Source organism: Hirsutella rhossiliensis (genome assembly GCF_020360975.1).
Source record: "Hirsutella rhossiliensis strain HR02 chromosome Unknown scaffold00001, whole genome shotgun sequence".
In the NCBI taxonomy this organism is placed as follows: Eukaryota; Fungi; Ascomycota; class Sordariomycetes; order Hypocreales; family Ophiocordycipitaceae; genus Hirsutella; species Hirsutella rhossiliensis.
In genome coordinates, this window is record NW_025408667.1 from 1148867 (window position 1) to 1211209 (window position 62343).

Genomic DNA, 62343 nt, shown 5'->3' on the forward strand with positions numbered 1-62343 from the left:
ATATTCGCTGCTTCTTCTATAACTATAATATCTACGGCTATATTAAGATTTAAAGGGCGTAGCTTAAGGGGCTACTTAAGTAGCTTCCGGTACCCGACCGGTTCTATATATATATATAGATAGACTTTATAATAGACCTCCTACTTATAAAGGGCGGTAACTACTATATATAAGTAATTAAAGACCGACTTAGTAAGTCTATAGTATTAAAGCTAATATTATTTATAAATATAAAGTCCTATATAGAGCGCTTCCTATAGTACTAGGCCCGCTTATATAGCTAGCTAGCCTCTATTATAAGCGATAAGAGATTAAATTAAACTAGCCGCTTTTAATAGTACCTATACTAGCTACTTTAGATTATATAGCTACTTAGTATAGTATATTACCTATAAACTAATAAAGGGCTTAAGAGGGTTAACTAAGAGGTATAGGCTTACCTATAGGCTATTATAGCCTATAACTAAGTAAACTAAGACCGTTAGCTCCTTATAGCCTAACTTACGTTAAATAGTAAACTATATACCTTTATTAAGATAGCTCTTTTTTTTATAATATATAGCTTTAAACTACCCTTATTAGTTCCCTTTACTATAAATATAGTAGCGGAGTAGTATAGTAATTTATTTTCAAAGGGCCGCGCCTTCGCGTTTATACGAAAGCTATAAGAGACTATAGATTATTACTAATCTATAATAGCCGCCGCGGCGTAAGATTAAGAGCGGCACGCTAATAAGACTAGGGCCTTAGTAGATAGGTTTATAGTAAGAGATAAGGTATAGCTAGACCTCTATAACTATAGGTCGGTATAGCTAAAGAAGAAGCTTAACTAGCTATATATAAAGTTTATAGTATAAAGGGTTATTAGCCTATAGGTTATAGAGCTCGATAGTCTCTTAATAGGGGTCTATAATAAGATTAATATAGACCTCCTTTATAAAGCCTCCTTTAACCCGCTACCTAGATAAGAAGTAGTAGACGCTTAACTACCTATAATTAAAGTAAAGAAAGAAAATAAGTTTAAGGTTAAAGAGATATAAGCCGCGCGCTAGAAAAAGGTTAGTAAGGGGAAACGCTAGGAGGTCCTTATTAAGTAGTATAGGTATCTTAACCCTATATAGGAACCTATATATAAGTTTATAGGAACTATAGCCCTTAATAAGTTTAAAGCCTTATTTAAAATAGTAGATAAGAATAATAAACTAATAGACTACTAATAGTAGCCTAAGCTAAGACTATAAAGTAAGTATAGTAAAGGGGGTAATTATAATAATATAAGTAATATAAGTATAATAGTATAAGTAGAGATAAAAATAGCGTTTATTATAAGGCAGAGCTATTAAACTACCTAGGCCTATTCCTTATTATTATTATTATTATTATCTTTATTATTATTATCCTTATTAGCCTCCTCCTTCTTATTAGCGGCGGCGGCGGTTTCTAAGGCGCTAAGGCGGCCCTTTAAGCCTATAAGCTAGTTAGTGGCGGCAGCGGCTCTAGGGGTAGAAGGGCGGCGGCTAATAGCGGCGGTAGGGGCAGCGGTAGTAGCAGAGGTAGGCATAGCTAAGGGGACCGCCGATAGAGCGATAGAGGTAGTATCCCTAGCGCTAGGTACGTTAGAGGCGGAAATAAAGGAGTAGAGGAGTAGGACTTACTTAGGTATAAGGCCCTATCGCTTAAGGGCGCGGAGGTTATAGTAGGCGGCGGCGGCGGCGGTAAGGCGCTTCTTAGTAGCCCCTCGCGCCTACCTATATAAGCCGGCCTTCTAAGCTAACGCCATAGCGAGTAGGATAGGAGGCGCCGCCTTATAAGCGCGGCCGGCTCGCGTATACTAGTAGTAGCTGCCGCCGCGGCGGCGCCCGGCTTAGTCGGAGTAGTCGAGCTCCTATAACGTATAACGTATATAGGGGGCCGAGCGGGCGGCGCCGGCTTATACTTAGCGCTTATATTATAGGAGGTTAGCGGATAACGTCTATTACGCTTACCTAACTATAGACTTATAGGGGTAGCGGAGATAGAGGCGGGGGCTAAGGGGCCGGGCGTTATAGGTAGCGGCGGGGACGGCGTTATTACCCTAAGGGGCGATATAAGAGCGAATAGCGTAGTAGAGGCGGCGGCGGCGGCGGTAGGAGCGGTAGTAGCGGCGCGGGCAGGAGCGGCGGTAGCGGCGGAGTCGTTGTCGGCCGCGGCTAGTATAGCGTCGACGAACGACTCTATACGCTCTAAGAAGGAGAAGGTAGGAGAGGGAGAAGCGGATATATCTATCGCGGAAGTTAGTATAATAGAATACGGCCTCTTACTCTATAAGGCGCGGAACTTATTAATTAAAGTTATTATTATTATTAGGGCTATTATTACTACTACTACTATTACTATAAGTATACGTTAATAGAGCGGCCTATATAGCTAGGAATAGACTAATACCTTAAGTAAAATAGAACTTACTTATTAATACTACTACTATAGTTAAAGAAAGGAGAGAAAGAAAGGAAGGGGGAAAAAGGGGATACTACCTTATATACCCCTTAGTAGAGGATACTACCTAAGGTAGAGGGGACGGGTAACCTAAGGCTTACGTAGGTCTAGATTAGCCGCCGGCTACTTAAGGGCGTATATAATAGGTTACGCCCTTATTTAAATAGCTAGCCGGCCAATAAGTATAGAGCTAGGTCCTAGCTGCCTAGGCTAACGGGCGCGGGGATAATAAGGCTAGTAGGGCCGGCCCTATTAATAGGAAAGGGTAGGGAAGAGCCCGCGGTATAGGCCTAATTATATAGGAGCCGTTAATAGGGTAGCGCTACGCCGCGCTTAAGAGAGGGTATTATATAAGAGTCTTTAACTATTATAGGTAATAGGCTTAGGCCGCGGCTTAAGCTATATAGTTATATATAGAGGGCCGGATCCTATAAGTATAAGGGCGGGCTAGCTACGTATAGAAGAGCTCTATATAGCTTATTAATATTATCTTATAAACGGCACCTATATATATACCTCTACCTACTCCGTAATACCTACCTAAGATCTAATAGGTTTTTTATCTTCTATATATACTATAGCGAGCGTAAGACCTTACTTAGGGCTTTAACTAAGTAATATCTTAACCTTATAATCGTATAATAATAGTATAGCGTATTAGTAGCTTTCTTAGTATATTCCCTAAGTATATATAGGTATTTCTTTATAATTTCCCTGCTATATTCTTATAGTAACTTCTTAGGGAAATATTAGTATAATCCCTTAAGGAGCTATTATTACTTAGGAAATTATAGTATATTCCCTATATAATATATCCTTAAGGGAAATCTCTATAAAATATCTATATAATCCGCTTAGTTATTATTTCCGGGATTTCTAGGTAATTTCCTAGAGTTTACTTAGTAGTTTCTAGGTTCCTTCTTCCGTAAAGAGCCTTAGTAAGTTAGGGGTAACTTCCTTAAGGGAAGCCGATATCGTTATAGGTACCTAGATTATCGACCGTAGGGTGTCCCGTAATACTACCCCTATAGCTACTATAGCCCTTACTACTACGGCCCCCGCTACTGCTACTACTGCCCCTCTAGCTCCTCCTCCCTCGAGAGCCTTAACCCTATCTATATTAGCTGCCCCTATCCCGGCCTCGGCTCTGCCTACTACTCTAGGCCCGGCCCTATTAGTCCGTCCGGCCTAGCTAGTCTATTAATAGACCTTTTAGTCCGTTAGTCGAAAAATCAGGGAACTAGTTAAATTAGAACCTCGTTAAAATTAATAATAAGGGGTAAAAAAAGGGGGTTTTTAAGTAGACCTTCTAGACTAAGATAAGGATTCCTTAAAGAAACGGAAGACTAAATAAAACAGCTGCCTAGCCTATAAATCCCTAGGCTATAGGTTATTATAATACTAGTAAGTCTTTAAGGAAAACTAACCTAAAGGATTTAACCCTTTAAAGAGGCTATAAGAAACGATATAATAGTCTCTTAAAGAGGACCCCTCGTTATAGAAGAAGATAGATAAGATTCGGGTTACTAAGAAATAGTACCTAACGCCGCTGCCCTTATTTAAGCCGTAAATTTAAGGAAAAACTATTAGTATAGTAAATCCGGCCTTCGTCTTCCTTATAGATTAATAAGGCTAAGACTAACCGTTAGAACCCTCCGACTATCCCCTATAAAAATTAGCTATCCTTAATTCTAGTACTTCCCTTAATATCTATAATACCCTCCTACGATTCCGGTCCTTTAAGAAGGCATAGAGGGAATACCTTATTACTAGGGAATTATTTATATAAATATAAGGATATAGAAGGGTGAAATTTACTATAAAATTACTTAATAGGTCTATTATTTATATAAATATAAGGATATAGAAGGGTGAAATTTACGATAAAATTACTTAATAGGTCTATATATATTCTGCGGCGAAAAAAAATAGCTTTTTACCCTCGATTTTTAACGCGCTTAATTTCCTTCCGCTTTCTTCGAGAGGAAGGAATCTTCTAAGATACGACTTCTAAGCCTATAAGGCTAGTCTAGAAGAATTAGACGATTAGGCTTATCGAGGAAAAATTCGGTTAATTTATTCTCGAATTCCGACCTATCCTTAGGAAGGAACTGCTTAAGAAGTCAGCTTTCCCTACTAGGAGGAATAGGTCTACTATAAAGGACCCTCTTCTAGCAGCCTAAGGAGACGGTCTTCTTTAGCACGCACGACTTAGTTATCTAGGTCCCCTAGCTTTATATAACATAGCTCTACGTTAGCTACTATACACACACACATAAGACCCTACCTACATTCCACACACACGCATACATATATTAATTTAAAGCTATTGCTAGCGCCGTAATAGACCCTCTTCTCTCTCCTTAATGCCCCTACGCCGTAAGGCGACTTAAACGAAGCCCACGATGCCTATAACCTTATGCCTAAGCTAATTTAAAGCTTAAAAAGCGTGATGTTTTGGCACGATAGTGGCTTGAGAAGCTATTAGTAAAGACCCCCCCCTTAATAGTGGTTTTTATACTAATTACTACCTCTAGCACCTCGACGAGCTATGGCTACGAATCCGCGATCCTAACGTTATTATAGTCACACGCGGCCGGCCCTGCAATAATAAGCTGCCTGTGCCGGGTTCCCTCGCAGGAACGGCATCACAACCAGCGGCGGCAGCAGCAGCAGCGGCAGCAGCGGCAGCAGCGGCAGCGGCGGCGGCGACGACGGTGACGGCATCACAACAGCACCCAATTCGAGTCAGGCCAGCTCAAGGCGGCTTAACGCAAGCATTCGAAGGCGCCGGGGGCACAACGAAATCGACGAACTTAGCTACAGTCCGCGATCTCTCACAGCGTCACAATAAGGATCGACCGCCCGAGGAAATACAAGGGGAAGGGGATCAAGAGGAGGACGCGGCAGGAGGGGCGCGCCGCCGGCTTCGTCAGGGCAGCCGGCTTCGTCAGGCGTTGGAGGGATCGTTGAGTGGGATGCAATTGAGGCGGCGCCGCCGCCGCCGCCCACACAGCCGTAAGGGCCAAGGAGGAGCCGGATCAATTGACGGGCCGATTGTTGCAATTTCGAGCTTAAGGCCCGGAAATGCGTTATTTGAGCGAATTGAGAGGCATGCGTTATATGGCCTTTATTGCCTCTTGTGTGTGTGTGTGTGTGTGTGGGCGGGCGGGGGCGCGGGCGTTTGGGCGGTACCGCTACCTGCTATGCGGGCGCGGTATAAATAGGCGGGGCGGGCTGGTGTTGGTATGTATCTTAAGAATGGGGCCTTTGTACGAATAGCGATGTGTCTTTGTACAAATAGTAATACTCTAGCAGATTTGCCGTAATTAAGCGGTCGACCTTATCCATCCATGCTCTGCGGCATAAGAGTCGACGGCGACAACTCGTTTTAACGCAAACACTCTTTTATGCTTCCATGCTGCTTGCCATAAAGCGACCGACCGCCTTGACTTGATGATTGTGATACAGTGACAAGCATCATGATGACTGACACTACAGCGGACTACTTGTCGTTGCTCCTGGAGACAACCACTTATGGCTAAGATAAAGACGCAACATAACTCACATCCATATACATGTGTACGCCTAAATATGTAGTGGACTTCGAAGCCGTTCCGTTCGCGCAACCGCCTTGGCAGTAGGTAATGAAAACTCGCAACTCTATTGCGCTGACTCGCCAAGCATCCTGCTGTCTGTCCAAGGTATGTCCTCGCAATAGCCGCTGCCCGCTGCACAGCTGAAGTATCGGCGTCTACCCTTTAGTGTTGATGACGTAGAAATCGCATTACATCTTCGTGCTGCGACGGTCGCACCCCCTATTTCTGGGTTCTCACCGCCCCTTTTTCTGGGCCATCGCCGCTCCTCTCTTGTCTAGACCAAAGGCCGATGGTTATCTGGAAAGTCTGATGATTGCAAAGTGTTGCGATTTCGTGCTCCTTCTACGTCGCCCCCGCCAGCAGGTTCGGCTATATAAAGGCCTCCATCCCTCCGTCATGTTTCCGCAGTCGTCCTCCATCCTGCCCAGTTTATCGACGCAAGAAGCAACTCGCCACAATAGCTACATCATCTCCAACCCCAACCCACTCCAAGCTCGTCCAAAATGCTCGCAAACATCAGCATCCTGTCCGTCAGCGCCGCTCTGGCCTCCCTAGCCTCCGCCGGCCGGGTCATCGTGGCGAACAACTGTGACTACGAAGTGAGTGTCTGGGCCGTGGGCCAAGTACAATCCCCCGTCACCCACGTCGGACACGGCGAAAGCTTCTCCGAAGAGCTTCACCGAGACCCTGTGTCTGGAGGAAGAGACATCAAAATCGCCCGCAAGCCACACCCAGGGAACACAAACCCATTGAGCGGGGCGCATCTGCAGTTGGCCTACAACGTTTCCCCTGATGGAAATCGTCCATTGGACACAGACTCGGGAAGTCTCAACTACGATCTCAATGCCATCTTCAATACCCCCTTTCCAAACTCGAGGGTGACCCTGAAGTCGACCGGGTGCCCTCACATTCTCTGGGAGACGGGCGTCAAGCCACAAAATTCTGGCGGTCAGGCTTGCAAGGGGATAGGCCATGACCTGACCTTGACACTGTGCGCGCCTGCCGAGTCATAGCGAAATTCTAGGCAGTGACGAGCATACCAAGGGAACAGCAGTTGGGAATGGCTCGCGTAATGAGACGCTGGATGATTACTAGGCTATAACCTAACGGAATTGTCCCATATGCTCTCGAGAAAGGAGGAAGAGTGTTCGACCAAGCAGGCCTGAGATTAATAAAGACTCCTGTCATGACAAGTCTTAACATGTAGTACCGATCAATAAGCGCAAGCCTTATTTTCTTCCAATGTTTGATAAGCCACCTTCGGGCCATAACTCGGAACTCAGGGACAATTAATCTGTGCTTTCAAGTTGACCCCAGGTTTATACATGGGACTGTGGCGTAAGATGGCAAGAGAGCGGAGCTAGAACTGCATCCTGCCTCTCAGCTAAGCTTTGCCGCTTCTTCACCGAACAATAACTTCAGCTGTTTCATGTCACTGCTTCCGATACCAAAATCTCTTTAGATAGTGACCTGTCGGCGTTACGCCGGAACACGAATCCGAGAATTGCGCCAACCCTCTGGGCCGCTTCAGCCAAATCCTGTATTTGTGTCTTGCAGCAGCCGCTTACATGTGTAGTCATGCCAGCGGTCGGGCGTCATGAGCCCGGTGATTCAGGAGAGGATATCCAAATCCACCGGGAAAGGCATAACCCCTGCCAGAGACCAGTCGACGATGCCTATAACTTTGGATTGTTCTCTTAGACTAGAATATTCGTTCCTGAGAATTCACTATGCGTGAGGACTTATAGGTGGTCTTGACTGAAGAGCGAGGGACGGCTCTCTATGAGCTTGGACAACATCAAGTTCGATAGGATGGGCTATCCGGGCGGAGTCTTCTAAGAATTCCTTATTGCTATATTGCCTAGTTTTAACGGTCGATCGACTATGGACTGGACCAGCATTGGCGGAAGTACCTTGAAGGTGTAAGCAATATGGTCTCTAAATGGCCCTCGAACCTATATAGAGTTTACCAAGCGAGGCGCTTGACAAAGAATCTATGCCTGGCATCATCATCTAGAATCATTTTAGCCTAAAAATGCAAGACTTAAATGCACTATGAGCCTTGCAATTATGGCATGGAGTACATTAATAGCGGCTGATCGGCCCCTCTATGCTCTATGTTCCCGTGACAAGTCGACTGCGACGCCGGGTCACCGTGGATTTCCCTGGCCAACTTCACCACCTCCTCGTCAAGCATACCCCCCTGATCTCAAAAGGATACAACGAAGTCTTGTTGTGGCCGGGGTACCAAATGCAGACAACGGTGTAGCTCAACGAGCCCGGGCTGTTCACGGGGCTGGCCGTCGACGCACAAGAAACGGAGTGCGCAAGTTCGTCACATTGTGTCCCGGACGGCAATTTGCGGCCATCAAAGAAGTGGTCGGTGGCCTGCTGGGCCCAAGATATCTGAGCCATTATCAAAAGTGTAGTTGTCTTGGTCGTGGTTTTCAAGCTTTCAACCAACACGCAAATATGCCATTCAACAGCCAGCATGCATTGAGTCAGGCGGCAGCCCCTCACTTCAATCATCTTTTATGGAACAACGGACTGGATTTTGAGGCTGAGTTTCCTCACCGGGATAGGTCGACGGCCACCAAGGACTCTGCAGACTCCCAGGACGTGCACGTCTCACTGCTCCTCAGAACCCTCTACGAGTTTGTGCTATCACCGATTTACAGCTCCAGTAGCCTTCCCCAGTCCGATGGCGGAATAATAGACCCGAGGAAGAATGGAAGGGCAATGAAGCAGTGGGCCAGGGAAACGGGCAAGAGGGTGACATAAGTTGCTGACGAAAACCTCTCGTTTCCCTAACCTTTCTACAGCCTCTGCCACTTCCATTACCACCTCTGACGCCCTATTCCTGTTATATTACGCCCCATAGCTGTTATAGGCGCAGCCCGTGGCGGCTCTCCTGTCTATTCTATTACCTTGCGACACTTGAGGTACATGTAGGTATGGGCTAAGGGCAATTAGTGGATTTCTTGTCTTCTCTCTTATTTCAGGCGGAAGGCACTTCGTGCTTTGTATATCTCCATCGTCACCACAGACACGTCATTCGTCGCTAGTCTTTACACGTCGTGGATGACGCAATGCTGTAACATAATTTCAGCCATGACCTCCGTGATTGGTACCATGATTGGAAGGCGCTCCCCGTGCAAAACAAGCAACGTCAGATGATGCCATTAGCTAGGTATGCAATCTTTGATGGTTCCTCTCCTGCTAGTTTGAGAAATGGGCCTGGCCTTGTACGGTTGTAGCTCTGTTGGAGGCTTTCTCTTGTGAAAACGCGCACCAAGTAACCCAATTGCGCCAACGATGTCATCCATTGACCGTACCGATTGCCCTTTCAGTCCTGTAGAGAACCAGGTGTAGAGGCTCACCATCTGGGCATATCTTCATTACCGTCCTCTTCTTGAGCCGAACTTCTGTGCGGTCGAAAGCATTTTGTCACGTCACCTTCATGTCCTCGATGGCGACAGAGACATTCGCGCCTTGCTTTCAGAAGGCTACTAATGCCACAGGGGGCCAAGGCAGGACTCGACAGCAAACAGTCAAGAAAAGGCTCGTATCTGACGTGGCGCTAGGGTCACAGCCGAAGTGACACGAAGCAGCAGTAGTTGAGAGATTCTCCACCAACCAATGTTACGGGCAAAAAGGTGTCTTGCTGAAATCGGATGCCCATGCCTTTCACTCCATGTCGAGTCTTGGGCAGCCTCAAGCGGGTCAAGAGCCGATTCTGATGCTGATTCCATGGGCAACGAATGGGAGGAAGATGCAGACCATGTGGCGTTTCGCCTACAAGCTAGCCAGCAGTGGAATCGCCGGCTGCAAGCCTGTTATTCGTGGAACTGGAAGACGAGGTGCATGGAAGCGTCGTCGTTCTGCTGACGTTTGGCGAGATGCCGGCGGCTTTTCGGGCCGGCCGCGGATGCTCCCAGGTCACATGATTGATGACGATGGCCACAGTCGAGCAAAGCTGACGGCGTCTGTTCATCCATCAATCGCTGTAGTGATGCACGAGACGTCGAGCATTGCGGGGAACGACTTGCCATTGGCGGAGAATTTCGGCGACATTTTAACTAAGCCCTGCATTATGGGGGGCCCCGCCCAGCAGACCTTGCAGCTCCTCCAAAATCTCTGGAATCGAGGTGCTGAGCGCTGACCTACTGTGGCAGCCCAAATTGATTCACTACTTCGGCCTCGTTCAGTCTATGCCGGGCTCGAGACGGCAGCTCGGCTTGTCGCTCCCTCCGAGGCCGCCGCAGAGCTATACGTCAGCCCAACCCGTCTTTTCCACTGCTATGTCTGAGGCTTTCCCTCGACCCGTCTCACCGACGTCCGTCCGCCTCATCGTCTTCGTGGGTTCGGCGCCAGCATCTTTGCATTCGTGCAGGCAGACCCCAAGACCGAGGCTTGGCCGCTAACAGACAAAGGAAAGGGAGAAATAGCTCGCCTGTTAGTGGCTCAGCCACGACTTGGTCGGCATCTTCCTTGACCCCCATCAACAAGACACAAACGCCCAGCAGTCGGCCGCCCTGAGACTGAGCGTGACCGACGGACTCATTTCGCATTTCCTTCCACTGGCTCACCCCATCAACGACAGTTCCGAGGCCTTTGTATGAGTCTACAGCAACCTCTTCCACGGCCCAGTGTTGCCGGCACCCAGCCATTGGTTGATCAAACCAACTGGCACCGTTGAGTCGCGTCATGGCTGCGGTCAAAGAGCTGCTGGCGAGCCCATCACCCAGCCCCTCGCCAGCCAGAGACCCCAAAGGCGACACAGACGTCAACGACATGGACGCCAACAGCAGACTCCGTCAAAGCCCCGTCATGCTTCATGAGATATCTCCTCGCGGCACCCCCGAGGAGGGGGACACAAGGATCCTGGCTATTGTCTATGAACAGAGCCAAGAGCACATGGTTACCATGTTCGCCGAGGTTTTGGGCAAGCCTTTCAGGTTAAAGGACGGCTTCCAACACGTGACGCCAGGTGAGCGTGGATGCATCATCGGCATCCCGGCTGAGAAAGCAAAGGCCGACGTCGAAGCGAGGCATCACAAGCTCGTCGTCGCTGTCTACGCTCGCTGTATCGATTTGGAGGTGCCGCCAGATCCCACGCTATCCGACCATTGTGACTACGAATTCCTGTACACCGACTCGCCGTTTCTCCGGCGTTATCTCGCACGCTTCGTCTCCCTCACCCTAGGGCAGCTCAGCCATCACGAGGAGCTCATGGCAAAGCCACGGACGTACTTTATCTCTACAACCTTTCCGGATGTCCGACCTGCGTTGCCCGATCTTGACATCCTCACCGTGGGCTCCGATGCGGTCGAGATCCGGGTCGATCTCCTTCGAGAGTCCATCGGCGATGGCGTCTTTGCCAAAATCCCCAGCCTGCGCTATGTCGGCGAGCAGGTGATGCTGCTGCGGCAGCGCACGGAGCTTCCTATCATCTTCACAACGAGATGCACCAACGAGAATGGCAAGTTTCCCATGGACGACCCTGACCTGTATCACCGATACCTCTACAAGGCCATTCAGTGGGGCGTCGAGTACATCGACGTCGAGCTATGGCTGCCCGAAGCCATCAGACGGGACCTGTACGCGAGGCGTGGACATTCGCGCATCATGTCGGCGTTCCATGACTTTTCAGGGACATTCCGCTGGCCTTCGCAGTACGCGCAAGAGGTGTTTCAGCGCTCGTGCCCGTACGCCGACTTGGTCAAGATGATTTCCATTATCAACGAGCCTAGCGAGAACCTGGAGCTTGAGCATTTCCGGTCCCAAATCCGCTTCGAGTTTCCCAATGCGCCGCCGTTCTCGGGAGTAAACATGAGAGAGGTGGGCCAAATTTCGCGCACTCTCAACAAGGTTTTCACCCCCATCACTCATCCGCTGCTACCCATCGTCGCGGCCCCCGGCCAGATGAGCACAGCCGAGATCCACGGCGCCTTGGCCATGCTCGGCCAGCTGCCCAAGAAGAACATTTACGGGATTAGCAGCTCGGCTTTCCGCAGTGCCGTTCCACAGGCGCCCTTCTACGTAAAGTGCTTCAACGAGCTTGGGCTGCCTCATCACTTTGCCGTGGTCGAGCGACAGCCCGACGACTATGCAGGCACGGAAGCCTTGTGCAACCAGAGGGACTTTGGCGGTGCCTCTCTAGACCCTGGTGTGGCCCATCAGACACTCACGACGCACAGCGAATTCTTCGCAAGCCTCAACGATAGCCGTGGCCCGACCTTGACCGAAGCCGCCCGGGCCATTGGCATCGTGGATACCATTGTAGTCGACACAAAACCATCCGCATCAACGGCGCCTCTCTCAATGATACCCCGCCTGCCGCATCTCAAGGACGAACCGTCATCGCCACCACATCAGTCGGGCCTGAGCTCGAATGCGTCTCTCATCTTTGACAATGCCGGCTGGAGAGGCATCATGCACACTCTGATCCGCGATCTAGCCCCGTCGGCGTACTTTGGACGGTCCGCGGTGGTGGTGGCGTCAACTTGCGACGATGCGGCACCCACATTCTACGCGCTCAAGGCGCTTAAAATTGCAAAGATCTACACCGTCGGCTTCCGGACGCCGCCGGCGCTGGCCCGTAGCGCGCCGCCGATCGAGCAGTTTATCAGCATGGAGTCGCTCCAGCGCGCTCGGTCCGTGGCCGATGACAGGGCTCCTTTCGTCATCGTGTCGGCACTCGGGCCTGAGAAGAGCAATCTTGTCAGCATGCTTGTGCGGGTCTTTGGCGCGACGGGGCCGCGGAACGGATCGAGCACGAAGGTCTTCTTGAATCTCGCCGATGTGGCCGCGCAGAGCACGAGCGACCCGAGCGAGACGGCCGAGAGGAGCGGTTTTGCGGCGTACGATGCGGCGGACGTGGCGGCGTTTTCGACGGTGGAGAGCCTGCGGTTGCTTGTTGGGCAGAATGTGCCCTACAACTTCGTGAGGCTGGCGAGCGGAAGGAATCCCTTCTGAGGGCGGGGAGAGTACATTGAAAATCAAACAGGGCTTCACACCGCCGGGACAAGGAATGCTTCGAAAGGAGACGGCAGAAACGCTTCTGTTGAAATGAAACGATGCCAACGTCCAAGGCGGACTGACGATGCAAGAACCAAGTGCTCTATTCACGGACTGTCTTCGGTATCGGCCTTGGTTCATGGCCCCAAATGGCAGGGGAGGGGCAGAAGGCGGCCCAAGGTGGGAACCGCGGAATATTTCCACACGGAGTGCCCAATTTACGAACGTGACGGTTGTGAGGGAGGGAGTTATACAAGCACTTGGTGCGATGGCAGCGACCAGCGTGTTACAGGGATGGTACAGACACTTGCCAGTTACCGACTGTTGGTCTCTGCCTTTGTACGTACCGAAACTGACAGTGAATATGGTTTGAAGTCATGCTTGCCGCAGATGCCGTTTGATGGGTACCGCGGATCTGGTAAACGTGGAGCCACCACGGTGGCGTACAAGATGGAAACGACCAGGCCGGCAGATGGGCGTGTTGGCTCGCAGTGCTTGCCAGACCGGGAGATGCAACACGTGTGTGTAGGTTGATGACCCCGGCAATGGTTGTACCCGACTATACCTCGGTCCTTGTTTATTAAGTTGCCGAGTTCCGCTCTGGCCCTTGGCATGCACAGATGGATGATGGCCAAGGCTGAAGCATTGTGCGGGGCTGAGGTAAGCCAATCACATCAGTCGAGGCCAAGCCGCGTCTTGAAGTCTCAGCCCTACTGCGTGGGCTGTTGAAGAAAGCTCTGCTCATGACTACGGTACTCCACAAGGACACAACCATGTCTACCCTCTCATTCTGCCCGTGTCTCCACAAACACACAACAATACACAGATGGAAGCGCCTCGAAGCCCAAGGGTGCAAGCGTACTAAAAATGGCAGCATATATGTACTGTGCCTCGTTCTATTATTACGTTTCGCACGTGGCCCATTCCATGGCAAAGTTTACCCATTCCCGACCCCCTGCTCCCCTGCTCTGCTCTAGCTTTTAGTCTTTGCGCTGGGCAAGGAGTGCCCTCAGACTCAGTACCACGACAGCAGTATGCTGGGGGGTCCTCGAGGCGAGAAGCCCATAGCGAGTCGGACTGGGCTGCAAGGGTCAGTCCTATTTCGCCTCGCGGGTGATGGCGGGCCGCGCAGTAAGACGGGTCGGGTCGGGTCCGTGTCTCTCCTTGCGTTGGGGTTCGCACGCCAGTAGCCGGTTCGCACCGACTGTAGCCCCGTCGGTATTACTCATGGATATATAGATATACAGGATCTCCGTGGGTATCGGGCGTGCTTCCGCGGTGGGTTGCCGGGCCCCCACTCGCATACGTTGACAAGAGCGGGATGGGATGTCGAGGCAGATGAGAGGTGCAGATCGTGCCAAGTAATTAGGTACCTAGGTACAGCTTTCAGCGCACATACAGACCTAAGTAGCTCCTACCTACCTGTATGTGCAGTGCCTACCTAAGTAAGTACAGTACGAGACAGGGCCTGCCTACGTACCTACTTACTTGTACGTCTGTACGTAGGCCTAGCAGGGGCGGTGGTGTGGCCTGAAGTCACGATGGCTGCACCCCCAACCATGATTGATTCCGACTGGCTGGCTTCCCTCTGCACAGAATGTTCTTCTCTGCCCGAGCAAGGGTCGTCTTCTTCATCCGCCGCCAACGACTCTTGGTTTGCAAATCGCACACCCCCTCCCCCGCCAGGTGCTGCAGGCATCGCGCACGTGGGCGACAAAGGCACTGTACGGAGCAAAATTACAATCAATCGTTCCCGAACAGCGAATCCCTTGCTTGGCCCCCTCTCTCTCCCGCCGCGGGGCACGGCAGGGTAAAGACGGCGGACCATCGCCTCGACGACTACCGATACGCCATTCAACCTTCAACCGCTAGCAAAGTCGACGGCCCGGGAGACTCACAGGCCCGCGGCCCACGACGACCAAAGCACAGGGAGAGGATGAAATGAACTCCTCATCGCACACGCCCTCGTCGTCGGGGCCGCAGCATCAGCCCGTCGTCGCCGTTCCTCGCCCGCAGGTCAGCATTGAGCGTCTCCCGGCCCGCCACCAGAACAACGAGCCGCGCGAGTCCATGAACTGCAAGTCGTGCCGCAAGCGAAAGGTACGCTTGCTTCTCTTTCAGTCCCTCGCGGCGTCTTTTCTCGTGCCTGCTGGCGTACTCATACTTGAGCGAGCCTGCTGACGTTGGATATCTTCACACCGCAGATCAAATGCAACAGGCTGCGCCCGGCGTGCGAGGCCTGCCAGATCTTCCAGTGCCCGTGCATCTACGGTGAGCCTCTACAAAGGCCACACGCCATCACTTCAGCAGCATGAGACTCGCTAACCCCCCCAGACGCCATTCCCAAGAAGCGCGGACCCAAGACGGACGTCTTGGAGGCCCTCCTCAAGCGCGTGGATGGCCTCGAGGCAAAGCTCAAGGACAAGAACCTCGACGACTCTTCGTCCAAGACCAGCGACCAAGCCTCGGACGAAGCCTCGGAGCAAAGACCCGAACCCTTGTCCAAGCCGCCAACAACAGACAGGTCACCTTTAGCGGGAGCCTACTATTCGACCCCCAGGTTGGTTTGCCCCTTATGCGCTCACGCCAGGGCTGACTTCAACCACAGGGGATCCCCGGCTTCGCCCGTCCACATAGGCGCCCTCGTCCATACCTACTTTACTCGCTTCCACGGCAAGCCCTACTACATTCTCGACGAGTCTTCGGTGCGGCAGCGCATTCGGCAGAGCCAACTGCCCGACTATCTTTGCTATGCCATATGCGCCGTTGCCGCCAGGTTCGCCGCCTTTGTTTCAGGCGCACTGCGGCGCCTTTAAATGCTGATCGTCCGCTTCTAGACATACACCGCTGCACCATGGCCAGCAAGCCGCCGCACAGCTTAGTCGTGACTATGCAGCTTGTGCGAGGCGCAGTCTGGACACGGACGAGCCGTCGATTGACGCGCTACAGGCGCTTTTGCTGCTTGTCCTGGCCTTCGTCGCCTCTGGCAAGGGAAAGAAGGCGTATATGCTGATGAGTACGCAAAAGGCCCCTTCTGATGGACCAAACCACTGACTTCATGTAGCCAGCGCCATCGGCATGGCCACGGCCCTCGAGTTGAATCGCGAGGTCGTCGACGCTCAAGCCTGCATCACGCCTGTCCAGCGGGAGCTGCGCCGTCGGCTCTTTTGGACTTGCTACCTGCTCGACCGTTCTCTGGCCTGCGGCTCCAAACGCCCGTCTTTGATTCGCGACAAGTCCATCGCTCTACGCCTGCCCTCGTGGTGTCCAAATGCCTCCTCGCCCCCAATCGATGGCGAATTCTTCCAGCGTGGCTACAACCTGCAGTATCTCCAGGGCGGCAAGCAGTCGCAAGGCAGCACCGGCATGCTCATCGACATCGCCCGTATCCTTGGCATCACGAACAGGTACTTGGCCGCCGGAGGCGTCAAGGGTGACTCTCATTTCCCGTGGCACTCGCTGTCGACCCTGTCCAAGATCCGCCAAGAACTCGACTTCTGGGCATCTGGCGCAAGCGACGTCTTTTCCACCAGCATCCAGGCGCTCTTGGGCCACCCGGAGTCGACCATCCTTATGCTGAGCAAGCTCATCTATCACCTCGTCCACTGCCTCATCTATCGCCCCTTTTTGCCTATCGACCTCGCCGAGCTCGCGGGCACCGGCCAGCACCAGTCGTGGCAGGCTGATGCCACCAACATGTGCTTTATACATGCCAACTCTATCGCCGAGCTGGTTGGTTTTGCCCGACAAGCCAGCGCCGTCGAGTGGCCGTCTCTCGTCGGATACTGCATCTGCACTGCCGCGACCGTCCACATCCACGGTGCGCATTACTCCAATCCCGCTGCCGGCGGTGAGATGAACGTCTTCAACTCGTCGGCCGACTTTCTATCGGCAGAGATGCAGCAGTTGAGGGACCTTCAGCATGCGTGGGCCAACGTCGATCACCAGCGCGAGACGCTGCAGGGCATCTACAATGCCCACGGCGAATTGGTCAAGGCGCTGGGCGGAAGCACGATGCGATACACGCCCGCTTTTCACCTCGAGGACTTTTTTGACAGATACCTCAACATCGGCGGCCCTGGCGGCAAGTCATTTCGCTTCGACCCGGCGCACTTGAGTTTATGGAGTACTGTCGATGGGTTTATTGTGGGATCCTGTGCTGGAGAGGAATTGCTGGCGTCCTCCAGCAGTGGCGGCGCGGGACGGCCGAGTCTCAAGCGAAAGAACCCGGCGTCTGCGAGCGACGATCAACGAGAGTCGAGAGCCAGCTGCGCGAGGGAATCTCAGGAGCCTGTGCTGCCGCCAACTGCGGTGCCCGAGCACACCCCGTACCAACAACGGGTCTCGCAACACCCTGTTGCTTCACCAGTGCTACTGCAGCCCCGCGCCGAAAACACAATGTCGCCGCAGTTTGCAGGGTCCGCGCGCCACGCCGTGAACCTTGCGGTGCCTGCCAACGCAGCCCATGTTTCTGCTCCGCCCCAGTCTTACAGCGCCTCGGCCGCGACATCAGGGGCAGCCGCTCCGGGCGTTCATGCGTCGGCGAGAACAGGCTTTGGCACGTACAACTACGGGTCGGTCTCGATATCCAGTGACGCCAGCCATGCCACCCCAAACGACAGCAGCAACAGCTACGACCCCGTGTTCGGGCCACTGCCGACCAATGCGTTTTGGCGCGGCGAGGACAGCCAACAACACAACAGCGTAGGCCTGCTGAGTTCGGAGGCAGCAACTCCCAATGTCGGGAAGAGCATGGCTGGAGGCAGAGAAACCGCCCATGCCGATGACAAAGACCCGTTCCTGAGCCTGCTGGAACAACTCGCCGAGGAAGAGCAGCGTTTCAACACTGGCTCTGGAGCTGAGTTGGATACCTTTTTGACACCCAGCGGCGGCTCGGGATAGGGGGCGTTGCCGTGGGGGTTATTTGGAATAGCTTCTTTCATGAGCGTCCAGTGTGCTGTTACATCGCTTAGGTGGGTCTGAAGAACCACATGCTGGCCTGCAGTGGTAAAGCGCACCCCTAAAGCTATCGTGAAGGCGTTTTCTTTTTATAGATGGTCATGGCGCTTCTGGGTCGGGAAGTCCTGGGTTTCTGGCATGATGAGCTTGAAAGCGCTTTAGGAGGGAGAAGCCACAAGGGAGTGAAACGGTGGCTGTATCGCCACTCGAGTCGGCCAAGAAGGGCTTCCTCGACGGAAAAGGGGATATAGAAAAGTGAGTGAAAAGCATGATTGGCCCGCCCAGAATTTACGAGTACCCAATCCGCGATGACTGCCTTAACATGAACGGTTTGCACCTGGGACTGCGTTGCCAGAGTCTACTTTGCCTGGGACGACGGCGTCTCATGACGTCGCTTTGTTTGCGTTTCCACCCTTGTTGCTCATCAAGCCCCTCACTCGTCCCCCATGGGAGTGCGTGACTGCCCCTGTTCTTCTCTGGGTTGGGCTTTATCCGGCGGTGGCGGCGTCCAGCCTGTGGCGGCCTGAACGACCACCATGATGAGCACCAGGATCCCCGCGGCTTTCCACACCGACCTGATGGCACTCGCGTACCCCTGGAGCGCGACCTGCTGGTCTCGGGGCGATAAATCGCCGCGGAAGACCAAGTGGGGCATTCCTTGCAGAAGGGAGATGAGTTTCTCGTGATAGAGGCTGAGATGGTGACCGCCGTCGAGGGCGAGATAGCCGCTCGTCAGGCTGTCACGCAGGAAGCGGTAGAAGACGCCGCCGCCAATGGAGGTGCCGAAGCTGCCGCCGAAGCCGCGGAAGGTGGCGAGGAGGCTGCTGGCGACGTAGTCGGTGCCCGGGTGGCAGAGGTGCAGGAGATGGGCCAGGGTGTAGTTGAGCGCGGCGCCCGTGGTCATGCCGTTGACGAAGACGGCGACGACGAGGGCGGCGAGGGAAGCACCGGGGGTCGCCACGGCGGCGAGGACCAGCAACGACGCGGCAAAGGCGAGGAAGGAGACAATGCAGGGCAGCCAATAGGGCCCGGAGTGGCGGATGTGCAGCCAGCCGACGAGGACGCCGCCGACGGTGAAGCCGAGGTTGGTGGGGACGAGAATGGAGCCCGAGGTGGCCGGGGTGGTGCCGCGGACGGCGAGCATGAAGATGGGGGCAAAGTACAGCAGGCTCCAGCGGGCGGACATGAGGCCGAGCTGGGCGAGGCAGGAGAGCAGGATGCCGCGGGAGGAGAGGATGGCGAGGGGGATGACGGGGTCGGCGGCGAGGCGGTACTCTGTGAGGAGAAAGGCCGCAAGGAAGAGGGGGGAGAGGAGAAGCGAGAGGGGGTGGAGGTCGCCGGCGAGGCCGTAGAGGAAGAGGACGGTGGTAGCGGTCTGCAGTTACATGGGCATCAGTTCAACAAGATAGCAAAGGAGGGGGGGGCTTGGCTTTCAACGTACGAGAAGGACGGCTCCGAGGTAGTCGATCCGGGCGAGTCTCTGGGAGACGGACGAGGTTTGCTGCTTGGAACAAGTGGACGACGCAGCCTGGTCGCCGGGCCTCATGGACGTCGGGGCGCTGAGGAAGACGGCGACACCTGCGGCGAGGGCGCAGGGGGCCTGCATCCAGAATAGGGGCCGCTTGAGGCTTTGTCAGTCGTTGGGTGCTTGGAGTGGGTAAGGGTGAGGTGAGGGATGACGGGGGTGGCGAGTACCAGCAGATACACATGCACACGGAAACGCATGTAAAACAAGAGGAAGAGAAAGAAGACGAGAGAGCACCCACCCATCCAACCACAGAAAGCAGCCCCCCATAGACAACAGCCCCGAAAGACACCCCCGCGGTAATGCCGGCGTTGACGAGACCGATGCAAACGCCGCGGCGCCTCTTGCTAACCAGGGCAAGCACAAAGATGACGGAGAGAGCGAGGACACCGCCGGCGCCGGCGCCGGCGACGACGCGGCCGGCGATGAAGACGGGGACGGAGCGGGCGCTGGAGGCGAGCAGGGCGCCGGCGGAGAAGAGCAGGGCAACGGGGAGGACGAGGACGCGCGGGGAGAAGATGGCGGCGAGGCGGCCGAAGAGGGGCGCGAGCGAGGAGACGGCGATGAGGTAGGCGGTGGTGAACCAGGGGGCGTGGGAGGGGGAGCCGAGGGCTTGGGCGATGGGGCCTTGGATGATGGCCATGCCGGACATGTTTGTTGCTTTGGGGGTGAGAGGGGGGTTCGCTCTGGTGTGTGGTGTGGGTGGGCGGGACAGAGAGGGAGGAGTGGACGGCGGCTTGATGGGACGGATGAATGCACATGGAGAGGGGATGACGGACGACTCACCTTCGAGAAAGATTAAGAGCCAGAGACTCACGCCGACGGCAAGGCCTCGCCACGGACCGACGGGGTGCCGGGTCTCATCGGAGGATTCGTCGTCATCGTCGTCGTCTCCGGACAGGGGATCCCGGCCATCCACCGCACCGGCCCCGGCCCCGGACCCGGAACCCGCGGCGGATACGAGGGCCGTGCGCTCGGTGGGCGGGGCCGAAGAGGCGGAGCACCGGCGGCCGTCGTCGGGGTTGACGTCATGGCCCCCACGCGAGACCAGTGGCTGCGGCATCGGGGGACGTAGCTGCCGCGCGGAAGCTCAACGACGTCTCGGCGCCGATGTATGTATGTGCGAAGTATGTATGTATGTATGTAGGTAGGCTGTTCTTGAGGCTGAGGCTGGGCGCAACGAGAGAGGGGGAAGAGAGAGGCAGGTGACGCGGAGGGTGGAGATGGGGAGGAGGGTTTGTGTCACGTCGGGAGGGAGGCTGCGGGGTGTAAGTCGTCATGGGAGGGTCACCCGTGCAGTACCTAAGCAGGGCCCTGTGCTCACTGAGCAGGGAAGTAGCTTAAGACATAGCGGAATGGGGCGGATGCTGCCAGGCTTGCGCTGTGCCCTGGGTAATTCTTCAGGTCCCAGTCAGGTGCCAGGGAGTTGATTTTATCAAACACAAATAGTTGATTCTGATCAACTTGGACGTCGTTACCAAGTACATTTCCAACAGAGGGCTTGCATCTATGTATATCAATTTGAGATGGATATCACCGTCGTGCCCGGGTTGCATGGAAAGAACCGCGTCAGTCTCACGGAGGCTGCTCCGGCTGAATGGCACAAAAAGCAGGGAGCATTCAAGGCCGCCGTGCTTGACGGGTTCCGATCGACATTGAAGGAACGGGCCGCTTTCCGCCTTTTGGGCTTGAGAGTGAAGCATCTGGTGCTTCGAATGAATGGCGGATACGGCGAGAAATCCTTTCTGTTTGCCCGTCAGCATCCAGCCGCAACGGAAACGTCGTGCGCCTCGGGGGAAGGCATGCTGTCGGGGTGAGACATGGCGCGGTGCGAAAAGAAGGGGCTGGCGCCGCCGTGCAACGCAGCCGTAAGATGAGCGGATGTGTCCTTGTCAACTCTCGTCTTCGGCCAGAGTCCGGGCTCCGCCAACGTGTAATAGCAACGGAGGCCCTTCTCGGAGCTGCTGCCTGGTGATAGGCAAGGCGAGAAAAGGACCACTCCATGCCTTATACGGCGACCCACCCTCCGACGCTGTCGTGAAAGGTGCCACGGAAGCCTTCCCACACCCTCGCCGGGGAATGAGAACCAATTGCGACGTGCCACGCGGGCGGAGGCGCACGGCTGAGAGCTGCTCGCCGGCGAATCGGCTCGGCCTGACGACACCGAGAAGGCAGTCGGCGCAGAAATCTTGGCCCAAGGCTCCGGAACGGCTGAGCAGTGGCTGTTTGGGGACGAACCAAGGAGAGCGTACGAGATAAGTTGCTGGGAGCCATGACAGGACGGGACCTGCGTTCGACATGGGAAGTCTGGCGCTGTCGAAAGATGAGACTGGAGAAAAAATGGAAATAGAGCATTGAAAGAATCCCTCAGCGCCATGGGTTCCTTTGGAGTTGAGTACGGCGATTTGAAGTCGGACATTTATCCCCTTGGCAATGATATATCGATGCTAGACTTGAAGAGCACTTGCGGTACAGCTCCGAGGGCTTGGAGATGGACATGGTGTGGAAACATTGTCGAAACAGCAATGGGCAGTAGTATAGGGGACCAGTGTCCCCTTCTTCCCGGACCATACGGGGAGGAATCTGACTATAAGCGCTTGGCAGCCGATGAACAGCCAAGCTGCTCCCCCGCCAGTTCATGAGCCGCCGAGCCCGCCAAGCCAAGGCTTGAAAGGAACTGTGGGCGAAAAGTACAGGACATGACGTATAAGCGGCGCTGACTTGCCGACCGCACCTGGATGGCAATGTCGGCCGCTTTCCCCTCTCATCAAGCCCGCTGGGACGCCGCTGCTAATTAGGCAGGGGTGCCGCCGTGATCGGGCATCTGCAGATGGCGCCCCCGCCCCCAATTCGGCATTGCGGCGGCAATATCAGAGCCGGGACTGAGAACCCCGGATGGTGATGACATCTGTGCGACCGTTCTTGGTATGAATTCATCGCAGGAGGGAAGTAGACGACGTCATTGAGCCGGTTGTCCAAGCTGGCAACGGCTGACCTCGCCGGCTCCCTCCAGCTCATGATGATGTATAAGCGCATGTATGTCGACAAGCCGGCAGCGAGAATCCGTACATGCACACAGATAACTGTATGCAAGACATGTACTTCGTACCATGTGTTGCAATCTACGTGTGCCCATCCTGCATGTCTATGCTCTTTGGGAGATGGCGGCTCGGTGAAGGCTCTTGCTTACTCGCCGTGCCGCCACGTACGACACGATCCGGGCCTCGTTGACACCAGCTCAGCCCGTGTGTTTCTGCTGGACGGACGAGAGTAGATATAAGCCTCAGTTCTATCGCCTGGTCCCTCCAATCAAAGCACCACGAGCAGCAACAGAAACCAAAATGGACAAGGGGCGGCAGCAGCAGCAGCAGCCTCGCGGGCGGTCCGCCGGCGCCATGGAAAAGGCCCGTGGCGACGACAAGGCCGGCGGCAACGACGACGAGGCCGCGCTCGAGCGCCTGGGCCACAAGCAAGAGCTCAAGCGCAACTTCTCCACGGTGTCGATGCTCGGGCTCGCCTTTGCCATTGTCAACACCTGGCCGGCCCTCGCCGCCGCCCTCAACGTCGCCCTGCCGTCGGGCGGCACCAGCTCCGTCATCTGGGGGCTCGTCACGGCCGGCCTGTGCAACCTCTGCCTGGCCGCGTCGCTGGCCGAGTTCCTGTCCGCCTTCCCCACGGCCGGCGGCCAGTATCACTGGGCCGCCATCGTCGCCTGGGAGCGCTCGAGCCGCGCCGTCAGCTATGTCACCGGCTGGATCAACGTCGCCGGCTGGGTCGCCGTGAGCGCCTCGGGCGGATTGCTCGGCACCACCTTTGTCGTCAACGTCGTCTCGCTTCTGCGGCCGGGCTACGAGGCCCAGCCCTGGCACCAGTTTCTCATCTACGTCGCCCTTACCCTCCTCGCCCTGTCCATCAACGCCTTCTTCACCCGGCTCTTGCCATACTTTACCAAGGCGGCCTTTTACTGGTCCATCGGCGGCTTCGTCGTCATCAGCATCACGGTCCTGGCATGCGCGTCGCCCGACTACCAGAGTGGCGGCTTCGTCTACGGCCACTTTATCAACGAGGTTGGTTGGCCCGACGGCCAGGCCTGGCTCTTGGGGTTGCTCCAGGGGGCTTGGGCCTTGACAGGTACGTTGTCCTTGCCGAGAGCCCGCTCCGCATCGGGGTTTATGCCCTCTGCGCCGTGCGAAGACGCTGACTTGCGATTCTGAGCCGACGACGGCCAGGCTTCGACGCGACGGCGCACATGATTGAGGAAATACCCGAGCCTCATGTCCAAGGCCCCCGCATCATGCTCTACTGCATCTTCATCGGCGTCTTCACCGGCTTCGTCTTCCTCAGCGCCCTGCTCTTCTGCGTCAAGGACATCGAGCGGGTCATCAACGCACCGTACGGCCCGCTGCTGCAGATCTTCATGGACGCGACCAAGAGCCCGGCGGGCAGCACGTGTCTGCTTATGATACCCACTATAGGCATCGTCTTTACCTTGACGACGCTCATGTGCGCGAGCAGCCGCATGAGCTATGCCTTTGCGCGCGACCGGGGCATGCCCTTCAGCAGCGTGTTTGCACGTGTGCATCCCGGGCTCGACGTACCGCTCAATGCGTTGCTTTGGACGGCGGCATGGGTCATTGTGTTTGGTTGCATTTTTCTGGGGTCGACGAGCACCTTCAACGCCATCACGGCAGCATCGGTCGTGGCGCTCGGCATCACGTATGCCATCCCTCCGGCCATCAACGTCCTGCGGGGCCGCAAGATGTTACCCGAGAACCGGTCTTTCAAGCTGCCAGAGGCGCTCGGCTGGACTGTGAACCTGGTAAGCGTGCAAAATGATGGCACCTGTGGGTTTGCTGACGGTCTGTGTTTTGTCCCGTTTAGGTGGGCATTCTTTGGACGATCCTGACGACGGTGCTGTTCGTGTTCCCGCCCAAGGTGCCGGTGACAGCGAGCAACATGAACTATTGCATCGTCGCGTTTGGAATCATCCTGCTGATTGCCGTACTGACCTGGATTCTGGACGGGAGGAAGCACTACAAGGGGCCCAAGTTGGACGTGCAGGGGCTGGTGGAGGGGAAAGTCGAGGGTATCGAGGGAGATGCCGCGCAACCGGCGGCATTGCCGTCGAATAAGGCGAGCAGTGACGTGCCGATGGCGGAGGGCAACCAGTAGGTAGAGTGCTGTTTGCGAAAGAGATGCTCAACAAAGGGCCTCAATCACAATATCCAGAGGTAGGTAGGTTGTCTGTAAGGTGCGGTGACTAAGGTAGGTAGGTTCTGTACAGAGGTAATTCGTACTACATACTGACGCGCCGTTTTGCCAGCCGGAAAAACCAGTTCGCCGGTAGTTAGACGCACAGTACATACTTAGATACACTACCCCGTACTCGGCTCCTTCTCCGCGAACGGGGTCGGATCATTATCTGTGCCGGCGCCGACGGGCTGGTCTATGCTTGTGGCAGCATGTCTCGATTCGGACACCCTTTCCGACGGTGATCAGCAGTGGATAATGTCATCATAGCTGTCAGAATGGGTCCGACAGAGTTTGCGGGGGCACGTCCGTGCTGCCTGTTTCTCCTGTGTCTTTGGTTTCCCCCTCCCTGCCAGGCTTTTCTGCCCCGCCATTTGGATGGGATGAGATAATTAACTCTGCTTACTTTGCCTGCTGCTATCGCCTTGCTCGACCTGGTTGGCGACTGGCGCTCTGTGCGCCTGCGTGTGCGGCACCGCCGGGCATTGCAGGCGGTGCGGAGAAGAAGGCGTGGCTTCAGTTCGCGGCGACTGCTGCCTAGGCAAAGGTGTGCAGTACTGTAGGTAGGCAAAGCTGATCTTGGCTCGTGCCCTCTCTGCCAACTACGACGAGCTCGCTGTCTCGTCATTCGCCGGGCCTACAGCACATTTCCTGTTGGCCCGCCCAGTCGGTCTCGTGGCCGGCGTTTGCCGCTCAACTGTCGGAGTAATGGCTGTAGCGGCAGGGGCGCGGGTAAATATGTTCTGTACAGTATGTACGCAGTTGTACAGTATGTACGCAGTTGCTTGTGCGCCGTGAGAGCACGCATGCCATTGGCCTTGTCGTGGTAACGCAAGATTTCAGTCGCTGATGCATGGCGGCTTGGCCTGTCTCTCTTGCATGGGCGGTGGCAGGTCAGCCCGTGCCAGAGAATCGGTTGGTTCAGCGTCGGACATCTTTAATTCAACCTCGGCCCTCGTCGTAGCCCGTGTCTGACTTGGCTCCGCGTCCACTTCAGCGTGGCGGCGAGCTTTCTACAAGCACGGCAAGTATGCGAGGAGGGAGGCTCATTCAACAAACGCGGGCTCGAGACGTCGAGTAGTTCGCTCAGTGTGAACGGTTGAGGCTGCAGATTCTGACATACAACCGTTGCCTGTACATGAATGGATGCGCGTAATCTGCACAGTAAAAGTGCCTATGCATGGGCGTGCTTGGCAGCGTTGCAGTGCCTGCAGTGCTAGAGCAGGCGGGTGAGCTGAGACGGGCTCTAGCGGTCAACAACAGGCAGCTTCGTACAGTAGGTAATTACGGAGTACACAGTACCAGTCATGTAGCACTCAACCGATTCCCCCCCCACCTGGGACCTCGACTTGGACACGTTCATGATCCCCATTCCTCCCGACACATCTCTGGCCGCCGTCCGAAAACGGATACATCCGCCAAGGAGAGAGTGGAATGCCCCCCTTCTGTCCCCGCCTGTCTCAGGCAAAACAAGCTCGCACTTGGTGCTTCACCAGCAAAGCCACGCTCGCGCCAGCTGGCCGTTGATTCGTCCCGGCCGCTGACACGGGCTGAGACATGTCAACCATCCTCGCTTGACGCAGTGCTCGAGCCTCATGACGGCCGCCCCCAACCCCGGCTCGAATCGAAATGCGAGAAATAGCTCGTCGACGAATACCGTCATCGCCCCAGTCTGTGTACCGTCTCTATCCGCGCATGCCTCCGTCGTGTGCCCTGTGAGTTATGACGACCGCCGGCTCCACCGTCACCACGAATCCACCCCATCCCCATCCCAACGCTCCCCCCGTTTCGACCGTTGCCTCTGGGCCCTGCGCTTGCCAACCAACCCTGCCGCCGTATCTGTACATGTACCGACATGGCAGAGACGGGACAGCTGGAGGGAGGGCGAGCACAAGAGACGTACAGTACATGCCCACATGGCTGTACGCTAACTCTGCTATTTGTGTGTGCAACCAGGTGCGCTCGCCCCAGTCTGCAGCCTCCCCCGCTGGTCCTCTGGGGACTCCCGGTCCGGGCGAGAAAAATATCCATCTCGTCAGTCCGCTCGCCCAAGTCTCTCCTTTTGTCTCCGCGCCTCTCTGCTACTGCCTCACTCGGCTCCTTCTCCTTCGAATGGGAAAGCAGCTTCTCTTCCTCGTTTCATGACTTACTCCTAAACCGCGCCTGCTGGAGCGAAATCGTATCGGCATTCCGACTGCTTGGCGATCTCGGCCGGGCCAGATAGCCGCCCTCGACCGTGACTTCTCGTATACGTCAACTGGTTTCCACACTTGGGCAGCTTCTGTTTTGCGGGAAAAGACGAATTCGCCAACTCGATTGATCCCATTTCGCTTCCCGTACCTTTTCCGCCCTCGACTCCCAGTTCCAGCAATGACCATGGCGCCGACCAACGTGCTCTGCACCTAGTAGTCGCTCTCCAGACGCGCACACGCGCACACTTTCACTCCTTGGCTCACATTCGCCATGGACGTCGCTCCCGGAGGCTCGAACCGACATATGCCGAATCGCGGGCCGGCCGTCTTCGCCGTCACAACCGCCACCCTGATCCTTGCTTCCGTCTTCGTTGGCGCCCGCATCTTCTGTCGCCACTTCATCGTCCGCAATCTCTCCTGGGATGACAAGGTCATGATCCTAGCTTGGCTTATTGCCTTCTTTCTCTCCTTCACAATCGACCTCGGCACCGTCAACGGCCTGGGAAAGTACGATGTAGACATCTCCTCCCAAGATCTGAGCACCTTGCGCCGCTGCGAATATGTCTTCTCCATCCTATATGTAAGTCGTCCGACTGGCCAACTGCAGAGAAGAGAGGCCGGGGCGCTGATATGAGCCCCCTTTGCTCACGCAGAACCTCGCCCTCATGGCCACCAAGACCAGCATCTTGATCTTCTATCTGCGTCTCGCCAAGAATACCCAGGTCGTGCTGCGCTACGCCTCGTGGGCTACCTTGGTCGTCGTTAACATCTCGGGACTCGTCTTGACCTTCATGAACGTCTTCCAATGCAATCCCATCCCGGCCGCCTGGATGTCCGAGTTCACCGAGAACTCGTCTTGCATCCCACTCCTTACCGAGTTCATATGCGCCGCGCCCGTCAACATTGTCACCGACCTCGCAGTCCTCGCCCTGCCCATTCCGGTCCTCACCAGCATGCGACTGCCCTCGCGGCAAAAGACCATTATTGTCCTGACATTCACCCTCGGCATCTTCGTCACCATTGTCGATGTTGTTCGCATCTACTATCTGCAGCGCGCCATCTCCGAGGTGCCCACGGGCTCTACGACGGACCCCAATTCGAGGTTTGGCGGCCAGGCCGACTTTGCCTGGAACGCCTCCCTTTCCCTCATGTGGAGTGCTGTCGAGGTCAATGTTGGAATGGCCTGCGCCTGCGTCCCGACACTCAAGCCTCTCATTTTGAAGCTCCTCCCCTCCATGCTGTACGATCCAGATGGCACGCGAACCTTGAACGAGTCCAAGGGCCCAAACGACTCCGAAATAGCCCTATCCCGGAACCGGGCCAGTGTCGCGACCCCGGCTGCCGCGGCCGTGGCATCGGGATCGATACATCCCAGCAGCCCGGGCGACGAGGGGCCGGTGAGCGTCTTGGACTTCTTGACCACACCAGACATGACGTCCCTCGGCAATGGCCCTCCATCCCCTAGTCCCGATCCTGCGACTCGCGCGCGCACAAACGGCACCGCGTCGACTACAGCCACCGCCGAGAATGGTGTCTATTTCGGCTTTGTCAATCTGACCAAGCCGAAAAGCATGCTCAAGGCCAATGGTACGGAGTCTTTGAAGTACTGCACCATTGTTTCCATCCTCTTCTTCCTCTGGGGCCTGTCGTACGGCCTCCTCAACACCCTCAACAACGCGGTTGCTGCCGTGAACGAAATCACCCCCCCCCAGACTCTTGGTCTGACGAGCGCTTACTTTGGAGGTGGCTACTTCTTTGGACCACTGCTCGTGGGCGAATGGATCCTGCGTCGAGATGAGCACAACCGCACCAAGCGCCACGGCAAAAACGGCGCCGAGAGCGTGGGTGGATTTAAGGTAACCTTTATCGTCGGTCTCTGCATCTACGGCATGGGCACTATCATTTTCTGGCCGTCGGCCGTAACAAACTCGTACGGCGGATTTATGCTGAGCAACTTTGTCGTCGGCTTCGGGCTCTCGGTGCTCGAAGTCGGCGCCAACGCCTTCATGATTCTTTGCGGCCCGCCAGAGTACGGCGAGACGCGCCTACTTCTGGCCCAGGGCGTCCAGGGCATCGGAAGCGTCATCAGTGGCGTACTGGCGGAGAAGGTGTTCTTCAAGGGAATCGCGCAGGACAACATGTCGAACAGCATGACGCTCATCAATGTGCAATGGACATATCTCGGCATCACCTTGCTATGCGTCGTCCTCGGCCTCTTCTTCTATTACATGCCCCTGCCAGAGGTCTGCGACAGCGAGCTGGAGCGGTCGGCAAGCCATCTGCCGGTCGACCCTCAAAAGCGAAGCATCGGTGGTCTCCAGCTGCGGACCGTGAGCTTGGCGCTGGCTGTCTTTGCGCAGTACACCTACGTCGCCGCCCAGGAAAGCAACAGCATTTACTTCCGCACTCTTCTCATATCGGTACTTCCCAGCCATCCACAGGTGGGCGGCGGCGAGCCCGCCTACGACCCAGACAAGCCACCAGGCGTCGGTCTTTCGATTCCGGATTACCTGCTCGTGGGACACTCAGTGTTTGCCATGTCGCGCTTCCTGGTAGCCTATCTCACATATCTATCCGTAACACATCCTCGCCTCCCGCAGCCCCGAACCTATCTCACCATCAGCGTTGTCCTGGCCTTTATATGCGCCCTTCTCCCTGTCGTGCTTCGCCCTCCCAACCCCACTTTACTCGTCATCCCCGTGACGCTCATATTCTTTGCTGAGGGACCCATCTGGCCGCTGATCTTCGCAATCGGCCTGCGCGGCCAAGGCCGAAGGACGAAGCGTGCCGCCGCTTTCATCACCATGGGCGGATCCGGACCGGCCTTCTTCCCGTTTATTATGTACGGCATCATCACCACTGGTGGTTCCGTGCAAATAGCCTTCATCGTCGTCATCGCCCTCCAGGTTGCCTTGATTGTCCACCCCTTGTTCTTGGAGCTCTGTGGGGATGCAAGGCGACTCGTCGACCCCTGTCCGGACCTGCGTTACGCCTTGCGAAACGACGACGCATCAGCGGACGAGGTCGTGGCTGCTAGGCACACGGATAGCAGGAGCACCAGGGAGAGGGCGAGCGATTTCTTCCACAAAGCATCGAAGGGGTTTGAGACGAAACTCGCCACCGGCCTGCGCAAAGCGTCTGATGCGGAGCACAGCGAAGGCAGCGCCGGGAGCTCGCCACGAACGACATGATTTACGTCTTGTAGAGTACAAAAGTTTACAGGGCCTCGGGGAAGGTGTCGTAGTATGGATTGCGCAATTACTGTGGGGCGATAACATCGGACATGCAGGCGTGGGAAGAGCCGGCGCGCTCTCGTGATGATATACCCAAAAATACCCACCACGGAGAAGGGAAGCGATTTGGATTTGCTTAGCTGTACACTTGGTATAGTATTCACGAATGGACGCACATTACTAATGAGGACAAGGGCGGCTTGAGTGGCAGTGTAAAGTTGCAGACCTTGTAGCCGGAGATGGTGACAGTCGGAACGCTTCCCGCGCGACCTACAGTTCCCACAGACTCGACTCACCAGGCCCTCGCTGCATACAAGTGCAGGGGCGTTCATTTTGTTGGGCCGAGGCTGGGGAAAAGGTATGAGATCAAGTTGACGGTGAGGGCTGATGGAAAGGCGCTTATTGTCGACCAAGCAGGCCCCCAGTCTTTTAAGGAAAAGGGGAGTGACAGATGGCGGTCATCGAGTGAAATAACTTCGTTCTTTTAACACTACGGGTCTCTAGCCAAGACGGCCCCCGAAACGCATGTCCAAGAGCGTGGCCGGGGTATATACAAGAAAGAGATGTCGTTTCATTCTTTGCCCCGTCGCTACCATCCAAAACGCTCGCAATGAAGCTCCACGCCAGGTCCTTCGGGCTGTATGCACTGTGCGGTCGTGTTTCGCACCTGCGTCATCAGCTCGTCCGGGCCGCAGCAGAGCACCAGAACTCTTTGGCTTGCCGGCGTGTCGGCGATGGCGGCGCGCACCAAGGCACCAGCGTTGGGCCGTTCGTACGTGATGGGCACGCCATGAGCGTTGGCTGGTCGTTGGTGTCCAACTCGTGTCGCTGACGTTTCTGTCTCGGATGGCATCGACTTCTCAGACTTGACCGAGAAACCCGAGTCTCGAGACTGCATGCTGGGGGTTCTGGCCTTTTCCGGGTCCAGCTCGCTTTCTTGCGTCAATGAACTCGGTGACGGCTGCGGCTCTGCGTTGCTGGAACTTGGACCTTGCGAAGCCAACTCCCTGGTGACGAATAGCATCGTCGAAACGCGGCCGTCGGCCCTGAGGGTAATGAGATGGTCATGGAACCAGTCCAGATCCGCTGCAGCAGGGTCAGACTTTTGTGCTTCTTGTGACCGGCAGGCGTGGCAACACTTACAGCTGTGCTTGACGGCCCATATGAACACGACGTGTTTGCTTTCGTCCCTCTGCAGCTTGCTGAGCAGGTCGAGAGCCACGCCAAAGGTGAAGCTGGCCCCGCTGCCCCCCGCCACCAGGACGACAGTGTCGTACCCCGTGGCATCAGGAATGGTCCCGTACGTGCCCTCGACCGAGGCCTTGAGCGGGACGCCGGGGTGTGACACGGCGTACGTGTGCAGGTCGCGCGTGAAGCCGTTGTGCGACGCCACGACAAACTCGAGGGGGTCGGTGGACGAGACGGTAAAGGGATGAGCTTCGCAAGGCCGGACCCTGGGGATCCACAGGAAGCAGTGCTTCCCAGAGACGAGGCCAAAGGGCGGCTTGGCCAGCGTCACGCGCGTGGTCTGGTTCGGCAGTGGCGTGAGCTTGACTGAGTTGTTGGTGCTGTAGAGGGCCAGGCGGGCCAGGCGGAGCAGGCGGTCGAGGAACCAAATGGCGCCGACAAAGATGGCGACGACAATGGCCTTGCCCCCAAGGTCGGGCTGGTGGAGGCCTATCATGACGAATGACAAGACCCAGAAGACGACGTGGACGTAGTAGAAGAGCTCATACCACCAGCGACGGATGACTGCGCCGGCGAACCCGAGGATCAAAAGAGACAGCCCGGCGACCATGCCGTAAATGTCCTGGACGTGGAGGAGACGCTCCACGCGGCCGCTCTGGACAAAGTACGCAGAGTAGCAGCTGGCGTGGATGATGACGAGGGAAACCATCGTGTACCCGGCCACCTGGTGGAGGACGTTGAGCCGCTCGTACGACCACGCCGTTAGAAACGCCAGCGGGGTGTTCTTGAGGGCCAGGACGACGACGACGACGAGATTGCCCAGAGCAAGCCTGTGTTCGTTTGCCTTTGGTAAGTCCAGTTCGTATGACCTCCAACTCGGGGTAGTGGATGTGTGTGTGGTGAAATCGCTTACCATGCTGCTCTCGACGCCACGTTGGTCACCATGGGCAGGGTGTCGCGGTTTATTCTCACAAAGGCGATGATGAGGTTGATGGCCACGTATAAGCCGACGACGGCTACGTGGCCCACCGAGGGTAGCAACCAAGCGCTGCGCAGCGCCCAATTCCTGCCCCTTCTGGTTCGATTGGGACTGTACGTCAGAATGCGTGTTTTCCTCCCGGGGCTTGTGTCGACTTACCGGGAGAGGCGGGCGACGAGGCCTGGCTTGGAGTCTTGCTGAGCAGACCGGCCCTGGCGTTTTCCAGGACGTCGCAGCTGGTGCGTCAGGGCGAAGCCCGTGGCGATGGCGAGCATCGAGAGGATAAAGGCAAGCATGAGCTTCTCATTGTAATGGGCGCGGCGGGCAAGCAGTGCGTGAAAAGCTGCTTGGCTTCCTCCGGAGCTGCCAGCCATGGTTTATGGCTGTGGATGCAAGTGCTGGCTGAAGAAACGACCTGTCTTTTGCGGCAACTGAGGATCGAATCCGCCAGTTCTTTGCAGAAAGGGAGTGGGGGAGATGGGGCTCTTTAAGAAGATGTAGTGTGGTGAAAAGAGATGGCTCTGTGTCCGTCCCGTCCGTCTTTCCGATCGTGGGCTGACTCGGGGATGGAGATGCCCAGGAAAGAGGAAAGTGACGAAGAGCAGCGAGTTCCCGTTCGTGACTTCTTCAATATACCCGTCAAGGGAGGCAGTCCTCTGCGACACAAGATTCCTTCATCAGACTTTACTTTGTTTGCTGGATGGATCACAAGGCCAGAAGAGCCAACGAGTCAAGCACCAGACGTAATCGTCGTTGAAAGAGTTCAGCCTTGGCACATGATGGCAGTGTGTGTCTCGGCGTGCCACTTCAATCGATAGTAAAGAGCTGAGGGGAAGCAGAGAAGCTGGAGACGGGGTTATCGCGAAAAGCCGGGTGGGAGTGACCGGAGAGCTTGCCGAGTGCGAGGAGGCAGCGGCACATGCAACATATTTAGCACTGACGAGGAGGAGGAGGATGGCGGCTCTTATCTGAAGCCGGCAGCTTGGAGGGGGGGGACCACATATATCCGCGCATTTTGGTTTTTGAGCAGGAAGAAAGAGGGTGGGCTACGATGGGCAAAGATGAAAGGGCGACAGTGAAGATCCGGACGACTGGAGGTCGAGCCAAGGGTCGAGCCAAGGGCCGAGACTCTCTCTCCACCCCCTCCCCCTCCTGCTTTCATATCCTGCCCGGGTACGACGACGTGGGAGGGATGGAATTCCGCGGCCCCGGAAGAACAGTTAGCAGTCAGCTAGCCGACCAGTCTTCTCCACCGCGTTAGGACTTGCGTGGTCTGTTCTTGCTGCTGCTGCCGCTGCTGCTGCTTCAAGTCAAGCTCGGATGGATTGGCTGGCCACGCGCGCCATCCGGAATCCGATTTTGGACGGGTACCGCGCGCCTCGTCTTGTTTGCCGGGTGTCAGGAACAGGAGAGACGTTACACGGCGCTGGCCCTGCGACTCTGGGAGTCCTGCGGCTTGGGCCCGTGAGGCGCCCGACCCGAGGCCTTTTTGTCGGAGAGAAAGCTGGACAGATGGATAGATGGATGAAGAAAGACAAGGCCGTAAATACTAAATAGGGTTCGACAAGGCCCGCAAAAAAGGGGCGCGTAGAGACGGTCCGTGGCGCTAAGCACTGCTTCCCTTTGGAATCTAACCCTGAGCATCGAAGCTGCAGAGCATTCCAGCCCTCTCGGACCGGCCAGCAACCCTCTCGATGGGCCCTTTGCGCTCTGCTTGCTCGGTTTGCTCGGGGCTGGCGGCGGCGCGACCCCAAGTCGCTGATAACACGGTGAGCAAGGGAAGGGGGTGCTGCGTGATGCTGCATATCCGCCCTCCCCAAAGTGGAAGGACAGCGACGAGTGAGCCTGGATCCAGAGATTGCCAGGTGCGAGGCTATGATGGCGCGAGAATCTTGTCTGCCTGTCTGTCTGCCTGCCTTCCTGCGTCGGGCTCCCGCAGCTTGTCCGCATCAATGTCACACCAGACATCAAGGGAGGTCACGGCTGCAGAGAACATCAAGTATGACCCCTCCCGGTATCTCATGGTGGCCCGGAGGACTCGTCTCACATCGACGCCATGCGAAACTCGACACCTCTGTTGCGAGCAAAAAAAAAGAGCCCACCGAAAGTGTGCGTTTGTGTGTCAAGTGTCACCCAGGAAGCCAAGGACCAGATGAACCTTGTCCGTACGTCATGGTCGTCCCCCATGTGGACCACAGTCTGGGGGCGAATCTGGTCGGCGTTTCTGTTTCCGAGGGATATACGGGGGCTTTATTCATTGCCGGCATGAAGCATGATCGGCCCCCGGATATAAAAGCGCGCGTATCGGCCCCAGCATGTGCATGTGGGCTGCCAGCACGTGCATGTGGGCTGGGACGACGACCTTCAGAAGACAAAAACGAAAGGAATGGTGACAAATCATAGAGCCAAGATACGAATCCGTCTTTTCGACCTGCGAGCCGCATGCTCGAGCACGTTCGGTGCATGAGATATCTGGGGCATCAGCGATTCGGCTCGGAAGCCGAACGCTTCTTTTTTTAGCGCAAACCATGGAAGGGCGGAGACTCTTCTGAGCTTACCAACCGCCTCTGCCTCTCTCTCTCACAAGGCTCCCGCTTGGCAGGGGTCAGTTTTGGCCGCCTCCGTCCACCCCACGCTCTCTGGCGGTGATGATTCAGTTGGGAGGGGGCACGCTGCACCAGGACTGGACAGCTGGATTCACGGCCGTCTCCGATGCCCCCCTTCCCTCGGTCGATGTGACGTTGAGATTGGACTTGCTGGCAGTTTAAGCCCAGACTTGTCATCGGAACACGTCGATTTACCCGTTGCTGCTCACGTTACATTGTGACCGGCAGGGGTGAGCAGACGCCAAACGGGACGGCGTCAGTTGGTTATTAGCAGGCTATCTCGGAAGACATGACATGTTTCCAGGAAACGAGGTGTCTGAATGCCTCGCCTCCCCCTTGCTCGCTACAACCACACAAGGCGTTGCTACCTCGACAAAATGAGGCAACTCCAGTTATATCTTCGTTGTAATACAAACACTCTGGCACGAGAGCCATCCACATGGACACACCTCACAACAAGCTACATTGGATGACGTGCTTGCTGCTGGCCGACACGGACGTCACACGGGGTTGCATCAGCTTCAAGGTGGTCAAGACGCATGTACCAATGCCACCATCCAATTACTCAAGAGCGTTTCTGGAAGTGCACCCCTCGAAGCGGTCTGTGGCGACATGTTTAGATTTGGGGAACTAATATCAAGAAGTCGACGCCATCAATGCTGCTTCCCCTCCACGGCTTGAGAGCCAGCTTCTCCAGGTGTCAGTGATGAGACTTCCACCTACGTTGATTCAGGAAGTCCCTTCGCTATCTCCAATGCCTCTTTGAAATCGTCGATAATTTCGACCTCGGCTGGGGTTGGTTCACAGTCCACCGACAACTTCCTTTGACCGTAATGGATATCCATGCAGCGTTCGCAGACCGGAGATATCTTCCTCTGCAATGTTGCATGAGAGTACTGCCCGGCCCAGAAATCCACCCAGTTCGCGATCCTTGCTGCCTCGCTCCAGTCGGCCGGACGTGTCGACAGTCTCATGATGCAGTTTTCCAGTTCTTGAATGGTCCGTTCCACGGTTTCGTGGGCGGGAACCTTTCGGCCTGTGGTTTCTGTGCCGGCCATGGTGGCGACTGGGGTTGGTTGCGTCTTGAATGAGTTTGGTTTGTCTGCGTTGAGTCCGTGTACTGAGGCGCTGTAATTCGGGCGGGCCGCACACTTGCAGATATCGCGATGGGCTGAGGGCAGTGTATGAAGACTGGAAGAGGAGGTGGGAGTTATCGATGTGTGGATCGAAAAGAGTTGAAGTGTCCCGGCGAGGCTCTTATACTTGAGAAACATGACACCGTCCGAAGCTGTTCCTCTTCATTTGCCGCTGTTCACGGGATGTTTCTTGTCCTGAATTCAGCCTGAATAGGAGGCAGAACGCTCCCGGAGCACACAAAGAAGCGTGTTCGTGGCCCATAATGGCTCTGATTTAAAAATTATGCGCGGCTGCTTCGCGGCTTAGACAAAGGACACTCGCCGAACAAGCCCTGTCCCAGCCCATCGGTGCTGGTCTCCCGGCTGTGCGACGGCGATTGATTTCATACTCGGTCACAACGCATATTGAACACTTGACTCAACTGGACAAAGGTGCTCAGCGCGGCCTCTTTCTTGTTGGAGTTATCTGACCATAGGAGACCGTAACTTCCTGGGACATTTTTCTCTCCCAAGCTGCAGTGTTTGTGATTGAAATCGCCGAGTTACTGCCAGGTCCTCCGTCCCCCAGTCTGGCATCGAGCATAGTTGGGAGCACTTTTCCCGCGTCTTGGACCAGCACAGCCATGGGGACGAGGCACACTCAACTGCTCTATCGCTGGGTAGGATCACAATATACACTCACGATTTGGTTACTAGTAGTTGCAGAAGATACGGCGAGAACAACTGCAGCGTGAGCGTGAGCCCGGCGGCTATGTATGCTTTATGCCCATCTGCAAATAACTGTTCAGCCTCATACATACAATGACGCACGTGCATGCGAGTCGAAAGGCAAATGCATGCCTCATCACTGCGGTTATGGCCCCAAATCACACTGCATGCCAAAATGCAACGGTTGAGCCCTGTCCGGAAACCGACTGCTTAGCGAGCTCTGCATACACACGACACACTTTGCCAATATATTCGACAAGCCACCAAACTGCAGGAAGCTCCCGCAAGCCAGTTAGTTTGTCTTTTTGAACAGGGCTGTAGTGCCTACGTTCTCCTCTGATACTCGCAATGTTGCTGCCATGGGCGTCAAGCTTCGCTCTCTTGTTTGGCGCAAGTCTCGCCTCGACACCGGCGGCTCACGCCCGGGGTGATGGAGAAGTCACAAGCGCCCGGCCCAAGGTCATCCTTGACAACGACTGGACCACGACAGAGTTTAGCCCCTTCCTACAGGCGCTGCAGGCAGGCTGGGACGTTGTCGGCCTCATCGGCAATACCGCCAACTCGTGGGCCAAGCAGGCCACCCTCCACGCCTTGGCCACGCTTGAGATTGGAAACTTGACATGCATCCCCGTGTACCGAGGCGCCGACTACCCTTTGCTGAACAACCCGGGGCTTGCTCGGGCCTGGGGCCTCATTCACGGGAATCTCCCATACCAGGGGGCGTTTGCTCCTCAAAACGGCCCTTTGGAGCAAAAGGGCCACGACCCGAGCGGCGACGACCCCGAGAGGATCTCCAGGGCTGCATTGATGGAGGGTTTCCCAAATACGTCTCACGTCTTGGACGTCTGGGGCGCCGAGTTCCTTGTGCAGACGGTTCGCAAGTACCCCGGCGAGGTGACCATCTTCAGTGCCGGGGCCCTGACCAACATTGCCTTGGCCCACCGCATCGACCCGACGTTTGCAAAGAACACCAAGGGGCTGTTCGTCATGGGCGGGTACATGGACGGCAACCTCGTGCAGGTGACGGGGAGCACATACCTGGCCAGCCTGCAGTCCGACATCAACCTCAAGATCGATCCCGAGGGCAGCAAGGTTGCGCTCAGCGCCCCGTTTCCGAGCATCACGCTCATTGGGAACGCGGCGAACCAGTTCATCCCGTCTGAAGACTATCTGAACGAGTTGGCCGAAGTCGAGAACCCGTATACCAGGCTGATGCACAGATACTACGGTAATCTTGAATCCTGCAGCTGATTGACTCACCACGAGCTGAGACAAGTCCATCACACAGACCGCAGGTTCCCGTTCTGGGACGCAACAGCAGCAGCCGTGATGCTGGACCCTGGCATTGTCACAAACTCGACCGAGTTCTACGTCGACGTCGACACGAGCTACGCGTCGCCCAGCTACGGCACCATCCACGCGTATCAGGAGGCGCTCAAGCCCAAGGCGCAGACGCTGCAGAAAGTACGCATGGTCGTGTCTGTGGATGAGGAGAGGTTGAAGCAGCAGGTCAAAATGGCCTTGCAGTTTCCCCCAACCTGCGCTGACCTGTGATGAGCGAATCTTGTAGTCTGGTGGCCTGGGCGTTGTTCATGTCATGAATTCCTGCCGCAATCGAAAGGGCATCGGGCGCTGGGAGAGGAACCAGCATGGATATAAGCGCTCGGCTTACCTCCTTGGTAGAGGCCAAGCCACGCATGAACCAACGGCTTGGTGGCGGATACCAGGGCCAATAAGTTCTGTGCCCTTACGGATATAAGAATGATTCATATCAAATGGATCCTCGCGCATGGAATAAGGCGATTATTTGGCTGAAACCATCTCTTTTACTGGCATGTCCACCATCACTCACTCACCGCATCACCACATCCATTGCGCCCATACACGCCTTCTATCTTATGACGCGGACCTTTGATTGGACTTGTATTTGAACTCAGAATATACCAGCTCATCATGAAGACGCTCGGCCTGCTCGGTGGCATGAGCTGGGAATCAACCACCACCTACTACCAGGAAATCAACCGCCGAGTTCGTCAAGTCCAAGGCGGCCTTCACTCGGCCAAGTGCATCGTCTTCTCCTTCGACTTTGCCGAGATCGAGGCCCTGCAGCACGCCGGCGAATGGGACGAGGCCGGCAAGATGCTCGACGAGGCATCGCACAAGCTCAAGCTGGCCGGTGCCGATGCCATCGTCCTCTGCACCAACACCATGCACATGGTCTCTGGCGGCATCGAGGCCGCGTCCCATCTTCCCCTCATCCACATCACGGATCCTACTGCCGAGAGTATCCGAAAGGCCGGCTTCAGCTGCGTCGCCCTGCTCGGCACCCGCTTCACCATGGAGAAGGACTTTTACAAGTCCCGCCTGGCCGACAAGCACGGGCTGCGGGTGATTGTCCCCGGCGCCGAGGGCCGCGATGCCGTGCATTCCATTATCTACAAGGAGCTCTGCAACGGCATCGTCACCGAGGACTCCCGCGAGGTCTACCGCGCCATCATCCGGGACCTCGCCAGAGCGGGGGCCCAGTGTCTCATCCTCGGCTGCACCGAGATCGGCCTGTTGGTGAACGCAGCGGGGAGCGAGCTGCCCATTTTCGACACCGCCAAGATCCATGCCTACGCTGCTGCTGACTGGGCCATGGACGAAGCCGACTGAATTGCACGGGGAGAAACACGGGCATCATTGTGCGTCGCAAGTACGCCCTCCATGGCTGGGTCGCGACTACATATGGGGAAAAGGGACTCGCATAGACAGTCTCTCGAACAATCTCGTATAGACGTCCGACTTGAGAAAAAACTATGACTACCCAGCTTAGTTGTCTCTGACCGTGACTATTTACTACATGGGCTTCTATCTGCAGTCGACCGACAGACGTCAGACGTCTCGCTCAGAGCAGAGACCATCGTCCAAGTCATCGAATCGGCAGAGCTCGAAACCCCTTGGGCCGTCCATGCAGCTGCATCTTTGCCGGAAGCGCCACAAGCAAGTCGTCGGTGGCAAAGATGGACTGGTGGACCGGTTGGAGAATGGTGTCGCCATTGGCTGCTACGGTCCTCGTCAAGAAGCACGGTTCTTCGGTAATCAGCACCGGGATCTGGCGAGCGCGTTCGAACGAAGACAGCTTCTCGGCGCCCCTTTTCAGCTGCCCCAGAACATCTCCCTGGTTCTTCCACAGCTCCTCAAGCACGGCGCACAAGTCCACGAAGCATATGGGCCCGAGGCCGTGGTCTCGGCAGTAGTCTCGCAGCGTCCCCACGTCTCCAGCGTCGGGGACGCCGTGAGCAGCGATGAACCTGAGGAAGAGAATCGAAGCAACGCGGTTGTTGCCGTCAACCACGATTGGTCGGCTCTCATGGCTCGAGGAGATGGGATAGCCGTAGGCGACGGTCACAGGCGCGACGGAGCATATCTTGCCACCCAGCGCCATCATCTCCTGCACCATCCCTACCACAATGGCCGGGGTGGCAAACTCGGAGCGGCCCAGGCTGTCCATGTCAACGTACGAGTACACCAGCTGCTCATCCCCAGCAAAGTGGATGTACGCCGTATGCTGCACTTCGGCATGTGCCATAAACGACGATTCAAGAGCGAGCTGCGCGGCAATCTCCTCCCAAGTCTCCGGGGCCAGATTCATGCTTTCCAGCTCAAACTTGAGGTCGTTGAGCATCGAGACGAAGAAGCGGGCCTGGTCCTTGACGTCTTTCCGTGGTCCGCCGACGGGGTCCTTGAGGAAGGCGTAAATTTGCAGAAACGACTCGACCCCCGAGAGGGACCATGTCCGGACTCTTGCGACAAAGTCGTGTAGCGCACGGGTCCAGAGCATGCGACTCGGGTTCTGCTCCTTGGCCTCTGTCGCATACGGCACCACACGGCAGACAAAGTTGCGGGTGTCTGCGGGGAGCTCGGCAGGGGTTCGCGAGGCGTCCATGTCGAAAGTGATGGCTCTAGTCAGCGTATGGGTATGGTTCTTGAGCTTTCCCGCCACGCTCAGCCAGCTGTCAATAACATCATCTGCGTTAAGCAATTGCTCGATGAGCGGAAGCGTGACCTGCGGGATCCTTCGTGGCCCGACGCAGGACAGCATGTACTCGACTCTGGATATCTCCATGTTCGCATGGCGAGTTCTTGGTCCATTGGCAGTGGTGAACAGCACCTCGGCTTCTTCCGCCGTCGGATAAAGGGAAACGGGATAGGCCGCGTATGCCTGGGCTGCGATTTTGCGTATCCTCTGCTGCGCTAACCGGCAGAGCAACCATGGAGCCGGGTACTCGATATCTTGGTGAGGAGTTTTAAGACAGCCGGGGGTGTCGTTGCCCCACTGGTCCGTCTCATGGCAGCATGCTTCGGTGGACTCGATGGATATGAAGCCATATTCGATTGGCTTCTCCAGTGTCGGCTGCGGCGTCTTGATGCCCTCGAGAGTGAGGCTTCTCGGGATGGAGCTCCCCTCCTTGCACAGCACTGAGCGCAAGCAGGCGGCCAGTCGGACGTATTGATCCAGCGAGTTGTACGACTGAACCGACAGCCGAATCACTCGTTTGGGATAAGAGGGCCAAGCATACACCGGAATCACAATGCCGTGCTCCCGCCAGAGGGTCTGCTGGATAGGCAGCATCCCCTCGCGCTCTGGTCCAGTAGAGTCGGGCAACGGAATGGAGGCCATGTTTCCGATCATGCTCTCTGGACACGGAACCGGGACATTGAGTGCTTGGCAGACCATCTTCCGCGCAATGACTGCCAGCCTATGGTTTCTCCTCGTGAGGGCTTTGTATCCGCCTGGGAGCAGGGTGCGGAGGAAGTTGATGGACGAGGACAGGGAGAGCAGCGCAGAGACATCGTAGGTGCCCATCCAGGAGAAACCGTGCTCGAGAGTGGAGTATCGGGCCTTGTTGACCATGTAGGGTGACCGGGCAATAACGAGCGGCTTGATATTCTGCATGCGGTCTTGTCGAACGGAAAGGAACCCGACTCCCCGCGGACTGCACATCCACTTGTGACAGTTAGCCACGTAGTACGAAGCGCCGATGGCCTTGATATCCACCTGGATCATGCCAGGTGCGTGGGCGCCGTCGATGAGGGTGTCCACATTACGGGCCTCGAGGGCGCGCACAATCTTCTTGACGGGGAATACCAGGCCGGACCTGCTTGGGATGTGATCGATGACGGCAAAGCGCGTTCGCGGCGTGACATGAGCCACTATCTCGTACACGACAAACTCGGGAGACGGCACGGCGAGGGGTATCTCGACGACAACGAGCCGAGCCCCGTCCCGCCGGGCAACGTGCTCGAGGGCCAGGCGGACGGAGCTGTAGGCGTGATTGGTAGTCAGGATTTCGTCATCCGGCTTGAAACGCAGGCTCTGTATCACAGCGTTGGTACCGTACGTGGCCCCGGGGAGCAGGACGAAGCCGGACAGGTCGGCGTTGAGGAAGCTGGCCAGGGCCTCGCGGCTGGCCTGCAGCGCGGGCACGTAGCTCCTCTCGAAGAAGTCGTGCGGGTTGGACTCGATCCAGCGCCGAATCTCCTTTTGCGTCTCCGCCACGGGCACGGGACAGGCGCCAAAGGCCCCGTTGTCGAGGTATTGTATGTCAGATCGTATCTCCCACTCGCCCAGGCCGTGGAGCAGCGTCGCGTCCACGTCTTCCGTCGACGGGTAGTGAGGATCCGAAGAAGCCTCGATCATCGAAGAGCCCATAACTAAGGCGGCTTTTCGGCTTTGATGAGCCGCAACCGAATTGAGTAAGAACTCTCGACGCGATGTGTAACCGCCTCCCAGTTCCAGCCAGAGAGCGTCGAGTTCTGGCGGTGGGCGGGCCAATCGTTTCTCAATAGAGAGAAGGGAATAGAGCAGAATCTACGGCAGGCCGGGCCCTGCTGCAGGCCAAAAAATGATAATGACAAGACTTTTTTCTTCCTTTGTCAAATCAAGGGACGAGGAGAATATCGAAGCGGCTTTGAGGGGGGGACGAAGGCGGACTCGACAATCAGCTTCATCTGTGTACAGACATGAGAACCCCGTCTCCGCCACGCCACCCAACCGTTCCCAAGGTTGTACCCCCTCGTAAGATGCGGTTCGTCGCAAGCATCCCTCTCCTCCAGCTACGCTCCCTGTTGGGGATCGCGCCGGCCAAAGAGGGGTGACATCTCCTGCCCGCTCAGGCTCACCGGGCCCTGCATCGCCCGAGCTGAGCCGATGATATCCTATCTTGCGCGGTCCTGGCCTGGCCAAAGGGGTTCTTTTGGGCGCCGGCGTCTGTGTCAATGAGGCAGCCGACGAGCCGACGCTCCCCGTCCGGCGATCGGTCTGCAACGCGGGCGGAGCAGGCGTGCAGCTTCAGGGATTGCCAAACCTGCAGGACGCATGGGGAGGGTCCAACCCCCTGTGATTGGCGGTTCGTGGGGCATGGCTGAGCTGGCTTCATGTGGAGGGAAAAGAGGGAGCCATTCGGATGATCCGAGAGGGGAACCTCGGGCAGGGTGCTTGGAGGTTGCCTGCCTGTTATGGCTGACTGGGCATCCGTGACGATGGCTCTGGCCAATCCACGAAAGACTCGCATATTGGGATGCCATCTCAGAGCAGACCCTTCCGCCGCTCTCCGCTGGAGATAACAGTCGAGAGAATGGTTCGCTGGTGGAACCATGTCGTTGTTTGCGGGGCCTCGCGACTTTGATCCGCCTGTCCATTGTCTTCATTTCACGATTGGCTCGCAGTGAAGTCATAGTGTTGCTTTGTGATTGAGGCTCGCTTTCGAGAGGGCTCCCATCCCCTGTCACTTGGCCGTCCCACTTCCGTATGCCCGTGCCGTACTACTCCCACCCTGTCCCTTGATTCATTGAAAAGGTGATGGAAGCTATAAAGGCTTCAATAGCCGCCGTCCTGGCCCTGCCTGGCGGACCAACCGCAAGTATCTGCCAAGCCGCTTACATGTAGTCAATGCAGACAAGGCTAAGCTAGACTCCAAACTCATGGAGAACATTCTGATCGGCATATCTATTCATATATGGTTCCATGATGGGGAGGTCACTCGTCTACTTTGCTCGTCTAAGGTTACTCTGTAGTTCTTGTGCCCCATGTCAAGTTTGATACACAAGGCTTGCATCTATATGTCTACTGTACTGTACATGTTCACATCTAACCAGGCATTGGCTTCAGTACATCCCTCGGACGTCATTTGTGATCATCAACGTGCATCTACCCATCCAAGGCCACCGGGACGCCACTGTCTATCCTTTGGAGATCTGTCACTCCCCCGAAGCCTAGTCGTACGCAGATGAGTAGCCGTAAATCCTTGCCTGCGCAGCCACACCGCCTGCAGCACTGCACCCCGCGCCTGGCTGCACCGGATGTGATGAAATCCGGCCTAACACGGAAAAGAAAGCCAGCCGGTCGCAGCGTGAAGAAGCCTTGAGATGAAGCTGGAGCGCAGGCGGTTTGCGGCGTCTGTGGCTGGTAAAGAACCATGGTACCTGTAGTAGTGAATACTTTAACCAGATTATTCAGCTGGGGCTTTTAGTCTCTATAGGACAAGGGTTGCCCGTCCGAGATGGGTTTCTCATATAACCTTCAGTCTTTCCCCAGGCATTCCCACGCTGGCATCCCCTGGCCATACAAGAATGCGCGAGACTGTCTATTCCTTCTCTTTAGTATATATTCTTATGTAACGTAAGTTTCTTGGTGCGCGGTATTTAAAGCATACCACGTTACTGTAGACATTTGTTCGCAGGTTTCGTTATAGTGGCTTTGCAACTATTAGAGCGAAGTGAGTCGGCATAATTTGAACATTTTAGCGAAGACTTTACCTCTGCTTTACGCATCTTACTACTCGGAGAATGTTAATTCCCCTTGCCAAGCAATGCAGCAAATAACGAGAGCCACCTCTCCGGTAGACGACCCCAGACCGCCACCAAGGAGCGCTTAGTGTGAAAGGCCTCTAGTGAGTTGATACAACTAACTAGTCCCTATGCTGTTTACTATCAAGATAGAGAAGAAAGAAAGAAAGAAAGAGAATCTACTACATGAGAGCACAATAGCATTTTATAGCTTCGAGCCAATGGAAGGTTCTAGAAGCTAGGCGGCGCAGCCGCCGTTAAAGCGGCTTGCCCGTTACACTTAGAGCTTAACACCAAGCAGGGGGATGAGCAGGTTGATAATACCCCGCCAGAGAAACAATCTTAGACGCAGAGCGGCTACCCAATTGTCGACGGCAAATACCTCGATAGGAATGGAATCGTTAGGGAGATCGAGCCCAACGAGTGGTCAGTCGCCGGCCCACCCGCCTTGGATGTATACTGGAACAACCGGAAAGTCACGCCTGCTCTCGAAGACGACCAGTTTCGCGCTATAACATTAAGCGCCTTTGTTACCGTGACGGAATACTCAAGTCGCGACGGCGAGCTTCTAAGGGCGGCGGCAGGGTCATGTACAATTATAGCACTTAACGCGACGCTATACTCTGTGAACGTGATTGTTAGTACGAACTTGTCGGGACGGAAAATGCGGGATCTCCTGTTGAGGCATCACCTTGCGCCAGCTCTTTAGACTGTTTCGTGGTTTAATGGCAACTGGCATTTCCTGTCAGTTAAGATTGACCAGTTGCCGTGGATGACAGGATGATTGGTTGCTTGCTCTAGCTTGTTCTTTGATAAGATTGGCTCTTCGTCGTGCCTATGCCTCCATCATCTGGTCTCGCAGATCTTCTATGCAGGCTTTAAGCTTGACGCGGTCTGATTGTTCTGCCCGACAGGGTAGCCTAACTCAGCCGCAAAACAGATTCCTACGGAAAGCAGGGTCCGGGGGTTGGGGCCAGACGACGCTTGGGAAGTAAAAAACGGCTTATCTCCTACTTCGGTACGTTCGTTAGCACCGACGCCATTCGCTCAAATAGTCACTCATCGACGTCACTTATTAATATACTCTTAAGACACTAAGACATATATATACCTGTACATCGAGCCTGGCTTATGTTAAAACCCTTATATGGTGCTCCAAGGGAGAGTGATTTCATCAACGGGTTTTCCGAGACAAGGTCCAGAAGGGCTTGGGCTCTGGCAACAAGGCCATTTGCACCGTGGAGTCATGTATCAAGTTTGCAAGGGCGGCCCTACAAACCGACGACATCACCCCGGTCGATAGCCAGGGCTCCAACAGCTTCACTTTCGTCAGCCGCAGCCTTGAACTCATCATTCAGCTTCGCTTCTTCGCTCTCCGGACAGATACATCCGGCTGGCTAGCGAGGTCCACGGCCATCTCGCACCACAGGCCACCTTCCATGAGAGCTTCCCCTTGCCTGCTTACAGTGCCAAGGCCCTGTCCAGAAGGGTCCATCTGCTCCGGCCATTCCCCGAGGGCGGCTTTCCCCTGGCGAGGGAAAAGGTCACCGTCCGAGAGCTGGCATATTTTGTCGCGAAAACAGCGTTTCTCGAACAACCAAAAACAATTAGTGGATGTCAGCTGGACGACATGCGCCCAAAATACGCTTCATCGCCTGTCGAAGAACGCGTCTCTGGCAAAAGTCGCTCTTGAACTCTCCCATCTCATCACCAACACTCTACAGCCGCAAGCACATCTGCTCGAGGCGTTGCCAGCCGTCCTCACGCACCGGGACCTCTCCAGGTCAACATCATCGTCAACGATTCAGGCAACGTGATGGGAGTCATTGACTTTGACGAGGCAGGAATCGAAGCCTTTGGCATGTGCACATGGAGCCTCTATGAATGCTTCTTTGGCAGCATGGAAGATGGTAAGTGGTCCTTCTACAACATGCCGGCCCAAGACCCTACCCATGGGGGACAGACCGTTAGACAGGTGCTCGAAGAGACCTTCTTGGAATCCCTGTGGGCCAACACTCCTACGCACCTGAAGCGCCAAGATGTAGAGCTGGCAGTCAAAATATCCCTGAGTATTGGCATCATCAATAGGTACTTTATCAACGACATGATGGACAACATTGACCCGTCAGTGAGCGTTCATCGCTTGTCGCTCGTGTATGCTAGGGGGGTTTTGCCTCATGTCTGGGGGCGTTACCTTTGGAGGCGGTTCTTGATAGCGACCAGCCTTACATCCGACAACATGTCAATGTGTCATACATAGCAAACTCCATTTGTAGCTGGCCACCACAGTCGCCCGTTCTAGCGATAGGTTCTCCTCGCAGTGACGCTTAACGTTGGTTATTCTTGCTCGCTAGTTCCCAGAGAAGCTTCTTGAAGTCCGCCACAGACGGCTCTAGCTCCTTGAGAAGCACAGCGTCTTCGAATACTAGCTTAATCGTCTCCGTATCCTTGGCCATACGCTCCGTTTTTGTCGTTCCGTTGAGGACCTGCGTATTTCCTAAACAAAGAATTAATACATAGAAGGCCAGCCCCTTTTCTACTTGCAGCTTGTCCGCCACGGACGAAACTACGGCCGACTCGAGAACCTTGGGGTTGTGCGCGAGCATCCAAAATGCCTGATAGGTGATGCAATGATCCGCGCAAAACGTCCTAACATCTAGGTCAAACGAGGTCTCCTTGTAGAAACGGTTTTGCACGATGACGGGCTTGACTGTCGCGGCGGCGTAGATGCTCTGAAGCTGCGGCAGGTGGATGTTGGAGACGCCTAGGTAGCGGATCCTTTCGGGCACGAACGTCTCAAACACCTTCCACGCTGTGATATTGTCGTCGTCCTTTTCAAAGGGCACGTGCAGGAGAAGCGCATCGACGTAGCCGACCTCGAGGTGCTTCAAGGTCTGGGCAATGGACTCTCTGACCTGGCCCTCGATGTCCTGGTCCGGGTTGAAGGGTATCCTGTCCTTGTCATGTGCCCAGACTGGCGTAAACTTGGACTGGATCTAAGCGCTCATCAATGTCAGAGAGCACAGCCATCTGTAAACACCAGCGCTGGGTACCCACGAAGAGATGCTCGCGTTTGAGGCCGCGCCGGAGAGCGGCCGCGATGGCTTTCCCTGCCAGCGGCTCATTGTAGGCGGTAGGGTAATTGGCCGTGTCTACGCCACTAAAGCCGTGCTCCATGGCGGACTCGGTGAGCTCTTCCGTCTTGTTCTCCTTCCAGGCAGTTCCGTAGATCATCAGCGGGCCGAGGCCTGACTCCGCCGGGGGAGCCCTCGACATGTTTGCAGAGTGGCGGTAGCACTACTCCTCTCGTCTTGGTGAGCGGGGGTTGAGAGTTCCCAAGGCAGCCGCTCCGTCGCCGTCGGCCAAAAAAGATTTATCCTTGCCCGATCGTCTGGCGACACGTGATGAGAGAATCAGTAACCAATTGCCCAAGTCTGCAAGCATGTTGGGCTGCCCAACTGACCCAACTACCTACCTACTGCCCCCGTCAACACATGTCGCTGGGCCCGAGCTGAGTCGAGTGCCTGAATCGCGGCCTGGTTCTGTTGTAGATTCTTCAGGATGAAGTACTTCCTGAAGTATGACCTCGGAACTACATCCATCGCCCCTTGTATTCCGCTGAATATCTTGATCGCGTCGTTGATGCTCTAGCTTGAATTATGTTTGATGTCAGCATACACGTATCCACCTGAACAACGTTGGTGGCCGATGCATACAGGGCCTTTTCGGGTTGGCCCAGCCTCTCTCTGATAGGTACATCCGAGCCCGTAGTAGCTGATGCCGGTGTCATTTTTTCAGGTCCCATGAGACGGAGCCTGATTTCCAGTTTGATCAAGTGCATCTTCAAGCTGTCGTCGACCTGCCCACACGCAAAGAGGAGATCGGCGTAGGTGAATCGAAACTGGCTGGATCTGTAGTCATACGCGCCGTTTGCACTTTCAGCCAACCCCAAGGCTTTCCTCGAGTTCTCTCTGGCCTCCTGTAGCTCGCCCTTGCCCATCTGTACTCGAAATATGGTATCGTAGCCTCGTGGACCCCGATCGTCTTATTGAAGTTCAGGGACTTCTGAAATAACGAAAGAGCCTTTTCAAACCTTTCAAGGGACAGCTGGGCAGCGGCAGTGTTGTTGTAGGCATTGACAAGCTCACGCCGCTTATCTGGCGATGCACTGGCTGCCTCGGCCATGTACCGCTGGCGCACGCCAAGGGCCTGCCGGAAGAGTTTTGCACACACTCTTCGTCTCTGGAAGTCTTGCAATCTCAAGGCACTTAGTATGGTGAGTATGTCGGCATGAAGCGGATCGGGCTTGCTGCTGCTGAACATGCTCTGATACGCTTCCAAGGCGTGTGGAGTGACCTCGAGTGCATGCTTGGCTCTCCGTTCTCACAAATAGCAGGTACAGTTTCACAGCATGTCGACGAACGCTCAGGGTATCTTGCCCGCCGGTCGTCCAGTCCGGGCAAACTCTTCTTGCAGGCAGACGACGTGCGGAAGCCATCGTTCGCACCCAGCCCATTGCCGAGACACGGTGCCCCCGTCTGACGGCCTCGGGGGAAATATACCGTGTAGGAGAGTGACGGCGCCCTCGACGGCTTTGAGCCAGGGCGACGCCTCTCGTGAATCGAGAGTGTTCAGCACGTGAAATTTCACAGCGCGATGTATGCGCAGCTTCTTCTTCGCCGGGCTCGACTTAGGCATGTTGTTTGACAGGGGAATCCGTACCCCAACACGCAGCCCGCGCCTCAGAGACTTTGGAGGGTCTTGGCAGGGTCCCTGGGAGGATCCTTGGCAGAGTCTCTGGCTAGCCCTCTTCTTAATTAGATTATACTACGAAGTTCTATTAAGTTACCTTAAAGCTTAATTAGGACGACGAACCTCTTATATTACGATTCTACGATAGGCTTAAAGAAGAAGTTAAGGACGAGCTCTATAAGGAAAATCGACCTAATAACCTCTTAGACTATATTACTATAGTAGTATAAATCGATAATAGATAGTATATATAACGCTAAGAAAAGAAATAAAGAAGAGGAAACTAAAACCCTTTTTATAGGAATAACTTTAACCGACGCGCTAACTATAAAAAGAAGCACGAAACTCCTATTACTTATACCTATATAACTAACTTAAGTAGGATAGACCTAAATATAATATAAAAAAGTAAAGGAAAGTATTTTAACTATAGGAAACTTAAATATTACTTTAAAGAATATAGATAACCTTATAAAGAGAAGAAAACCTACTAGGCACTAGCTTTAAAAGGTAAGAAATACTTAAACGCTACTAATAGATAGGAACTAAAGTATAAACTCCTTAGTTAGACTATATACTATAACGATAAATATATAGTATACTTAAGCGATAAGAACGGTATTAGATAGTTCTTAAAGCTATTAAAAAAAACCTTATAATAATATAATAAAGGGATCTTAAAATATAAAAATAAGTTAAATTTATAAAACTAAAATACCCTTATCTTAAAGGAGTCTCTTAAAACTAAATTAAAAAGAATAGTAAATAATTCTAAGAAGATATATAAAATAAAAATCGATAATAATAATATATAGTCTATAAATAATATAATAAAGAAGATATAAATATAGCCCTTATACTTATAAAACTTAGATAATAACTAAAAGAGGAATAATAAAGTATTAACGATATAAGCTTTAAAGAATAAGAAATACTTAAAGAAATAAAAGATAAGAATAAACTTATACTACTACCCTTACTACTAAGGGAAAATACTATAATTAAAGAATACGCTTTATACTTTAAAGAATTTAAAGAAATACTTAAAATTAAAACTTAATAAATACCTTAAATTCTTATAAATAACTAATAAGCTATATTAATTCGGTATTAACTAGTACTATATAAAGAAGACTATACTATAGCTATTACTATAGTTAATATCTTTATAGCTTTATAATAAGAATAGTAACTATAAGGAGAATTTAAAGATAACTTATAAATACTACTTACTTATAAGTACTATAAGTATATTTTATAGATATTATATATTTACTTAGATTATATAATATACTTTTAATTAAAGGTATAATATAACGCTTTCTTAGTTAAGTTTAAAGGATAAGTGCTTTCGAAACCTTACTTAAGTATAAAACTAAACTACTAGAAAATCGATTAACGTTACCTAAATAACTAAGTTATATTATTAAAACCTAATTATAGTATACTACTTAAATACCGCGATAATTATAGTTTATTAATAAGATATTTATTAGTAATATATAAAATCTATAAATATACTAAAATAAAGGAATAGTATAACGCTACTTACTTTAATATATTTAAACCCTTAATCTTTTAAAGACTTATATAATAAGTTAAATATAACGAAAAAGATTATAATAAATATATATACTTAAATTATAAAGTTTATAAATATAAAAATATTATAAAAAAGATATAGCCGCCTATTAAATATAAGAGATAGCGTTAATTAGCGTATATAGTATACGCGATATACCCCCTTAGGGATATCGGGTTAATTCGTCCTAGGATACCTAGATATCCTAGACTATAGCGGAATTTTATATAGGCAGGCCCTATACTAAAACCGCTTAATTACGCTAGCGGGACTCGAACTATAGGCCTTTCGGGTAGTGCGCTAGGCTAGCTAAGAAGTGCGTAGTGCCGGGAAGTTCGGAGGTAACCCCTCGCCCGGGCTTATAACTATCACGAAAAAGATATAGCCGCCTATTAGATATAAGCGATAGCGTTAATTAACGTATATAATATACGCGATAAAAAAAGCATAAGTATAGTATAAATAATATAACGGTATATTAAAAGATTATTAGTAATATATATAAAGGCTATAAGCCGTATTTAACTAAGGAAGAATCGATATAAAAATACTATATATAAAATAAAAAGATATAAAACGAAAACTTAACCTTTAGTATAAAAATAAATAGAATTATAAAGTATAGTATATAATTAACTATAAAGTAGTATAATATAAACGATATAGCGTTAAGAAATAAGAAATCTTTAATTAGCTATAAGAAATTAGTCTCTTAAGCCTTAATATAATACTATATAATAAAAATATAAAGAAATAATATTAATAATAAATTAAAGAAGAATACCTAAATAAAATAAATAAAGACTAAGTAAAAAATAAGGTATACTATTTATAAAATAGCTATAGACTAGTATAATATAATAAGATCTAAGGACCTTATATATAGTAATAGTAAGCTATAGTAACTAAATAGTATTAGATATCTAAATTATAGAATATTATATATATATACTTTTAGATTATAGTATAATAAGTAATTATATTTTACTTAAAGTTATTAGTCGTTACTAACTTATATAGAGATATAAGAAAGATCTATATAAACTTATAAATATTAAAGGAGAGGCCTTTAACTATAATAATAGAATTATTAATATAGAGATTAATTACCTTAATACTAATATCTAAGGCTATAATAAATAAGTTAACTTTAATATTATAGATATTAAAAAATATAACCTTATATTAAAGCTTCTATAGCTATAAGAGAGCAACCTATTAATTAACTAGAAAACTAGCGAGCTATATTAAAATAAAGATATAAGTTTCTAGGACTAGTAAATTTAAAAGAAAGTAAAACTTTATAATAATTTAGCTACTAAATAAGATAAAAAGGATAACTATTTAAGTAAATTATTATAGGCTTTAGTAATATAAATAAAAATAGTAACTAAATTAGTAAATATAATAAAATCGATAAATAAGACCTATATACTAACTAATATAGCTATATAACCTAGTATCTAATATAAATAGAATAAAAGATATAATATAAAGATCTAAAGAGTTATTACTACTTTAAGGAAAGACCTTAAATAAATTAATAAAGAGCTTAAGATAAGAGAAACTAGCTCTTAAAAGAAAGAATAAAGCCTATAAGATAGAATAAAGAATATCCCCTAGGAATACTAAAAATATAATAAACTTTTTAAGAAAGAACTTAAAATAAGGTTACTTAAATATAGCTAATAAGACTATAAAATTTATCTTAAGGATAGAATAACACCGATATTTTATAAGATCTATAACTTAAAGGAAAAGTAACTATAAACGCTATATAACTACCTTAATAAGAATCTATAAAAGGGATATATATAAATATAAATATCTAAAGTAAGCTACTTAGTTATATTTATTTTAATAAAAAATAGTAAGCTATAACTAGTTATTAACTATAAACGCTTAAATAATATTATAATAAAAGACTAAATACTATTACTACTTATATTAGAACTATAAGATTAACTATATAGTAAAAAATAATTTATAGCCCTTAACCTTAAAGGCGCCTATAACTTAATATATATAAAAAAAAGATATAAATAGATAATAGCTTTTAAAACGAAATTTAGACTATTTAAATATTTAGTAATACTATTTAAACTTATAAATATACTAGCTACCTTTTAATAGATAATTAATAATATCCTATATAAATACTTAGATATCTTTATAGTAGTATACCTCTTAAGGTATATAAGTAAAAGCGGAATTTTAGGAAATTAAGGAATTATATTAAACTATATAATAGAGGGGAAGAAGGAGTATAAGGTAGGATTTTTAATAGAATTTATTAGTAATATATTAGTATATAAAAGAGGTATTAAAGTTAATTATCCTCTCTCTATTTACTAGCGGATATACTATCTTATATAGATAATTATAGCTAGACGGAAGAACTTTTCGGGACTAGATTTAGGCTGCCGTATAGCCCTAAGACTAAGAAATTTAGTAATACCTTAAGTATATTAAGAAGTATCTTAGTTCTACTAATATTCGTGTTTAAAGGAGGTTAGTTATACTAGTATTCTTAAGAGGTCTTAGCTAGTATTCTAAGCTAGCTCTATTTCTTCGATTCCTAATTATATAATAACCGGTAACCCGTTTAATATATAATAATATTTAAATAACGAGCGATTCTTACTTTATAATATAGGATTTTATCTATAATTAATATACTACTTATTAGCTTATATAATTAAGAGAGTATATTATAGCTACTATATTTATAGTAGGAACACCGTTCCTTATAGCCTCCCTTAAAGAGTAGATTTATATACTCTTTACTAATTTATTATAGTAGTATATATATAGGGTAGAAACCTAATTTAGGAAAACTATTCTTATACCTTAATAGGATATATAAAAACCTATTCTTTCTTAGGAAAAAATCCTTAGGTATATACTAATAGAAAAACCTATAGTAGGAAAAATCTATAGTTATAATAATTATTTATAGGATAACCTTATATAAGGTAAAACCTATTATTACTAGGAAAATCTTAATAGATAAAAACCTAGTAAATATTTCTCTAAGAAACCTAAAAGGAAAAACCTAGTAAGGAAGATATAGAAAGTATAAGAAATATCTAAAACCCCTTTTAATTGCTAGGAACTTATATTAAGGATAGACCGTCTTTAAATTTATAGAGTAATCTAGGTCTTAATTCCTTTATAAAAATATTAGCTATATTATCTTTTAATTTAATATAAAAAACTCTAATTTCCCCTTCTCTTATACTAGTTTTAGTATAGTAATAAGCTAATCTTATATACTTAGACCTTTTATAAAATTCCGGATTTTCTATTAATTTAATAGTAGTAGTATTATCTATTAAAATAGGAGGTATAGTATTAGGAATCTTAATAGATAGATCCTTAGTAATATTTTTAAAAAGTATATTTAAATAAATAGCTTCTTTATTTACCTCCCTAAGGCTAATATACTTTACTTTATAGGTAGAAAGGGTAACGGCTTATTATAGAGTAAGTAGAGGTATATATATAAGTACTATTTATTAGATAATATTAATAAGCTATATAAAGCTCTTTTATACGCGGCTAGCCCGTATATATATATATAGGATCCGGCCCTTTATATATAACTATATAGCTTAGGCTATAGCCTAAGCCTATAACCTATAATAGTTAAAGACTCTTATATAATACCCTCCCTTAAGCGTAGTATAGCGCTGCCCTATTAACGGCTTCTATACTATTAGGCCTATACTACTAGCTTTACCCTACCCTTTCCTATTAATTATACTAGCCCTACTAGCCCTATTATCCCTATACTTATTAGCCTAGGTAGCCGGAACCTAGCTTTATACTTATCGGCTAGCTAGCCGTTTAAATAAGGGCGTAACCTATTATATACGCCCCAAGCGGTACCCCTTCCTCCTTCCCTTCCTTCTCTTCTTTCTTTAACTATAGTAGTGATAGTAATAAGTAAGTTTTACTTTACCTAGGGCATTAGTTTATTCCTAGCTATATAGGCCGCTCTATTAATATATACTTATAGTAATAGCTATAGTAGTAATAATAGCCCTAATAATAGTAATAATAATAATAACTTTAACTAGTAAGTTCCTTGCCCTATAGAATAGGAGGCTATAATCTATAATATTAACTTCCGCGATAGATATATCTACCTCCCCCTCTCCTACCTCCTCCTTCTTAGAGCGTATAAAGTCGTTCGTTAACGCCGTGCTAGGCACGGCCGACGACGACTCTACCGCTACCGCTACTCCTGCCTACGCCCTTATTACCGCGCCTACCGCCGCCGCTACTACCTCTACTACGCTAGCTACCCTTACGTCGCCCTTTAAAGTAACGACGCCGTCCCCGCTACTACCTATAACGCCCGGCCCCTCGGCCCCCGCCTCTATCTCTACTACCCCCGTAAGTCCGTAGCTAAGCGAGCGCAATAGACGTTTTCCGCTAACTCCTTAAAGTATAAGCGCTAGGTCTAGGCTAGAGCCGCTCGCGCGGCCCCTTATATACGGTATACGTTATAGGAGCTCCCTTACGCCGACTAAGTTAGGCGCCGCCGTAGCGGTAGTTATTACTAGTATACGCGTGCCGGCTATACTTATAAGGCGGCGCCTTTTATCTTACTCGCTACGGCGTTAGCTTAAAAGGCCGGCGCGTATAGGTAGGCCTAAGGGGCTACTAAGAAGCGCCTTACCGCCGCCGTAGCCGCCTACTATAACCTCCGCGCTCTAGAGCGCTAAGGGCTTATCCCTAAGTAGGTTCTTCCCCCTCCGCTCTCTTACCTCTACTACTAACTCTCCTAGTACTAGGGATACCGCCTCTATTACCTTATCGGCGATCCTTATAGCCGTGCCCGCCGCCGCCGCTACTACTACTACCCCTACCGCGCCGCCGGAGCTAGCCGCCGCCCCTCCGCCCCTAGAGCCGCCGCCGCTGCTAACTAGCTTATAGGCCTAGAGGGCCGACTTAGCGCGCTAGAGAGCGCCGCCGCCGCCGCTAAGGAGGAGGAGAAGGAGGCTAACGAGGATAACGATAATAATAATAGTAAGGGCGAGGGTAATAATAAGGAATAAGCTTAGGAAGTTTAGGGGCTCCGCCTTAAAATAAACGCTATTTTTATCTCTACTTATACTATTACGCTTATATTACTATAACTACCTACTCCGCTTTACTTATTTTATAGTCTTAGTCTAAGCTACTATTAGTAGTCTATTAGTTTATTATTCTCGTCTACTAGCCTATATAAGGTCTTAAACTTATCGAGGGCTATAGCTCCTATAAACTTATATATAGGTTCCTACGTAGGGTTAAGGTACCTATACTACTTAACGAGAACCTCTTAGTATATCCCCTAGCTTACCTTCCTTTAGTATATAGCCTATATCTCCTTAACCTCGAATTCGTTATCCCTTTCTACCTTAATTATAGGCGGTTAAGCGTCCGCTATTTCTTATTTAAGTAGTAAGTTAGAAGAGGCTTAGTAAAGGAGGTTAACGTTAATCTTATTATAGACCCCTATTAAGAGACTATTAAGCTTAACTACCTATAAGCTAATAACCTTCTATACTATAAACTTTATATATAGCTAGTTTAGTTTCTTCTTTAGTTATACTAACCTATAGTTATAGAGGTCGAGCTATACCTTATCTCTTACTATAAACCTATTTACTAGCGCCTTAGTTTTATTAGCGTACTACTTTTAATTTTATACCGCCGCGGCTATCGCGGATTAGTAGTATTTTATAGTTTCTTATAGCTTTTATATAAACGTAGAAGCGCGGCTCTTTAATAATATACTATTATACTACTCCGCTACTACGTTAGCGGTAAACGGGATTAAGGAGGGCGGCTTAAAGCTATATATTATAAAGAAAGGGGCTATCTAAATAAAAGATTATAGTCTACTATTTAGCGCGAGCTAGGTAGTAGGGAGCTAGCGGTCCTAGTCTACTTAGTTATAGGCTATAACTACTTATAAGTATACCTACGCTTCTTAGTTAACCCTCTTAGGTCCCTTATTAGTTTATAAGTAATAGGCTATACTAAGTAGCTATATAATCTAAAGTAGCTAGTATAGGTACTACTAAAAGCAGCTAGTTTAGTTTAACCTTCTATCGCTTATAATAAAGGCCGGCTAGCTATATAAGCGGGCTTAGTACTAAAGGAAGCGCTCTACGTAAGCTTTTATATCTATAAATAGTATTAGCTTTAATACTATTAATTTACTAAGTCGGTCCTTAATTACTTATATATAGCGGTTACCGCCCTTTATAAGTAGGAGGTCTATTATAAAGTCTATCTATATATATATATAGAACCGGTCTAGTACTAAAAGCTACTTAAGTAGCCCCTTAAGCTACGCCCTTTAGATCTTTATACGGCTATAAATATCGTAGTTATAGAGGAAGTAATAAATATAGTACTATAGGAGGGGCTAGTAAAAGTCCCTCGCGAGGCCTACTACTATACCCTACCTACTTAGGTAACCTATAATACTAAAGTTATAGATAAGCTAGACTAGCCTCCCTTAAAGCTCGTTTTATTTATCTAGCTCTAGCGGTCTATCCTTCTCCTTAGCTTTTATAGTATATAGTGCGCCCGGTACCTATAGTCTCCCCCGCTAGCGTAGATACCCTTATAAGTTAATATAGTAGTCGGCTACCTATACCTTTAGCTTTAGCTTTAGATCTAAGTATTAAGCGCCGGACTCTATAGCGCGGCATACGCTCTTATAGGTATAGTCTAGAGCCACTATCTTATCCTATAAGCGTTAAAGGGCTATATCTTAGAATACTCTTACCGCGCGTGCCCCTAGGCCGGTCTATCCCTCCTTACTAAACTAAGGTAAAGGCGCTAAGGGAAGCTCGTTTAGTAGTAAAGGTATAAGGGGAAGCTCGTCCGTTCTTTGCACCTTCCTCTACTAAGGAAGCTCCTATATAAGTCTATAGCGCTTCCTATAGGATAAGCTATAGATCCTAGGCCTCGATATCCGCTCCCGTTAGCTAGTCTTAATCCCTCTAAGAAAGCGCGTTTAGGACTACGGAGTCCTACCTAAGGTAGTACTTAATCGAGAAGTTAAAGTATAAGAGATACTCCGCCTAGCGGGCTTACCGCTCTAAGAGGTATTAGCGGGTTATAAAGTATTTAAGGTTCTTATAGTCTATAAGAACCTTAAAGCTCTCGTAGCTCTAAAGCTCTACTTACTATTACTTAAGGTAGCTAATAATCGCTAGTATCTCCTTATCGTAAATAGCGTAATTCCGCTTTACTAGGGTTAGCTTATAGGAGTAGAATACTACCGGTTACTTTCGCCCGTTTACCTCTTAAGAGAGCGTTCTTTTAAGTACCTAGCCGCTATAGTCTACTTCGACTAACGTAAACCGGTCGAAGTCCTACTAAAGTAGTACCGGGGCTTATAAGAATAGGTCCTTAAGCGTATAGAACGCTTCTTTCTATATAGGCCCTTAACGAAAGGCGGTCTACTTCCTAGTAATCTCGTTTAAGGGTATTATAATATAAGAGAAGCCTTTAATAAATATCCTATAATAGTTTATAAACCTAAGGAAGCTCTATACGCTTATTTACGTAGTTAGGGCCGCTTAGTCTTAGATCGCTTAGATCTTTATAGGATCCGCTTATATACCTACGCCTACGTAGATAATAAAGCTTAGGTACTTAACCTTTTTAACCTTAAATTCGTACTTATCTAGGTCGAGGTAGAGCCTATAAAGTTAGAGGCGCTTTAAGACCCTCTATATTTTCTATATATAGTCCTTATAAAAGCCGCTTATATAAATAAGGATATTATCTATATATATAAAGGTAAACTTATTAAGGAAGTCGCGAAGTATATTATTAATATAATACTAAAAGGTAGCGGGTGCTCTTAATAGGCTAAAGGGCGTTATAAGCTACTTAAATAAGCTATAGCGTATATAGAACGCTGTCTTTTACTTATTACCCTTTAAGATCTATACCTTATAAAACGCCTATTTTATATCTAGCTTCGTAAACTACTTTACCTTTAAGAGGTTATAGAGCGTATCTAAGATTAAAGGTAAGGGGTAGCGGTCTAGCCTTATAATTACGTTTAAAGCCCTATAGTTATAATAAAACTATATCCCGCCCCTTAGTTTACGTATAAATAAGACTAGCGCTCTTACTTTAGAGCTACTTACTTAAATAAAACCCTTATTTAAGAGGTCCCTTAGCGTCTTTTTTAGTACTAGTAGCTCTATATATAATATACTATATAACGGTTTAAATAGTATAGGTAGTTCCTACCCCTTCTTATTAATATAGAGTACGATCCTATAATCTACCCCTAGCTTATATAAGTTAAGCTTATCTACTTCCTAGGACTTAAATAGCGGTAGGAGGTTATAAAAGCGCTCTAGTATCTACTACTATAGCTTAGAGGGCGACTTTAGCTTCTTTATCTAAAGGGCCTTATCGATATCCGCTAAGCTAACTACGTAGACCGCTACGTTAGCCGCTGCCTAGCCTTCCTCCCGCTCTACTTATCGTACGGTTCTTATAAAGGTAGAGGTAAGGACTTCTTAGGCCGAGTATAAAGCTTATATACTTAATCCTATACCTATAGAACTATCGTTATAGCGGACTTACTATTATATAGGCCTAAACTATAGCTTCTTTTAATACGGAACTAAGTATAACTCTATATATAATAACTAGGGTTTCCTAAGGATTAAGGGAAACTCTAGTTAAGGGATTATATAGGCTACGATAAGCTTATAATAGCCGTCGACCTTTATAGCTAGCTATATAATACCCTTAATTACTATACCTTCTATCGCGCTTAAGGCGCCCTTTACTTACCTTAGGGCGATCTTTTCTACTAGTACTTATATTTCTCGTATAAGTACCTTATTAACTATAGCGTAGTACTAGCAGCCCTTATCTATAAGGGCGGCGACGGGCAAGGAGTTATTAATTATAACTTATATTAAAGTAGGCTCCTCTTCTATATAAGCGGATAATTCCTCCTTCTCCTTTACTAGTACTAGTAATTAAGGCTCCGGAGCTTATCTTTACTCTAGAGCTACTCTTTTTCCTCTAAGCCTAGGGGCGTAGAGTCCTCTTTATCGTCTAAGGTAAAGAGCGGTTTTATCTTCGCTACTTAAACTACTATAGGCCGCTTAGCTAAAAGAAAGGGGTATTTTAATATAAAGTATATAGACGCGCTATAACGTAGGTAGCGGCCGTTAGCCTTTCTTTTCTTAATTTCCTCGCTTATTACCTACTTCGCCCGCTACTTAGAGAGCGGAATAGTATAGGGGGTATTCGATAACGACTTCCTACTACGTTTAGCTTAGTCTATATAAGTAGCCGATATTAAAGTATCCCTATTAATATCGATAGTTAGCTATTCTTTTTATAAAAGGGCGGTAATCCTATTACCGCTATATAGCGTACGCTTATAAAGCTTTTAAAAACGTAGTATATACTTATAGCCCTATACTACCTTTATTAACCGGCTTATATACTTACCGTAGTTAGTAAGTATAATTATAAGGATAAGTAGCTCTTATAGGGCTAGCGTAATTAAGTTCTATAACTATATAAGCTTCGCGCTATCTTCCTATACTATAGTTCCTACCGCCTATAAGAGCGTCTCTTTAAAGTTAAGGAGGAATTCGCTAAAGGACTACCTATCCCTCTACCTAAGGGTCTATAGCCTATCCTATACCTTCTCCCGCTCCTATATATTGCCGAACGTATATATAAGATATTAAAAGAAGTCCTATAGGTCGCGTCTACCCTTAGGGCCGCCCTTATCCTAGAATCTAGAGATCCTCTATATCTAGGGCTCTAGTAGCGTATAGAGGAGTAAATACTACGCTATATTATAATAGCCGTTTAGGCCCTATTTCTTATCTATTATAAACTTTATTTATAGCCGGCTAAGAAAGAAGTAAAAGGACTTAAGCTTACCGTCCTAAGTTAGCTAAGGAAGCGGCTTTTATATTAGTAGTGCTACCGCTATAACCGGTATTATAGAGGTCGTAGGGGTTAACGCTAGTCTTATAGACGGCTCCCTTAGTATAGTAAGAACCTTATTCTTCTCGCTAGCCGTTATACTTCTAATTGCTTCTAGGATAGCTATAATACTTCCTATCCGCTTAAAGGGTAGCGGGGTGCTCCCTTAAGGAAGCGGCGCCCTTTTTAAGGAGATATCTATTAGGTCTATTAGTTAATAGCTTATACTATTACGGAGTAAGCAAAGGCGTATATATAGGTGCTATCTATTAGATAATATTAATAAGCTATATAGAGCTCTTTTATACGCGGCTAGCCTATATATATATATATAGGATCCGGCCCTTTATATATAACTATATAGCTTAGGCCGTAGCTTAAGCCTATAACCTATAATAGTTAAAGACTTTTATATAGCTTTCTACTTAAAGTAAGCCTAGCTTATTATATTATTATATATATAAAAATAGTAACCGGAAAAGGATTTTCCGTCTATTAAATCTAACGCTTAGCTAGAGTTAGTAAAACTCTTTATATATAAATAAGTAAAAGGGATATTATAATTATATTTAATCTTTAGGCTAGGGAATTTATTTAAATATTTCTAAATTATATTTAAAGCCTTAAAATATATCTAGTTAGGCTTAGCATGAATCTAGTATAGAAATTATAGAATATAAGATATCTAGCCTAGTAAATAAGGCTAAGTATAATAGAGATCTTATTTCTTTCTAAAATTATAATATATCTTTCTTAGAAGGTAATTCCTTTACTTTTATAAAGCAAAGCCTACTATAGCGGGTAAATTTAAAGTTCCTAAACCTTCTTTATTAAATTCCTTTAATTTATTTAAGGTATAAGTTTCTTAGGATATATATAGCTCTTTATTTTCTCGGTTTATTATAATATTTAAACCTAAGACGTATAACGACCGGTATTATTCCTAAGGGATAAACCTATCGAGGGGTTTATATTAGTAGATATAATAGGGCGTAGTCTAAGTAATAATAAGTATATTACGTTAGTAATAAGTTAGAGGTTATAGACCGTAGACTATAACTAGGTAATTAAAATTAGAGATAAATCGTAATAAAGATCTATATTAAAAGCTAGAGAGCTATCTATTTAAAGAAGTAAAAGTAGGTAGCTATATATACCTATAAAGACTATCCTTAGATTATAGGCCTAGCTATAATCCCTAATATTAGATTATATAGAGCGTAGTAATCTTATTAATCCTAGATTACTTAGATCTCTACGATCCCCTCGATCCTATATCTATTAAATAGTTATACTAACTATTTATCCGTTAGACT

At 50.7% G+C, this 62343-nt stretch overlaps 12 protein-coding genes across 12 annotated transcripts; 7 read left to right on the forward strand and 5 right to left on the reverse strand.

Annotated features, from left to right (window-relative positions):
* Positions 1–6577: 6577 nt before the first annotated feature.
* Positions 6578–7087, forward strand: HRG_00129 (uncharacterized protein; the record flags this gene model as incomplete). Its single annotated transcript, XM_044858600.1, has 1 exon — positions 6578–7087. The coding sequence occupies one exon, from the start codon at positions 6578–6580 to the stop codon at positions 7085–7087; it is 510 nt and encodes a 169-aa protein (XP_044725000.1).
* Positions 7088–10781: 3694 nt separating this feature from the next.
* Positions 10782–13052, forward strand: HRG_00130 (type I 3-dehydroquinase domain-containing protein; the record flags this gene model as incomplete). Its single annotated transcript, XM_044858601.1, has 1 exon — positions 10782–13052. The coding sequence occupies one exon, from the start codon at positions 10782–10784 to the stop codon at positions 13050–13052; it is 2271 nt and encodes a 756-aa protein (XP_044725001.1).
* A 1983-nt stretch (positions 13053–15035) lies between these two features.
* On the forward strand, positions 15036–17996 carry HRG_00131 (fungal specific transcription factor domain-containing protein; the record flags this gene model as incomplete). The annotated part of the gene is made up of 7 exons (XM_044858602.1): positions 15036–15194; positions 15299–15365; positions 15429–15654; positions 15703–15870; positions 15932–16110; positions 16159–17528; positions 17580–17996. The coding sequence occupies 7 exons, from the start codon at positions 15036–15038 to the stop codon at positions 17994–17996; spliced, it is 2586 nt and encodes an 861-aa protein (XP_044725002.1).
* A 490-nt stretch (positions 17997–18486) lies between these two features.
* On the reverse strand, positions 18487–20641 carry HRG_00132 (major facilitator superfamily domain-containing protein; the record flags this gene model as incomplete). The annotated part of the gene is made up of 4 exons (XM_044858603.1): positions 18487–19428; positions 19495–19674; positions 19820–20238; positions 20365–20641. The coding sequence occupies 4 exons, from the start codon at positions 20639–20641 to the stop codon at positions 18487–18489; spliced, it is 1818 nt and encodes a 605-aa protein (XP_044725003.1).
* A 2278-nt stretch (positions 20642–22919) lies between these two features.
* Positions 22920–24750, forward strand: HRG_00133 (amino acid permease domain-containing protein; the record flags this gene model as incomplete). The annotated part of the gene is made up of 3 exons (XM_044858604.1): positions 22920–23709; positions 23808–24397; positions 24460–24750. The coding sequence occupies 3 exons, from the start codon at positions 22920–22922 to the stop codon at positions 24748–24750; spliced, it is 1671 nt and encodes a 556-aa protein (XP_044725004.1).
* Positions 24751–27291: 2541 nt separating this feature from the next.
* On the forward strand, positions 27292–30211 carry HRG_00134 (major facilitator superfamily domain-containing protein; the record flags this gene model as incomplete). The annotated part of the gene is made up of 6 exons (XM_044858605.1): positions 27292–27600; positions 27674–28087; positions 28136–28260; positions 28345–29389; positions 29462–29536; positions 29621–30211. 6 exons carry the CDS (start codon positions 27292–27294, stop codon positions 30209–30211), a joined length of 2559 nt encoding a protein of 852 aa, XP_044725005.1.
* Positions 30212–30842: 631 nt separating this feature from the next.
* On the reverse strand, positions 30843–32794 carry HRG_00135 (ferric reductase NAD binding domain-containing protein; the record flags this gene model as incomplete). The annotated part of the gene is made up of 4 exons (XM_044858606.1): positions 30843–31339; positions 31397–32271; positions 32355–32516; positions 32580–32794. 4 exons carry the CDS (start codon positions 32792–32794, stop codon positions 30843–30845), a joined length of 1749 nt encoding a protein of 582 aa, XP_044725006.1.
* Positions 32795–35745: 2951 nt separating this feature from the next.
* HRG_00136 (uncharacterized protein) lies at positions 35746–36084 on the reverse strand (the record flags this gene model as incomplete). The annotated part of the gene is made up of 1 exon (XM_044858607.1): positions 35746–36084. One exon carries the CDS (start codon positions 36082–36084, stop codon positions 35746–35748), a length of 339 nt encoding a protein of 112 aa, XP_044725007.1.
* A 1134-nt stretch (positions 36085–37218) lies between these two features.
* HRG_00137 (inosine-uridine preferring nucleoside hydrolase domain-containing protein) lies at positions 37219–38424 on the forward strand (the record flags this gene model as incomplete). The annotated part of the gene is made up of 2 exons (XM_044858608.1): positions 37219–38098; positions 38159–38424. The coding sequence occupies 2 exons, from the start codon at positions 37219–37221 to the stop codon at positions 38422–38424; spliced, it is 1146 nt and encodes a 381-aa protein (XP_044725008.1).
* A 399-nt stretch (positions 38425–38823) lies between these two features.
* On the forward strand, positions 38824–39525 carry HRG_00138 (asp/Glu/Hydantoin racemase domain-containing protein; the record flags this gene model as incomplete). The annotated part of the gene is made up of 1 exon (XM_044858609.1): positions 38824–39525. The coding sequence occupies one exon, from the start codon at positions 38824–38826 to the stop codon at positions 39523–39525; it is 702 nt and encodes a 233-aa protein (XP_044725009.1).
* A 256-nt stretch (positions 39526–39781) lies between these two features.
* HRG_00139 (aminotransferase class-V domain-containing protein) lies at positions 39782–42565 on the reverse strand (the record flags this gene model as incomplete). Its single annotated transcript, XM_044858610.1, has 1 exon — positions 39782–42565. The coding sequence occupies one exon, from the start codon at positions 42563–42565 to the stop codon at positions 39782–39784; it is 2784 nt and encodes a 927-aa protein (XP_044725010.1).
* Positions 42566–47027: 4462 nt separating this feature from the next.
* HRG_00140 (aldo/keto reductase family domain-containing protein) lies at positions 47028–47976 on the reverse strand (the record flags this gene model as incomplete). Its single annotated transcript, XM_044858611.1, has 2 exons — positions 47028–47696; positions 47758–47976. 2 exons carry the CDS (start codon positions 47974–47976, stop codon positions 47028–47030), a joined length of 888 nt encoding a protein of 295 aa, XP_044725011.1.
* Positions 47977–62343: the final 14367 nt, after the last annotated feature.